Raw genomic sequence first — 72089 nt, 5'->3', positions numbered from 1 at the left:
TCACCCTCATTCAGCCAACGCCCTCGTAAAAGAGGGCGGAGGAGCAGGCATAGGTTCAGGGCATTCTCTTGTCCTCAAGGTGGGAAACTGTCCTTAAAGGCAGAAGAATCACCAATGATCAACGGCATGAGGATGCAGAAGGCAATGGAAACCACTGCATTAAAGACACAGAACGTGAATCGAGAGGACATATGGCCTGTAATTGAAACAGTGTCATGATGACATCTCCACTGGTAAAAGATTCCGGACTAATATACCACTCGGAACCCCGCTGCGGACTGCATTTAAGTATTTGACCATGAGAAAAAGCATGAATAAGCAACGAAAAGATAATGTAGAATATTATCCTTTCGTTGCTTATTCATGCTATTCAGAGCGTGGAATTTCAGAAGTTTGAACGTGGTAGGGAAGGTAGAAAATCTGAAAATGGAAATGCTAAGGCTCAATCTAGATATAGTGGGGGGAAGTGACAAGGATTTCTCGTCATATGAGTATAGGGTAATATCAACAGAAGCTAAGAATGGTATAACTAGAGTAGGATTCGTAATGAATAGGAAGGCAGCACAGAGAATGAGTTACTGTGAACAGTGCAGTGAGAGGGTTATTCTCATCGTAACCGACAGCAAACCACATCAGCAACAATAGTTCACGGTCGCAAGCAGTAGATGAAGAGACAGAGAAAGTATAGAAGTATATTGAACGGGTAATTCAGTATGTAAATGGAGATGAATATCTAGTACTCATGGGGGACCGGAATGTGGTTGCAGCAGAAAGAATAGAAGATAGGATTATGGGAGAAGAAGGGATTGGTACTAGAAATGAGAGAGGAGAGAGAGTAACTGAGTTCTGCAATAAACAGCAGCTAGTAATGGTGAATACTCTGCTGAAGAATACGAAAAGAAGGAGTTGTACTTGGAAGAGGGCTGGGAGAAGCGGAAATATTTCAGTTAATTACATCATGGTCTGGCAAGATTCCGAAATCAGATATTGGATTATAAAGAGTACCCAGGAGCATCTATAGACTCAGATCACAATGCAGTAGTAATGAAGAGTAGGCTGGAGTTTAAGAGATTAGTCAGGAAGAATCAATGCCCAAAGAAGTGGTATACGGAACTTCTAAGGAATGAGGGCATGTGCTTGAAGCTCTCTGCGACTATAGACTATAGATAGTTCAGTAGGCAGTTCAGTTGAATGGACATCTCTGAAAAGGGCAATCGCAGATGTTGGAGAGGAAGACATAGGTACAAAAAAGGTAAATGCGAAGAATCCATGGGTAACAGAAGTAATACTTCAGTTGATCAATGAAAGGTGGAAGTACAAAAGTGTTCCGTGAAATTCAAGAATGAATAAATACAAGTTATTTAGGAATCAAACAAACAGGAAGTGTAGGAAACCTAAGGCTATACGGCTACATGAAAAATGTGAAGAAATCGGAAAAGAAATGACTGTCGGAAGAACTGACTTAGCATACAGAAAAGTCAAAACAAGCTTTGGTGAAATAAAAAGCCATGGTGGTAACATTAAGAGTACAATAGGAATTGAGCTGTTAAATGCAGCGAAGAGAGCAGATAGGTTGAAAGAGTGCACTGAAGGCCTCTACGAGGGGGAAGATTGTCTGATGACGTGATAGAAGAACAAACAGGAGTCCGTATAAAACAGATAGGAGATCCGTATTAAAATCAGAATTTAAAAGAGCCTTGGAAGACTTATGATCGAATAAGGAAGAAGGAATAGGGAACATTACATCAGATTTCTAAAATCACTTGAGGAAATGGCCACAAAACGACTTTTCACGTTGATGGTAGAATGTATGAGTCTGGTGACATACCATCTGACTTTCGCAAGAACATCACCCACACAATTCCGAAGATAGAAACAGCCTGAAAGTGCGAAAATTGTCGCACAATCAGTTTAACAGCTTATGCATCAAAGTTGTTGACAAGAATAGTATACTGAAGAATGAAAAAGAAAATTCAGGATGTGTTGGATGAGGATCAGTTTGGTTTGAGGAAAGGTAAAGGCACCAGAGAGGCAGTTCTGACGTTGGGGTTGAGAGGGGAACACAACTAAAGAAAACCAAGACACATTATAAGATCTGTCGACCTGGAAGAAGCGTACGACAGTATCAAATAGTGCAAGATTATGAGAAAAACAGGGGCAAGCTATACTGAGAAACGGGTAATATACAACTTTTACGAGAACCAAGAGGGCATAATAACAGCGGAAGACCAACAAGCGAAGTGCTCGGATTGAAAAGGGTGTAATGCACATATGTAGTCTTCCGCCCCACTGTTCAATCTGTAAGTCGTAGCAGCTATGGTGGAAATAAAAGAAAGTTTCAAGAGTGGATTTAAAATTCAAGGTGAAAGGCTATCAATGTTATGATTCTCTTTCCTCAGTGAAAGTGAAAAATTACGGGATCTACTCTAATGAGTAAGAATATGAACTGCGGGTAAATCGAAGGAGGATGACAGTAATGAGAAGTAGCAGAAATGAGAATAGCGAGAAACTTAATAAGCGGATTGGTGACAGCAAGTAGATGAAATTAAGGAATTCTGCTATCTAGTCAGCAAAATAGTAGACTAATACTGGGAAAGGCCATTCCTAAGCAAGAGGAGTTTACTAGTACCAAACATAGGCCCCAATTTGAGGAAGATATTTCTGAGAATGCGCGTTTGGAGTGCAGCATTGTATGGTAGCGAAACATGGTCTGTGGAAAAGCCGGAAAAGGAAGCATTCGAGCTGTTATGCTACAGAAGAATGATGAAAATTAGGTGGACTGATACGGAAAGGGGTGAGGAGGTCCTCCGGAGTGTCAGCAAGGAAAGGGATGGAAAGCACTGACAAGAAGAACGGGAATGGGTACCATGGTACAAGATACTAGAGAGAGCTGAAGTTCGTGGAGGGGGGGGGGGGAGGGGAAGGTGGCGGAAGGTTATAGAAAAGAAATGATAAATTGCGGAAGACATTGTAGATGCATTCACAGATATAAAACATGCTAATGATAGTGTTATAAGGGAAGAGAGTTGGTAAGGTCTTAATACACTGGAACTGTCAAAATGAAAGGAACCGCTAATCAGAAACGAGTACAGGAAATGCCTGTGTTACAAAAGACGGCAAAAACTCATTATGGTTTAAAACAGACAGAGGGTTTGGGCAAGGAGGTGTGCTCTCACCAGTGATATTTAATATAGTCATGGACAACATTAAGAGGACAATTAGCCGACGTTCACGAGCAGATGATATGAAAATTGTCGCATGTGCAGATGATATTATGATTTGGGAGGAAAACGAGCAGAAATTGGACTGAAGAAGCAGGCATGGAAGTAAGCTTAACAGAAATGAAATAATGAAAATAAGCAGGGAAAAGGAAAAAAATTAAGGATGTAAGTCGCAATGCCGGCCGGGGTGGCCGAGCGGCTCTAGGAGCTACAGTCTGCAACCGCGCGACCGCTACGGTCGCAGGTTTGAATCCTGCCTTGGGCATGGATGTGTTTGACGTCCTTAGGTTACTTAGGTTTAAGTAGTTCTAAGTTCTAGGGGACTGATGACCTCAGCAGTTAAGTCCCACAGTGCTCAGAGCCATTTGAACCATTTTGAAAGAGAAGTTTGGAAGAGGCTCTGTGAACGATCTGCAGAAGCAAAAACAGTTTGGGGTAAAGAAAGAAGAGGGGAAACGATATTCCGCCGTGAAACAATTTCTGAAGACCTGATGCAGTATAAGTTAGCCTGTCTTATCAGAGATGTATTTTGTACAATTTCGCAGTTGCAGTGCCTTGCTCTGGTAGCATTGCGAGTCGTAGCTGGAACACGGCCACAGGTATTCTCAACGCGGTTGTCTTATCGGCTGGAGGGCCGCAGCTATCGGCGTTGCTGGAGCTGAACGCTGCGGTAACCAGAGCCTGTTGCGGCTGCGGCTGCGGCTGCTGGGTTATCGTCGCAGGATGTGGCCGGCTCATTCACGCTGCTCCATTCAGGGGAACACGCTGCCCGCCCCATTCAGCAGCTGGCGCCGAGACCAACGTGTGGCGCCACGGCGGGCCGTTGTTTCACTGGCCGCTTCTCCTGACAGGGCGTGAGGGCGAATGTGGACGTCACATCGTGGAATTTCACGTTGCATGACGTGAAGGGTAGAAGCCACATTTTTGCTTCGTGGAGAGGAAAGTGACGGATGAGACGCAAGATTGCTTAATAAAATGGCACTAGCCGACCTTAGAAAGTCCAAACTGTATTAGTTGTTTGCCGTTGAAGAGCCCATATTTGGTGGTATTTGTGTTACAACTTACGTGCTATGCACGTATGCTGTTTCAGAGCACTACCACATTGAGAATCCCTCGAAAACCGTGGTTTCTGGTAGGATTTGCTATAATAAAATGACGAGAGACGAAGTTTTTTCGTATTTGGCGATTTTTGTGTTCTAAATTACAAGCTATAAACATCTGACGTTTCGTACATTGTATTGATTTTTTCTTCCTCTTTGTACGATTAGATTCAATTAAATTTCAGATGTTGGCAGATGGCGGTTAAGGCCTTCAGGACATCACAAGGTGACAGACGTAGAATTAGATGTTTGTCAATTGAAGTCTAGTGCATGTACTCATGAAATGTTAGTTGGAGGACTGTTGGTTTGCGTCCTGCTTACTGAAACTGTGCTTTGGTTCGGCTTCTTACTTTCTAGAAGTTTATGGGAAGAATGTATTGAAGATTCGGGGTTATGTATACATAGCAACTGATCAAAGGAATACCGCCACCCGAATGTAATGTGGAATTGACCACTAGATGACAAGGGAGCTAACACGCAAGTATAAAAGTAGCTAGAGAAAATTATGGAGACAGACCCAAGACTTGAATACAGTACGCACATTCATATGGAATTTGGCTGCAGTACTTATGCACAGACGAAGAAACTTGCACATGACAGACTACTGTGGAGAGCTTCATCAGGCTCATCTCCAGACTGAAAACCGTAACAATGATGCATCGTGAACTAGAGTGCTGTGAGTTCCCCACCATATGTTTCTGCATCAAATTTAGCCCAAATTTACCTCCCACTCTATAAAAGGTCTACGTATTACCAAAACGATGTACCCACAAACTGTTATCCAACATAACCTCGTATGATAACCTTTGACTAAAGAGAACCTAACTTGAATGGAACTGCAACTGGTCTGACAACTTGTCTTCATATTAAATGCGCAATTGAAGTAAAACAATTATATGGCCGTAATCAAAATTTCCACTTACCTCACATCTTGACAACATTGTTGCAGATTTATCGAAAGTACGACGGTAAACAGGAAGCAGGCAGCGGCTAAGCTAAATCTCTATTTTTAAATACAATTTCCAAACAATATTCAAACTGTTGCATACCATATAGTACAATGTGGTAGTGCATCATGAAAAACCTGCTTTAAACAGAGAGATGGTTAAAGTAACCGTTCCTATGAATTTATATTCCAAGACAATGATTTCAGAACGAAATATTTGTTGAAAAAGAAAGAGAAAAACGTTGGTTGATCTTTACGTATAACATTAATCTGAACAATTCGATGTTTAACAAAGTGTACAATGATTTTAAAAGGGTACAATATTAACATAGCACATCTGTGAAAAAGCCAAACAGTTTAATCAGTTGATGTGTTAATGCATGACACAGGAAAGTGGGGTGGGCTTCCACTGAGCTCTGAGCAAGTGAACTACGTTAACTAGCTGGCAATAATATAATCATTCCGACACACTTGTGGAATAGAGCGCAGCCGTACCTCAAAATGGCACGTTAACCTTCGACTAAAGAGAACTCTAAGGAGAATTTAATTTGAATTTAATTGCACACACGCACACACACACACACACACAAACACATATATATATATATATATATATATATATATATATATATATACTCCTGGAAATGGAAAAAAGAACACATTGACACCGGTGTGTCAGACCCACCATACTTGCTCCGGACACTGCGAGAGGGCTGTACAAGCAATGATCACACGCACGGCACAGCGGACACACCAGGAACCGCGCTGTTGGCCGTCGAATGGCGCTAGCTGCGCAGCATTTGTGCACCGCCGGCGTCAGTGTCAGCCAGTTTGCCGTGGCATACGGAGCTCCATCGCAGTCTTTAACACTGGTAGCATGCCGCGACAGCGTGGACGTGAACCGTATGTGCAGTTGACGGACTTTGAGCGAGGGCGTATAGTGGGCATGCGGGAGGCCGGGTGGACGTACCGCCGAATTGCTCAACACGTGGGGCGTGAGGTCTCCACAGTACATCGATGTTGTCGCCAGTGGTCGGCGGAAGGTGCACGTGCCCGTCGACCTGGGACCGGACCGCAGCGACGCACGGATGCACGCCAAGACCGTAGGATCCTACACAGTGCCGTAGGGGACCGCACCGCCACTTCCCAGCAAATTAGGGACACTGTTGCTCCTGGGGTATCGGCGAGGACCATTCGCAACCGTCTCCATGAAGCTGGGCTACGGTCCCGCACACCGTTAGGCCGTCTTCCGCTCACGCCCCAACATCGTGCAGCCCGCCTCCAGTGGTGTCGCGACAGGCGTGAATGGAGGGACGAATGGAGACGTGTCGTCTTCAGCGATGAGAGTCGCTTCTGCCTTGGTGTCAATGATGGTCGTATGCGTGTTTGGCGCCGTGCAGGTGAGCGCCACAATCAGAACTGCATACGACCGAGGCACACAGGGCCAACACCCGGCATCATGGTGTGGGGAGCGATCTCCTACACTGGCCGTACACCACTGGTGATCGTCGAGGGGACACTGAATAGTGCACGGTACATCCAAACCGTCATCGAACCCATCGTTCTACCATTCCTAGACCGGCAAGGGAACTTGCTGTTCCAACAGGACAATGCACGTCCGCATGTATCCCGTGCCACCCAACGTGCTCTAGAAGGTGTAAGTCAACTACCCTGGCCAGCAAGACCCCATTGAGCATGTTTGGGACTAGATGAAGCGTCGTCTCACGCGGTCTGCACGTCCAGCACGAACGCTGGTCCAACGGAGGCGCCAGGTGGAAATGGCATGGCAAGCCGTTCCACAGGACTACATCCAGCATCTCTACGATCGTCTCCATGGGAGAATAGCAGCCTGCATTGCTGCGAAAGGTGGATATACACTGTACTAGTGCCGACATTGTGCATGCTCTGTTGCCTGTGTCTATGTGCCTGTGGTTCTGTCAGTGTGATCATGTGATGTATCTGACCCCAGGAATGTGTCAATAAAGTTTCCCCTTCCTGGGACAATGAATTCACGGTGTTCTTATTTCAATTTCCAGGAGTGTATATATACATATATCACTTACCACACTCCAACTAACGATGATTAGATTGCTCAGACGCAAAGACTGTGCCCCAACAAGACGAAATATTGTTTAACAATAGCATAACTTGCTCTCTCTCTCTGACGTACACATCGATAACTCACAAAAATCAAAATGACATCCCCACCTTACATGCCAAACAATAGATTGGAGCTCCTTGCTTTGTTACCTTCAGTGAAATCAAATACTGTCACCGTGACCGCATGAAGATCAGCTTTTTACTTTTCTTTTTACATTCAAACGTACATTTTTAATTAATATTTTGGTCAGTAGTTCGTCTTTCTGAGTTTGAGATTTTACATACAACGTGGCTGTTGATGACCACTAAGCCCTTGGTCTAATCACATTGTAGTCATTGAGACCTGGATCAACGTCACTTCTGCCTCCTATTCCATAGCGATTTCAAATTTTTTCAGTCAGTTTTCATGTAGTTTCAGTTGATTAACTGTGTTTAAATGAAACCTTTTTGTCATGGCAAACGATTTAGCGTTTCGAAGCTTTCCTAACTGAATCATCAACTGTAAATATGTTATGTCATCCATTTTATTTGTGTTATTCATATCGTTTCTGAATACATACAGAGTGTTAGGGGCATAGGTACATATGTTATGATAATTGATAATATGTACCCACTTCAGTGTGTTAGATGTTTTTTCTCTGCCTCTAACAGTCTAGTTGTAAACACATCGCGTAAGTTTTTCTGACTGGTCGAAGCTGTGCTGGAAGTGGGCTACGCTTGTCAGTACAGACTACTCATTTAGCCTCCATGTGTCCACACTTCTATACTTGGCCTACTGTCCAGGAGAAAATAAATATTGCTTCCCTACTTCTGCCACATGTACTTGGCAATACTAAGTAACCTAGAAACATATTACTCATAATATCTATAATTACTGTCCACCTCCGTAGCGCAGCGGTAGCGTTACCGCCTACCACGCAATAGCGCCCGGGTTCGATTCCCGGCAGTGGACTGGGTGTTGTGTATCGTCCATCATCATTGACACGCAAGTCGCCGAAGTGGCGTCAACTAAAAAGACTTGCAATATGGCGACCGAATCCCGAAGAGGATATCCCGGCCAGTAAATACCATTCGATCATTTCATTTCATATAATTATTAATCTGCGATTGAAGTAAATACTGATATAATGTTGTACAGTAGACTATCCTCAGTTATCAGCAGAAATATGTGCATGCATACCTCTAACACCCTGTGTATACTCAGGGTGGTTCGGCAGCCACTGCCTATGGGCGTTATGCGTCCTGAAATGCCTTCAAAAACCAAGCGTAGAATTTTCGTATTCTCTCGCTCACTACGCGCTAATTATTAATCCTACAAGAGAACTGAGGAGAATCTTTTTGTAGGATATTTAACGTACTTACATTTTGTACTGGGACACGTTTTCGTTGGAGGCCACAGTTTTCGAGTTATGCGTTCAAAGGTTACTTTTGTAGAATTTTTCTTCAATAATTCGAAAACTACTTCCTCAGGTGGAAACATATCTCAACAAAAAATTTAACGACATTTAATTTCGTACAAAAAATGTCCTATTCATTATATCTGTCGGACTACTATTTTGCATGTAGCGAGCGAACAATGTGAAAATACTGCGCGTGGTATTTGAAGGTGTTGCAGATTCCATAAGACCTGTAGGCAGGAGAAGCTGAATCTCCGTGTATATTATTCTTTAAATGAAAGTAGAGATGTGAATTTGGCTTCAAGCATAAGATTCCCCTTCCTCGAGAATGTTTTTGACCTGGCGTATACTATTTGTAATGTGTGATGAACATCTGCGCAATTTTCTACACGAAATTTGAATGTAAATCTGGGACGAGTGACCAATGCCTTCGTATCTTCCCTTTCTTTGACCTGGCTGATCCGTAGTGAAATCAGTATATCTCACGCTCTTTTGCCACATCCCGTCTTTGTCCGCAGTTAGTTCCTTAATGTTAAAAAGGATATTCTGTTTCAGACTTACGTAATTATTTTGGCAGGAATATCAAAACGTTTGTTGATATTCACATGTAAAAATTTCAAACAGAGAGACTTTTGATTTAAGGATACCAAATTTTAGACTCCTCGAGTGAGGGCCAAGCTACTCGATCAGCTACTACAGAATACAGTATAACCTCAATTTTTTCAGCCGGGTGTTCGGACGTAAAGCAGCCCACAAGCAAAATTTCGGGTAGATTACTTATTTTCCCCTAATTCCAACGGTGCTCTTAGGATGTTTAAGATGTGGTTAGGTATGGAATAGTAGAACAGTTAGTATGGGTTCTTTTCATGCAGTCAAAATCACTGTACGGTATACGCATTTGGTTAAAGAGTAGTAAAGTAATTCAGTCGCGAATCATGGTTTTGTTTTTTGTGCGTCTCCAGTGGGCCTTACCGATTGAACTTGTGCATGATGAAATTGGTTTCCCTTGCGCTTAAACATTACGACGAAAAATAAATCTATGGTCCTGAACTTGTTTTGATCAGTTTACGCCAGTTTTTCCAGTTGGGTTTCCCAACTGGGAATTAATCGTGAGGGTTTTATAGTTCTGTCATTTGCGCTAGAAGCAATGGAAACCTCCAAAAATCCTTGGCCAGAAACAGAGAATTGGAAAATTATCTTTCCAAATGCTGTTTGTTGTCCCAGGTAATATTCAAAAATCTGTGTGTGATTGTATGTGTGTGTGTGTGTGTGTGTGTGTTGGTGTGTGTGTGTGTGTGTGTGTGTGTGTGTGTGTGTGCGTGTGTTTGTGTGTGTATGATTGTGTACTGCAAGCAAGTATACATCTGGTCATTTTTAAATTAATTCTGCACTCTAAGAAGTAGAGTGAGCTGTTTGAGATGTGGCCTATGACAGAGTCGTGGTGCATTGCTTAAATATTACCTTTTTTTGGATGTGAGGTAGTGGTTTCTATACTTCGGCGATAATAATTACCTCCATTCATCTTGATACAAATCAAATATGCATTTGAAAAGACAAATAATTTAGCGAGGTATTGCCTAAATGTATGATCGGTAACAGGATGAATAAATTTGAATGGTCGGAAATGTAAACGTCCATTCATAAAGTTCCGACACCGATTTTATTCCTGGCGTGCAAGCGAGGCTAGCACGGGAACTGCGTTCGCAGCTTGAACTAACAACTGTAAACAACGGATTTGCATTCTACTAGTCATTTACAACCAGGTAACGTTAAGTAGTGGATGTGTGGCCGTAGTGTGTCAACGATGTTGTTTCACTAATCACGCTGGACCAATATCCCTAAAGGAAGTGTTCACGACCTTCTCCAGAATGTTCTGAAGAAGGGAACGTGTGTACAAAGTTTGTTTCATACCTTCACTCAGGAACAAAAACAATAACTCTGGATGCCTCCTGTAATTTGATTGAAAAGCAACTGCGAACAGTTCTTTTGTAGAAAAAAATCATTGCAAGTGAGGGATATTGCTGTTATCAACACAAAACCACCACAAAACTACAAAGTGCAGAAAATCACATAAAAGATGAACACTTTGGCAACATAACCGACATTCAGGTCAATCTGAGTTGAAGAACGTTCTAAGGAAGGTCTTTTCTGTCACATTATTATTAGAACGTTCTGAGTTTTGTGCTCAAAGTGGGGGAAACTGTGCAAACCCTGAAGCATTAAACCCATCATCTTAAATTTTCTCAATTCTTTATTAGTTTAGTCTCGAAACGTTGAGGACTGACATGCTATAAAACACAGTACACATCCTGTGATGCAAAATACATGGACGTGTTGTTGTTGTGGTCTTCAGTCCTGAGACTGGTTTGATGCAGCTCTCCATGCTACTCTATCCTGTGCAAGTTTCTTCATCTCCCTGTACCTACTGCAACCTACATCCTTCTGAATCTGCTTAGTGTATTCATCTCTTGGTCTCCCCCTACGATTTTTACCCTCCACGCTGCCCTCCAATACTAAATTGGTGATCCCTTGATGCCTCAGAACATTTCCTACCAACCGATCCCTTCTTCTGGTCAAGTTGTGCCACAAACTTCTCTTCTCCCCAATCCTATTCAATACTTCCTCATTAGTTATGTGATCTACCCATCTAATCTTCAGCATTCTTCTGTAGCACCACATTTCGAAAGCTTCTATTCTCTTCTTGTCCAAACTATTTACCGTCCATGTTTCACTTCCATACATGGCTACACTCCATACAAATACTTTCAGAAATGACTTCCTGACACTTAAATCTATACTCGATGTTAACAAATTTCTCTTCTTCAGAAACGCTTTCCTTGCCATTGCCTGTCTACATTTTATATCCTCTCTACTTCGACCATCATCAGTTATTTTGCTCCCCAAATAGCAAAACTCCTTTACTACTTTAAGTGTCTCATATCCTAATCTAATTCCCTCAGCTTCACCCGACTTAATTCGACTACATTCCATTATCCTCGTTTTGCTTTTGTTGATGATAATCTTATATCCTCCTTTCAAGACACTATCCATTCCGCTCAACTGCTCTTCCAAGTCCTTTGCTGTCTCTGACAGATTTACAATGTCATCGGCGAACCTCAAAGTTTTTATTACTTCTCTCTGGATTTTAATATCTAGTCCGAATTTTTCTTTTGTTTCCTTTACTGCTTGCTCGATATACAGATTGAATAACATCGGGGAGAGGCTACAACCCTGTCTTACTCCCTTCCCAACCACTGCTTCTCTTTCATGTCCCTCGACTCTTATAACTCCCATCTGGTTTTTGTACAAATTGTAAATAGCCTTTCGCTCCCTGTATTTTACCCCTGCCACCTTAAGAATTTGAAAGAGAGTATTCCAGTCAACATTGTCAAAAGCCTTCTCCAAGTCTACAAATGCTAGAAACGTAGGTTTGCCTTTCCTTAATCTTTCTTCTAAGATAAGTCGTAAGGTCATATTGCCTCACGTGTTCCCATTTTTCTACGGAATCCAAACAGATCTTCCCCGAGGTCGGCTTCTACTAGTTTTTCCATTCGTCTGTAAAGAATTCGTGTTAGTATTTTGCAGCTGTGGCTTATTAAACTGATTTAATAAGTTTAAATACATGGACAGGAAGGAAGAATTTCTCCGATCAGACAGAAAACAAAAACACGTTCAGTTAACAGCAGTACATCATGTATATTGTTATGGGGTAGTTTTTGCAAAACTATTCTGTAACCTGATTAATAAACATCTATTCAAATTAAACTACGAAATCAATTCAAACTGCATGGGAAGTTTTAACGTATGCAAGTAACTGAAACAAATACCAATGATTTTGAATATAATTACTACTTCTTCATTTTATTTCTATGTGGTGGTGTAGGACGTGTGAGAATTTCTCTGTGAGCTGAATTTATTGCTTGACTGTGGCAAAGACAGAGCCGCAGGTGTCGAATCGCAAACGGGCCATAAAACTACTCGCCAAAAGGCAGAGTCGCTAGCAGGTATGCAATGGGCGACGGGTGTTCTTTGCGATGGGCAAGGCGACCCGGTATGGGCAGCAGCAGGAGAAAATAGGCCGAAAGATGTTAGCTGGCACAGTTAGCCATCGTGGAAGGACGCTTTCTAAAAAGATGAGGATTAGAGGAGGATGGGAAAACGTGAGGCACATTGAACGAGAGAAATCTGCTGTACGGAAAGCAGGTCAGCAGTAGGCTATAATTCATGCGTAAGTTTTGTAAGCGAGCACAGGATTGGCTCATCAAAATTATTTTTTCAGTGGAGAGGAAAAACTGGCGGTTGTCTACATGCAACTACTATCTTTGACGAAAACGTGAAACCAGTATAGGGAGATAATATCGAGATCTGCCCCCACTTTAAGATTGAAATGTGTATTACTAGTTAATCACAGTACTTTCTCTAAGAGGCTTGAGAATGCAAGGATTTTCTCTAGTTTTTCATTGAATGCAGTTGAGAAGACCCAAAGCTACTGCCTCAAGGGAATACGCTGGTGACAGCACCAACAGAATGTTTGGTAAGTCAGGAGGGACACTTCGATTAAGAGATTCAGAGACGGAACACTTTGTCTTAGAAAACACTTCGAACAGACAACAGTTCGGCTAATGGTCGTTACGAGTCTCAGGCCGATCACAAATGCTGGCGTCGAGCTTATAACTTTTAGTTACCACTGCAACCATTCTGTGTATGTCAGTTTTAGAATGATGCTAAGCAAAGCGGAGCATTTGCGCACAATATGACGAGGCTTACACGAGCTTGTTTGTTTCGAGTTAAGGTCTTGTTTTTCTGAATTACTTCACCCTCTCAGACGGTACTGGTGTTCATGTGTACGCTTTTGGGCTTCAATCTGTTAACTATTTCAGTACCATTGGCACTTTGCCTCGACAAGGCATTTTGTAAGACATTATTAGTATTTCTTTTCCAATGCCACCCCACTGTGTCAGAGTATATTTATAATCCATTTAAACCATTGTACACTTAATATTTACTGGTACTATCTATTCAGTTTTTGGAATTAAGTCTTTGCGCTTTGGCAGTGTAGTTTCCATCGAGAGATTGACGAAAATTTTCCCCATTATTTCTATGCGAGTTATGGTACCCACATTTCATAGTTAATTGAGCCATTTCTGTTCAGTTTCAGATGTTAAAACATCCGTTTCGCAACTTGGTTTTAATAGTCCATACATTCTTATGAGGAGCTATTTATTCACTAAATAGATCACCGGCTTCAGATCTTGATAGCATCACAGCGATGTGCTTGAAACTCATATGAAGTCTCACATTATAAAAAAGGTCACACTTAAACGATATACAAGACGTCATGGAAATCTTCCAAACAGAAAAGGAAGAACGAAAAATCAGAAGAAAATAGCTATTCACGAAAGCTTCAGCAATATTCTCAATGCGCAAATGAATGACAATAAAAGGACGTTTATCAATAGATTTTTGGATTTATTTTAATGGAGATGACTATTTATAAGTATGTTCTATTCCACCGAGGTAATATTTAGAAGCCGACCAAATAACATATTCGTAAATGTAAAAACAAGCTGTGTATGCACAGTGGTACCTCGAGCATAGCAGCTCACAGCTGTCTTCGGACACAAGGAGAGTTGTCAAGTGGGTAATATTGATACCCAAAGCTGAAGAAGAGGAGTCGGCCTGCTGTATGGTTGCTGTGGATAAAATAGACGCTTTTATGTAAGACTGAGTCTCAACAGCCTGATGACGAGTGCGTTAGTCTCGAAATCCTTAGAACATGTAAAATACAAGGCCTAATACAAGAAAGTGCCAAATCTCTTACTGAAAGTTGTACAAACTCTCTTACAGATAAGCCAACGGAACAAACTCACTGCTGAGAGAGCGCACTTACGTTTACATAATACAGAATATTACAGATTATGTGACTTCTGAAGTTTTCCCGGCGTATTTCTTCTTCTAATAATTTCCGGGTATGCAGCCGGATCCCGTCGACATTCTGCCACGATATTTCGGCCCAGAGACGTCCGGCCATCATCAGGTGAGTACACAACTACTGAAGAGCCCAGGTGCAGTCGCGGTATTTATGCCGAATCTCGCGCATGTGAAATGTACTGGCATCCTACAGCGCATGCGTCAGATGTTGACATGCGCAGCATAGCCCAGTTGTACGTGCTGCCCTCGGTGGTGGAAATAAAGTTTCATCTAGTCATTGAGCATCGAATGACACTGTCGATTCCGCTGTGATTGTATAATTTTAATAACAGGATTCCAATTTTTATCCAGCTGAAAGCCGTTGTCACGATTTATAAGATTATTGGCAAGACGTATTTCCACTGATTCCTTGATTACGGAATCCCAAAAACCGGAAACCGGGGATAAAATTTTTGTTACATTGTATTCCATTGAGTGTCCCAAAGAAATACAGTGCTCTGCTACTGCCGATTTTGACGGTTGCCGCAGACGGGTGTATCTTTCATGTTCTATACATCGTTCATGGACAGTTCTTGTCGTCTGGCCAATATATGCAGCGCCACATTCACAGGGAATTTTGTAGACGCCTGCCTTCTTCAGTTGTAAATCGTCTTTAACGGATCCAACCAGGGCCCGGTTCTTTGCTGGTGGACGAAAGATAACCTTGATTTTATTTTTCTTCAGTAATCGGCCTATTTTCGACGACACATTCCCGGCGTATGGAAGGAACGCAGTTGATTTAAAGTCATCATCTGCGTCCTCAGTGCGTTGCTTCTTGTTATGATAGTTGCGCATGGCCTTCCTTATTTGGCGAGAAGTGTAGCCATTCTCTTTGAAAACCTTCTCCAAGTGTTCTAATTCTGCGTGGAGGCTTTCATCATCAGATATTATATGCGCTCGATGTATTAAGGTACTGAGAACACCGGCTGTTTGTGCTGGGTGATGGCAGCTTGACGCCTGGAGATACAGATCTGTGTGAGTCGCTTTCCTGTACACAGAATGTCCTAATGACCCATCATTTTTACGGCGTACTAGCACGTCTAGAAATGGTAAAGTGCCCTCTTTTTCAATCTCCATCGTAAATTTGATGTTCTCATGTAATGAGTTTAAGTGATGAAGGAATTTCTCCAGTTCCTGTCTGCCATGAGGCCATACAGCAAAAGTATCATCTACGTACCGCCAGAAGACCGTAGGCTTTAAAACAGCAGACTCAAGTGCTTTCTCCTCAAAGTCCTCCATAAAGAGATTAGCTACCACAGGCGACAAAGGGCTCCCCATGGCGACGCCGTCTGTTTGTTCAAAGAATTCGTCATTGAATAAAAAGTACGTTGAGGAGAGTATATGTTCAAACAAGGCCGTCATTTCTGCACTGAATAAGTTACCAATAAGATGTAATGATTCCATTAAAGGCACTTTGGTAAAAAGTGAGACCACATCAAAGCTGACTAATAAATCCGAGCTGCTAAGCTTAATTTCCTTCAAGCGACTGACAAAATCCTCGGAATTACGTATATGGTGGCAACACTTACCCACATACGGCTTTAGTAACGAGGCCAGATATTTTGCTGTAGAATAGGTCGCAGCACCAATATTACTCACTATTAATCGTAGTGGGGCACCATCCTTGTGTATCTTCGGAAGACCGTAGAGTCTTGGTGGTACTGCATTGTGTGGTCTCAAACAAAAACGTATTGGATAAATTACGTGAGAAAAGAGCCAGGTTGCTGTGTTCGCTAAATTTTTTACTGAAATGTAGAGACAATAACTTGATTCCAACTTTCGCCAGAGTTGTTCATTTTATTAATAGTGTGGCTGCCAACAATATAAAACGCAAGGCGAGTCTGGCTTTAGTAAGAGAACGAATCCGTTTTACGCGACGTGAGTTAGACGCTGTCGCCAGGAATTTATATTATTTACATCTGAAGATTTCAGCAAGATGTTCTTCCCTTAGTTGGGACTGGATTGACGGCGTATCCTGGGCCAAGGCAGACTGGGCTCACTGGGACAGTACGAACAGACAAAGTGCGAAGTTTAGCCAACTCGTAACACGAAAACCGCAAGAAGCTATCTCTGGACGATCCGTGGTGAACCTCACGGAGAAATCTTTTGACGATGCGACGATGTCAGTGCTTGCGAAAGGTTTAAACTTCGCTCCTACACCTGCCTCACTGCCTTTAACGGATTTCATCAGTTCCATTGAGGAAGCCATTAGACGTCTCCCTGTGGATTCTGCAGACGAAATTCGACGTGAATCTTGCCGAACGTTGTTGAAATGTGCGTCACAACGGAGTAACATCTCGCCAGCTGAAAGAGCTGCTCTCCGCAGCCTGAGAGAAGATACTAGCACAGTCGTACTGCCTGCGGATAAGGGTAACGCCACAGTTCTTCTGACAAGAGATGCCTACAACGAGAAGATATATTGTCAGCTAAATGATTCTACGTACCGTAGAATTGAAAAGGACCCAACAAGCCGAATATCAAGGAAAACTACTACCCTTTTAAACGACTGTTCTCTACCTGAAGAAGTTATCAAGAGTTTGAGACCACACAATGCAGTACCACCAAGACTCTACGGTCTTCCGAAGATACACAAGGATGGTGCCCCACTACGATTAATAGTGAGTAATATTGGTGCTGCGACCTATTCTACAGCAAAATATCTGGCCTCGTTACTAAAGCCGTATGTGGGTAAGTGTTGCCACCATATACGTAATTCCGAGGATTTTGTCAGTCGCTTGAAGGAAATTAAGCTTAGCAGCTCGGATTTATTAGTCAGCTTTGATGTGGTCTCACTTTTTACCAAAGTGCCTTTAATGGAATCATTACATCTTATTGGTAACTTATTCAGTGCAGAAATGACGGCCTTGTTTGAACATATACTCTCCTCAACGTACTTTTTATTCAATGACGAATTCTTTGAACAAACAGACGGCGTCGCCATGGGGAGCCCTTTGTCGCCTGTGGTAGCTAATCTCTTTATGGAGGACTTTGAGGAGAAAGCACTTGAGTCTGCTGTTTTAAAGCCTACGGTCTTCTGGCGGTACGTAGATGATACTTTTGCTGTATGGCCTCATGGCAGACAGGAACTGGAGAAATTCCTTCATCACTTAAACTCATTACATGAGAACATCAAATTTACGATGGAGATTGAAAAAGAGGGCACTTTACCATTTCTAGACGTGCTAGTACGCCGTAAAAATGATGGGTCATTAGGACATTCTGTGTACAGGAAAGCGACTCACACAGATCTGTATCTCCAGGCGTCAAGCTGCCATCACCCAGCACAAACAGCCGGTGTTCTCAGTACCTTAATACATCGAGCGCATATAATATCGGATGATGAAAGCCTCCACGCAGAATTAGAACACTTGGAGAAGGTTTTCAAAGAGAATGGCTACACTTCTCGCCAAATAAGGAAGGCCATGCGCAACTATCATAACAAGAAGCAACGCACTGAGGACGCAGATGATGACTTTAAATCAACTGCGTTCCTTCCATACGCCGGGAATGTGTCGTCGAAAATAGGCCGATTACTGAAGAAAAATAAAATCAAGGTTATCTTTCGTCCACCAGCAAAGAACCGGGCCCTGGTTGGATCCGTTAAAGACGATTTACAACTGAAGAAGGCAGGCGTCTACAAAATTCCCTGTGAATGTGGCGCTGCATATATTGGCCAGACGACAAGAACTGTCCATGAACGATGTATAGAACATGAAAGATACACCCGTCTGCGGCAACCGTCAAAATCGGCAGTAGCAGAGCACTGTATTTCTTTGGGACATTCAATGGAATACAATGTAACAAAAATTTTATCCCCGGTTTCCGGTTTTTGGGATTCCGTAATCAAGGAATCAGTGGAAATACGTCTTGCCAATAATCTTATAAATCGTGACAACGGCTTTCAGCTGGATAAAAATTGGAATCCTGTTATTAAAATTATACAATCACAGCGGAATCGACAGTGTCATTCGATGCTCAATGACTAGATGAAACTTTATTTCCACCACCGAGGGCAGCACGTACAACTGGGCTATGCTGCGCATGTCAACATGTGACGCATGCGCTGTAGGATGCCAGTACATTTCACATGCGCGAGATTCGGCATAAATACCGCGACTGCACCTGGGCTCTTCAGTAGTTGTGTACTCACCTGATGATGGCCGGACGTCTCTGGGCCGAAATATCGTGGCAGAATGTCGACGGGATCCGGCTGCATACCCGGAAATTATTAGAAGAAGAAATACGCCGGGAAAACTTCAGAAGTCACATCAAATACCTTTACGGGGAGGAGATGGTTCAGGATATCCACGTATTGGATAAATTACGTGAGAAAAGAGCCAGGTTGCTGTGTTCGCTAAATTTTTTACTGAAAAGTAGAGACAATAACTTGATTCCAACTTTCGCCAGAGTTGTTCATTTTATTAATAGTGTGGCTGCCAACAATATAAAACGCAAGGCGAGTCTGGCTTTAGTAAGAGAACGAATCCGTTTTACGCGACGTGAGTTAGACGCTGTCGCCAGGAATTTATATTATTTACATCTGAAGATTTCAGCAAGATGTTCTTCCCTTAGTTGGGACTGGATTGACGGCGTATCCTGGGCCAAGGCAGACTGGGCTCACTGGGACAGTACGAACAGACAAAGTGCGAAGTTTAGCCAACTCGTAACACGAAAACCGCAAGAAGCTATCTCTGGACGATCCGTGGTGAACCTCACGGAGAAATCTTTTGACGATGCGACGATGTCAGTGCTTGCGAAAGGTTTAAACTTCGCTCCTACACCTGCCTCACTGCCTTTAACGGATTTCATCAGTTCCATTGAGGAAGCCATTAGACGTCTCCCTGTGGATTCTGCAGACGAAATTCGACGTGAATCTTGCCGAACGTTGTTGAAATGTGCGCCACAACGGAGTAACATCTCGCCAGCTGAAAGAGCTGCTCTCCGCAGCCTGAGAGAAGATACTAGCACAGTCGTACTGCCTGCGGATAAGGGTAACGCCACAGTTCTTCTGACAAGAGAAGCCTACAACGAGAAGATATATTGTCAGCTAAATGATTCTACGTACCGTAGAATTCAAAAGGACCCAACAAGCCGAATATCAAGGAAAACTACTACCCTTTTGAACGACTGTTCTCTACCTGAAGAAGTTATCAAGAGTTTGAGACCACACAATGCAGTACCACCAAGACTCTACGGTCTTCCGAAGATACACAAGGATGGTGCCCCACTACGATTAATAGTGAGTAATATTGGTGCTGCGACCTATTCTACAGCAAAATATCTGGCCTCGTTACTAAAGCCGTATGTGGGTAAGTGTTGCCACCATATACGTAATTCCGAGGATTTTGTCAGTCGCTTGAAGGAAATTAAGCTTAGCAGCTCGGATTTATTAGTCAGCTTTGATGTGGTCTCACTTTTTACCAAAGTGCCTTTAATGGAATCATTACATCTTATTGGTAACTTATTCAGTGCAGAAATGACGGCCTTGTTTGAACATATACTCTCCTCAACGTACTTTTTATTCAATGACGAATTCTTTGAACAAACAGACGGCGTCGCCATGGGGAGCCCTTTGTCGCCTGTGGTAGCTAATCTCTTTATGGAGGACTTTGAGGAGAAAGCACTTGAGTCTGCTGTTTTAAAGCCTACGGTCTTCTGGCGGTACGTAGATGATACTTTTGCTGTATGGCCTCATGGCAGACAGGAACTGGAGAAATTCCTTCATCACTTAAACTCATTACATGAGAACATCAAATTTACGATGGAGATTGAAAAAGAGGGCACTTTACCATTTCTAGACGTGCTAGTACGCCGTAAAAATGATGGGTCATTAGGACATTCTGTGTACAGGAAAGCGACTCACACAGATCTGTATCTCCAGGCGTCAAGCTGCCATCACCCAGCACAAACAGCCGGTGTTCTCAGTACCTTAATACATCGAGCGCATATAATATCGGATGATGAAAGCCTCCACGCAGAATTAGAACACTTGGAGAAGGTTTTCAAAGAGAATGGCTACACTTCTCGCCAAATAAGGAAGGCCATGCGCAACTATCATAACAAGAAGCAACGCACTGAGGACGCAGATGATGACTTTAAATCAACTGCGTTCCTTCCATACGCCGGGAATGTGTCGTCGAAAATAGGCCGATTACTGAAGAAAAATAAAATCAAGGTTATCTTTCGTCCACCAGCAAAGAACCGGGCCCTGGTTGGATCCGTTAAAGACGATTTACAACTGAAGAAGGCAGGCGTCTACAAAATTCCCTGTGAATGTGGCGCTGCATATATTGGCCAGACGACAAGAACTGTCCATGAACGATGTATAGAACATGAAAGATATACCCGTCTGCGGCAACCGTCAAAATCGGCAGTAGCAGAGCACTGTATTTCTTTGGGACATTCAATGGAATACAATGTAACAAAAATTTTATCCCCGGTTTCCGGTTTTTGGGATTCCGTAATCAAGGAATCAGTGGAAATACGTCTTGCCAATAATCTTATAAATCGTGACAACGGCTTTCAGCTGGATAAAAATTGGAATCCTGTTATTAAAATTATACAATCACAGCGGAATCGACAGTGTCATTCGATGCTCAATGACTAGATGAAACTTTATTTCCACCACCGAGGGCAGCACGTACAACTGGGCTATGCTGCGCATGTCAACATCTGACGCATGCGCTGTAGGATGCCAGTACATTTCACATGCGCGAGATTCGGCATAAATACCGCGACTGCACCTGGGCTCTTCAGTAGTTGTGTACTCACCTGATGATGGCCGGACGTCTCTGGGCCGAAATATCGTGGCAGAATGTCGACGGGATCCGGCTGCATACCCGGAAATTATTAGAAGATTACAGATTATAGTTCCATTAAATTAATGATAATGTCCCAGAAACTTGTAGAAAATGTGAAGGCGAATAAAAAGGACACGAACCACAACGCTCAGATCACTTCTTAACTCTGCATCTCTACTCGTTATGCTACGCAGAACTCATATCTTGTATGTCTATGTCTAGTATGTTATGATCTCCATGATCTCCTAAAGACTTTTATCATTAATATGCTATTAAGTGGCATTTAATTGTAATGTATCATAACATGCAAATTATAACATGAAAACTCTTTAATCATCAATGTGGTGCTTCCCCTCATTTCATTACAACAAATCATAACAAAACGCCACTTTTTCAATAGAGCCTCAAAGTGTCAGTGTTTTTAAACGGCGTAAATTCGTAGGACGTAAGTTACAATATAAAACATAGCAAATATGGGCTTAAACTGAAATTCAATATGACGTCTCCCAGCTCTGAAGTCTATACTGAAAAGAGGTAAAGATGGCTTGCATGTGACGTTGGTGCCTTTCTTTCATCGCACTGTTCTACTTCCCAATGCGCGTTCAGAGTGTCTGACATGTTTGATCTTGCTCTGCACGTTGGTAAAGACTCCGCTTCGTGCCTTTTCCCACGCTTTGACATCAGAAACTAGGGACGCTCAGTGTTAACGCTCGTGTGCACAGTCCGTGTGACGACAGCTTCATTGTCTGTCAGTAAATCCGGATCATAAAGTTTGCAGCTCTTAAAGTCAGAGAACAGAGAATTAAGTCTGACGTTGCGGCTGATAATAAAAGCAAGACCTATGAAAAATTAAGGCATCAAGACACGTTAATAGGATTTGTCAACTTATAAAAAGAGTTCGACATAGTAAAGTTGTGCTAGATGTTAGAATTTCTCAAGAAATCAGGTGCAACACAGATTTTATACAATTTGTACAAGAACCTACAGGGAGAAAAATGGACAACCATGAACACAGTGCTCGGATAAAAATGATATAATGAAGAAATGTCGTTTTTCACCCATATTGGTCAATCTGTTCATCGTATAAAGAAAGTTTCAGAAGTGGGATTAAAATCCATTGTGAAAGGATATCGACAGCGAGATGCGCTGGTTAGGGTACTGTTCCAAGTGCACGAAAGAATTACAGGACATTTTCAATGAAATGATCATATTAATGAGTACATACTACGGACTGGAACTAAACTGTAGAAAGACGAAAACAATGAGTGCTCAAGAAATGAAATTATCGATAATTACGAAATCAAAGTTTTGGACCACGAAGTAGACGAAGTGAAGGAATTTTATCAGCCTGGAAGCAAAATAACACATGATGGATGACGCAAACATGACATAAAAACAGACTAACTCATGAAGAGCGGGCGTTCCTGCAAAATGAAATCTGCTACCATCAAATACAGGTCTTCATCCGTGGAAGGGACTTCTGAGAATGCACGTATCTAGTACAGAATTGTATGAAAGTATTCATGGAAAATGGGAAAATAAGAGAATCAAAGTGTTTGAGATGTGGCTCTGTAGCCGGCCAGTGCGGCCGTGCGGTTCTAGGCGCTTCAGTCCGGAACCGCGTGACCGCTACGATCGCAGGTTCGAATCCTGCCTCGGGCATGGATGTGTGTGATGTCCTTAGGTTAGTTAGGTTTAAGTAGTTCTAAGTTCTAGGGAACTGATGACCACACATGTTAAGTCCCATAGTGCTCAGAGCCATTTTGACTCTGTAGAAGCATGTTGAAAATTAAATGCAGTGACAAGAAATAATGACGTTCCAAGGTGACAGGACACATGTTAGGACACCAATATATGACTTGTCCGACGCGTGCAGCGTACTTTCTACCCTTTGTTGTGAGTGCATGGAATCTGGCTGCGGCTACGGGAGACACTCCTCGCAGTACATTAATTACCATCTGCCTTTAAATGTTGTATGTATTGTATTGTATGTTAACCGGGGGCCTAGAAACGACGGAGAGGCTCCGTCCCCGCCGCAACCGCAGTGGTTCACAACCCTACGACGCCTACCGCAATCCACTTCACCCCTCCGTCGCCCCACACCGAACCCAGGGTTATTGTGCGGTTCGGCCCCCAGTCGACCCCCCCCCCCCCCCCCTCCCCAGGGAACGTCACACACCAGACGAGTGTAACCCCTATGTGTGCGCGGTAGAGTAATTGTGGTGTACGTGTACGTGGAGAACTTGTTTGCGCAACAATCGCCGACATAGTGTAGCTGAGGCAGAATAAGGCGAACCAGCCCGCATTCGTCGAGGCAGATGGAAAACCGCCTAAAAACCATCCACAGACTGGCCGGCTCACCGGACCTCGACACAAGTCCGCCGGATGGATTCGTGCCGGGGACCAGTCGCCGCTTCCCACTCCAGAAAGCTGTGCGTCAGACCGCTCGGTTAAGTGGGCGGCCTTCATATGTTGGAGGTAGAGTTTATGGGTATAAAAGCCACATACTACGGAGTCGTACTGATTCGTAGCTAGCTTGACAGACGTAGGGAAGAACGTGCGTTGTGGAGCACTGTTGGTGCATTCCCTTCGTGGTGTTCACTCGGCAGAAGTTGACAAGATGACCGATGCTGCATCGTCTAATGACACAGTTGCCCGCGCAGCGTGCTTAGCCAAGTGGAACTCACACGGATCCACATAGGCTGTGAGGTGGTGGTGTGCATAGGCTCGATGTTCTTCCTCAACGCTTCGTGCTGTTTTGTGTCGTAGCTAACTGCCATGTCTCCTTAGGCCAGCTCACACTGACACTGGGAATTCTGCCGACGACCGACATCGTCAGATCAGTAAGCCGTTATGTGCACCGTCACAAAGTAGCCAATATCATCGCCCGGACGTACAGATGTCGGACTACAATCGGTGAATTTCATATCAGTTCGTTTTTTTCGGTCATATCAGCCGACACGTCACGAAACATGGACTGTGTTATGTCGACAAGATCAGTCAATGAAGAAATTTGGCATCCTAGGATGAAAGATATAATCGGAATATAGTTCGGAATCAATGAATTGGAATCATGAAACCACAAGTAAGCAAATCTTCACCTGAAATTTTCAGTGTAGATTATAACCTGAAAAAATTATTTTTCGAAGTGAGAAGGACGCCGCATCTTATGCTTAACTTAGCTGTAGTGGATCTTTTTTGAGTTTGTGGTAGCTGGAAATTGCCTGCTTACTGGCGTTTTTATGCCAGTAGGGTGATGATTTCTGTTACATGAAACGGTTTGCCAATGTGTTGAGTGTGTTTCCAATTTTCAGTGCCTTAGGTTTTCTGAGTATTTTGTTCTAAACTTTATGTCTGCCTTTCAAATGTCTGCTGAATCACAGTCATTGAAAGGTAACTGATGTACGTCAGCACAATTTGAAATAAATGCAGCAAATCAGAGTTTTTGTAATATTGGTGTTCAAGGTCATCACGAATCATTGGAGTATGTAAAGCCGGAGACCCATACGGAAACACTGTCCGAAAGTTAATTTCGAGCTCTATAAAAACATTAAAGATACACCTCTGGCTAAAATAAAACTGGAAATGATAAATCGATATTTGCCCATTTGGAGATTATATCTTTGCATCATTTACGCCTACACCACGTTCTTAAAAGTACAGTTCCTTTTTGCGATGCCCTAAAGCCTAATTTAAAAGCTATTATTTCACTCTTGCATCCCACATACTATGAAATATTAAATATATTCCATGCCGAATTTTGAAATTTCGCGTAAGACACTGTAATATGGTGGATTTCCCCTATTAAAAGTTACACACAGTCTGAAATAATACTGCCACCAGAAATCTTATTACTTCCATTTTCGAATCTACTGGGCAATTTTAAGGAGCACTGAAGTTTTCCTTACTAGAATCTGATTATCTGCATATACTGCCACCATTGCATTAATTTTCAGCAGTTTTAGAATAAAGTGAGCTACTGTGAAAGCACAAATCCATCTTTCACTAAACAAAACTTGCTAATTTACGTACAAATTTTATCCATGCATCATATAACAGAAATGTCATCCTCTATCACCATGTAAATAACTCATTGTGTGTTGATAACCTCGTTGGCAAAACCTTTATACACCGAAGTCCCACATCCCGCCACTATAGCACAGTAAATCCTACTCCGAACAAAATGCAATATGTTACTGAAACTACATTGTTTTGTAAAACACACGTATAAATATGAAAAACGTCAGAGACCACGTGGTATCTCTTCTGACGCTAATCAGCGATGGGAGAAGGAAAGTGACGTCAAAAAGTTACAGAGTTCTTAACTTTTGTAGAATGCCGTTTTTTTTCTTTTATGTTATATATTCGTTAAACTTATCTGATAATTACAATAACAGTTCGAGACAAATGTAACTGATCTACACGCACTCGGCATCTTTTCAATAGCGAAAGCCGTATTGGAGTACTCGTCTCCAAGCACAGAGGCGTCGTGGTCGCATCCTTGGAGGTTAACATCTGACCTGCTTCATAATTCCAACGTAATCCAACCTAACGTAACAGCGTTGATTCCGCCAAAAATTGACGAAGGAGACAGGACGCAACGTGACTAGGCTGTCGGCCGATCTTACGGGAGCCGCGTTGAGCGGCCTCGCGGTAAGAGGCGCCATGCCACTAATTGCACGGCCCCTACCGCCGGAGGTTCGAGTCCTCCCTCGGGCACGGGCGTGTCTGCTGTCTTTAGCGTAAGTTAGTTTAAGTTAGTTTAAGTAGTGTGTGAGTCTAGGGACCGATGACCTTAGCAGTTTGATCTTATCAGGCCACGTCTGGCGACCGTCGTCGGTGCTGCTGTGAACACAGCCTTAGCTGCGCTGAAGAAGCGCCTATTGAACGCAGTCGGCGAGCGTTCACTTGTCTGAAAACGAGTGAGACCGAACCGCGTGGACACCAAGTGGAATCGTAAAACTACCGTAGGCAGCTGCGCACCATCATTGCTAAGCGTAGACTACAGTACCTGTGGTCAATTAAGGTCATACCTGCATTACGTTTACGTTAGGTGTGTTGCATACCTATCAGGCACTACATCGTAACCATCACTTTCTTTATGTATGCGGTCAGTGTCTTACTGGAGTCCGTTAGTAACCAGAAGTGGATAATTGTCTAGAAACTGAGCGAAGACATATAAAGGGCCATGTGACCTACGGAACATTTTTGTTCTACATTTTTATCCTCCTGTCTTTAACTTAAAAATAAACAGTATTTATAGCAAAATTAAACCTATCAATGTTTAATTCAAGTTTCATTCGAAAATTGTCGATCTGTAGCATGAGGGATGTTGTAGTAAAAATAAAGCGAACAATAAAGATTTATCACATAGCGCTAAAAAAACGCTGTCTTCTCAAGGAACGCTAAAATACAAACCGCAAAATAAAAGTAAATCGAACATTACTTCAATATTTCGTCGAACTGACATAAAACGTGTGTCCGTTATTCATAATCAACTTTCACGATATCAATAATAATAGGAAACTCTTCCTTTGACCAAGATGATGTATTGAGTACAAAATAACAACCATAATTATATATATACCAACCATAAAAAGAACTGTCAAATTTTAGATAAATATCTGCGAGCCTCCGACAGAGCAACTAGATTTGGAAAAACCCACATCCAATCCGATTGAAATCCACCGTCACTTAAAGAGGTAAAGGAAATAATCAATTCTTTGAATAACAACAAGTCTCCAGGGGAAGACGGAATCATAGCAAAAGTATGTAAATTAAATGATAATAATCTCACACAAGCAACCCACAGAATTGTATCAGACATTTGGGAAACTGAACAAATACCTGCAGAGTGGAAATGTGCATTAATTCACCCTCTCCACAAAAAAGGTGCAAAAGCCGATCCAAATAATTACAGGGGCATTTTCACTGCTCCCTGCAAATACAAAATTCTTTCAAAGGTCCTGTTAAACAGACTAGAAGAACAAATCGACAAGTTAATAGGAGAGTACCAGGCAGGGTTTCGCTAAAGACGATCTTCCATTGAACAGATATGCAACTTAAAAATAATTTTGGAAATGACACGATGTAGAAATACTGTGGTAACTTTTGTTGATTTTACAAAGACTTCAATAGATGCACAAACATAATTCCACGCTTTAGAGGAGTTCAGGATTGACAGGAAAACAAGGTCAATTATTCAACAGGCATTAACAGATACAACCTCCAAAGTTAAATTCATGGAAGAAACATCAGAAGCATTTCATATCCATGCCGGTGTTCACCAAGGAGATGGAATGTCCCCCCTTCTATTCAACAAGGTTTTGGAAAAAATTGTGGGGACATGGGAAAAGGAAATAAAAGGAAGTCAGCTTGGGATTAGAAAAGAGCAGAGAATCAGGGTAAAGTGTCTGGCTGTCGCGGACGATCTTGTCATTCTAACGAACACCAGAGAGGAAGCCAAACTTACATTGGAAAAACTACACGAAATCTCGCAGAAAACTGGGCTACAAAGCTCCTACGAGAAAACACAGTACATGGAAAACAAACCTGTAGATAATCTCCCCATTACTACTCAGTACTGGAAAGTGGAACAAGTTGCCCACTTCAGATATCTGGGAGTGATAATCCAACCAACTGAACTCAATAGCCAATAAAGATAGAATCTCCAGATTACAAAAAATCATATAAGCTCACTTGGAATCACTATAACAAGAAATCTATTTCTGTCAATGCGAAACCAAGGCATTACAACACAGTAGTCTTACCAGAAGCACATTATGCTGAAGAAACTGCAGCGATTCATGATCATACGAAGATCAAAGACATTGAGAAGCATGAAAGGAAAATTCTGAGGAAAATATATGAACCAGTGTTTCGGGAAGGAATTTGGATGAAGAGGCCAACTAGAGAGTTTTACAAAGACATCAAAACAATAACAGACACCATTAGAAAGAGAAGTATGAAATTTTATGGACATATCAGCAGGATGAATAAAACCAGGCTCACAAGGCAAATCTTTGAGATAGTAAACAAGAGCAAACTTAAGATAAAGTGGATCACTGAAACAGAAGAAGACATTAAAGAACTGGGAGTCACACAGGACAACATAAACAACAGAGAACAGTATAGAAACATCATAAAGAAATATACACTTAAACAAGAGCACACGGAGAACAGAACGGGAAAAAGATGGTCGGAAGAAGGCAAGAGAGAACACAGTGAACGTATGAAGAGAATTTGGGAAGAACGAAGAAAGAAGAAGAAATCATGACTGCTCAAGTTCAATCGCTCTCTTAAAAGTAAATAATCGAAAATAATTACATATATATATATATATATATATACAGGGTGGTCCACTGATAGTGACCGGGCCAAATACCTCACGAAATAAGCATCAATCGATAAAACTACAAAGAACGAAACTCGTCTAGCTTGAAGGGGGAAACCAGATGGCGCCTATGGCTGGCGCTGCCGTAGGTCAAATGGATATCAACTGCGTTTGTTAAAAAATATGAACCCTCATTTTTTATTACATATTCGTGTAGTACGTAAAGAAATATAAATGTTTTAGTTGGACCACTTTTAGACGAATATGTAATAAAAAATGGGGGTTCCTATTTTAAAAAAACGCAGTTGTTATCCGTTTGACCTATGGCAGCGCCAACTAGTGGGCCAATCATAGAGCCATCTGGTTTCTCCCTTCAAGCTAGACAAGTTTCGTTCTTTGTAGTGTTTTCGTTTGACGCTTATTTCGTGACATACTTGGCCCGGTTACGAGTGCAAAACAAACAATAAAAGCAACGAGAAGTCGTCGCCTCTCAGTTTATGTCCTACATATTCATTTGTTTCTTTGTCTACCAGTGTAGCACTACCACCGGTAACCGTATCTCTTACTACGTCATTTACTTGTTGTACCCAAACTAATGAACCGTAGTACTGGTAGAGCGCAACTCTAATAGCGAGCGGTGGGAAGCGACTGCCGCTTTGCCGCTCGAATGCAGTACTCTAGTGGCCTGAACAAAGGCTGTCGGAAAGGTGGTTCTCTTCAGAACAGCAGCATTCAGGGTCCGCCACAGGTGTGCCGCCGGCGGAGCGCAGGGCAAACACGCCGGTCGGCGGCGCTCGGCGTCGTTAGCGGGCCGTCCTGGAGCCGGGCGTGCTAATGAGCGGGCGACACCACCTGCTGTCCGGTGTGCCGGCCGCCGAAAGCTCCGGCCCGAAATGGCGCTTTCCCATAGCCCGCAGCCGCCGCCGACGCCGAGAACAGACCCTGCACTGTTGAGCGCTGTATCTCTGCCAAGTACTCCCCTTGACTTTTAACCCAACGAAGATCAGTTCTCCGGACGAGGAGAGCCGTAAACAGCTGTTAGCAAGACGAGCTGTTTGTCCTGTCATGCGCGTTTCTATTTTTCTTCCGTAAATAAGGAACACGTTATGAGCTTAAGTACCTACCACTTGGGAATTTTTTGGATGCTTGAGAGTACTCTACGTGTACCCACAGGAATGTAGCGCCTGATAACTATGTTGCTCAAGGTAGGATATTCACAGCATAGAGAATATGCTGTGTGGCATGTTAATTTTAATCGTGTTGGTTTCTTTTATCACATAACGCAACTATTGCACCTTTAATGGGCCGGCCGCGGTGGCCGAGAGGTTCTAGGATCTTCAGCCGGGAACCGCGCTGCTACTATAGTCGCAGGTTCGAATCCTGCCTCGGGCATGGATGTGTGTGATGTCCTTAGGTTAGGTTTAAGTAGTTCTAAGTCTAGGGGACTGTTGACCTCAGATCCTAAGTCTCATACTGCTTAGACCCATTTGAACCATTTGAACCTTTAATGGCATTGTGCTTTTTGATGTATGAGTCGGTAGTTTACTATAACTGAAATAGTTCTTTGCACCAGTCATCTATTACTACACTACGCCATTCTGTCGCTCATACCATCATCTTCAGGCTTAAAATAATGAAGTAATTTTCTTCTCATGTATTTTGTGGAGCCCTGTCAAAATCTGCTGTTGCGTACATCTGAATCTCCATGAAATAGTAAGACCACCGTGATTATTGTTGCGGGCACCCCTTCACTGTCAGGTGGTACGCATTGCTTCGAAGAAAGTACAGCAGGAATCTTTCCTCCCAGTAACAGTCGAAGAAAAGGTCATCCTCGATGATTATACTAGAAGTTGTTGTGATGATGATTGTTTTAAACCTCCTATTGCTCCAATAATAATTCTTAGGTTAATAATAATTCAAATAAATGTTCGTAATTGGATACAATGTGAAAGGATTATTATTGGAGCAATTTTTTGAACTTCGATAGCCACTCATACCAGGCTAGTTCTCAACAGCCTGTTCACCCAAAATTTTCGAAAGAATGGAAACGTTGTGGTCATTAGAGACAAGGGCACCTTCAAGAGTGGCCCAGATAAGTGTGATAGGACCATTTTTATCCTCTGTATACATAACTGACCTGGCGGACAGGGTGAGCAGTAATTTACGGCTGTAGTGTACGAGAATGTATCGCTGTTTAGTGACTGTAGGGATGTTCAAAATGACACACAAAATTTCTAGCTGGTGTGATAACGGCAGCTTGCTCTAAATGTACACAAATGCAAGTTACTGCAGATGAGTAGGAAAAACAGTTCTCTTACGTTAGATCTCAGCATTAGTAAACTGCAGCTTGACAGTCACTTCGATTAAATACCTATGAGTAACGTAGCAAAGCGAAATGAAATAGAATGAACACGTCAGGTTGATGGTAGGGATGGTAAATGCTCAACTTCTTTTCACTGGGAGAATTTTGGGAATATGCAGCTCATACATAAAGTGACGGCGCATACAACGCTAGTCAAAACCATTCTTGAGTACTCTGCCAGTGTTTGGCATTCTCACCAGCTGGAATTAAAGGACGACATCAATGCAATTCAACGGAGGGATTCTAGATTTGTTACCGACAGGTTCAATCAGAACGAATTTATTACGGAGATACTTCGGGATCTGAAACGGGAATTCCTGAATGGAAGACGCTGATCTTCCTGCAAGGCACTATTGTACATATTTAGAGAACAAGCATTTGAACCCGACAGCAGAACGGTTTTGCTACCACCGAAGTACATTTTGCGTAAGGACTATGAAGATAAGAAGCGAGCATTTAGGGCTCGTACGAAAAATTAGTCGTTTACCCTCGCTCTTTTTGCGAGTGGAACGGGAAACAAAATGACTAGTAGTGCTAGAAGGTACCCTCCGGCATGCACTGTATGGTGGTTTCTGGAGAATTTATGTAGATGTAGATGAACGTTACCAGAATGAATTTTTGAGAAGCTTGAAAGGTAGAAGAGAGGTACTGGTGGAAGTGAAGCTCTGGGGGCAGACCCTCAGTCGTGCTTCGATAGCTTGGTTGATGAAGCACTTTCCTGCGAAAGGCAAAGATTCCAGGTTCGTATCCCAGTCCGGCACACAGTTTTCCTCTGCCAGGAAGTTTCAACGGAGAATTCTTAATCATGAGTTAAAGCGTGGAGCAGAATTGACCTTTACAGCAGTCTGAGAGGCGCCCATTTTCTGCCCACTTCGCCTAGGACAGTTTATGTGTGACCGCTACGGTCGCAGGTTCGAATCCTGCCTCGGGCATGGATGTGAGTGATGTCCCTAGGTTAGTTAGGTTTAAGTAGTTCTAAGTTCTAGGGGACTGATGACCACAGCAGTTGAGTCCCATAGTGCTTCGAGCCATTTGAACCATTTGAACAGTTTACGTAACCAAATCTTGAAATCGGATGATCGTAGATTAATATTCACTATCATGTCAACGTAACTTTAAACCAAATCTACGTGGATTGGGGAAAGGATACTCTCACGCCTCTACTGTTTTGCATTGGTTCTCGCATATTTCCAAAGATTTGATAACGGATTTTAAAGCTTTCTCCACGAATCGCAACTTTAACTCTGGAAACCACCAACAGGATCTGCACTATCATAAACGCCCATGTCTCTAGCAATGAAAAAAGTTTCTAGCGAAAACGATGGTAGAAGTATAAAATTTCTGCGATCTTTTGGATCAGACATTAAATCAAATCAATAAAAACAATGTAAAGATCTCAATAGGACGTTTTAATGCTCAACTGGGAAAGGAGAAAAGTACAGAGATATAATTGGAAAACGGTTTTCACGTAAACAATCTAACAGAAATGGAAAAAAATCGTTGAAATTTGCAGAACACATGGGCTCATCTCTAAATCCACATTTTTCAAAAGAAAACCAAGTAAAATTATGATATCAAATCATCCTGATTGGACAAGAGGAGGGTGGCAGCTGGACCGTGTCTGCATGGACAAATTCTTTCATAAAGAAATTCGAAATGTTAAGGAACAGACACAGGTTCAGATCATTATTTGGTCAGAATCAAAATCAAATTCACCCCATTAAGGAAAAATAGACAGAAAAGAATTGTAAATAAATATGACCCACATAAATTAATCAAAAATGACAAATATCAGGAAAACACACAAAATACAATAGTAACCGACAGTCTTTAGGAACTAATACCAATTTTAAGACAGCGAGCTGAAGAATTGACCCCAATAAATCAATGTAAAAAAATATGCATGGTGGACAAACAGAAGCCGGCCGCTGGTGGCCGAGCGGTTCTAGGCGCTTCAGTCCGGAACCGCGCGACTGCTATGGTCGCAGGTTCGAATCCTACCTCGGGCATGGATGTTCTTAGGTTAGTTAGGTTTAAGTAGTTCTAGGGGACTGATGACCATAGATGTTAAGTCCCATAGTGCTCAGAGCCATTTGAACAAATTTTTTGCTCAGAGATATTTGAACCATTTTTTGACAAACAGAATGTGACGAAATTCATGATGAAAGACATCAAGCTTGGGCAAATTTCAAACTCACAAAACAGAAAAAAAATGCAACTAACCTCGAAAACATCGGAAACAATTATCTCAAATTATCAGAAAAAGAAAGCGGGTGTATCAAAAGGATCAACAGAGTCACATTGGAGAAAACTGCTACAAAACCAATTACAGAGAGTATTTCAAAGCCTTTGATAAACAATTACGTAATTGCAACCCTTCCACACAATTGCTGAGAAATAAAGGTGGAAGAATAGCCCATAATAACAAGGAAAACGCGGATATCATGGCAGAAGCATTCAAAAAGCTCTTGAACTGTGATGAACCTGAAAAGCTTTTAACAATAGACACGAGCACCCTTGTAAAAACCAAACCAGAAAATATAAGCCCACCTACATTGCAAGAAATAGAAATTGCACTTAAAGAAATGAGAAACTGCAAAGCATGTGGGGAAAATCAAATTGTTCGGGGAAATGTGGAAACGTGCTGGTAAAACAACTCAGACAACTTTACATTTTATTTCACAAAAATTTGGACAACAGAAAAATTCCCAGATGAATGGACCACAGCTACAATTAACCCACTTTATAAGAAAGGAGACAAAGTTGATCTACACGCCGTTCTACGCTTATTTATGTTTGTACGCGTAATAAAGACGTCGACTTCACATGGTTATAAATAAAACGAAGACAACACCTATACGTTTCACAAACTTATGGAGACCGAAGAACATTGCACTTCCACCTTTTACCACATCACACACAATCAACCCACAAAAGCGACGCATACTAACGATTCTGTTGTCCACGATGTGGTCTTGCATTGTGAAGTTCCACACTTTGCCAACTGCTGTTAGGTTCAACAACTGTCAGTTCATTCTCCCATCTCCAACCTCAGGATACAAGTCCAGTAAAACTCCGTGAAACAATACAAAATGCCTTAAATTAGGTTCGTAATAATTTTAAACAAATTTTAAATAAACATGTTTTCTTACACTATTACAATATAAATGCATAATACATAATATTTTGTTTTTGGCTATTTACAAATAATGCCACTGTTTACATTTTATTACAACAGTGGTTCATAAATGTTTTTGTTTTGGTCATAGCTGTAGCTACATACAGCTATACTCTTTAAATCGTACCTTCAGAGGCTTACAGTTGCGATTCACAGATACATTGAGAGAACCTGTTAGAATCTTGCTTTGAACATAATGCACAAACACTCATTTATCAAATATTTGCTTCATTCCACAGTATGACGAATCATTCTTTCTGCATTTGAGTGTCATTGTTGCTACAAATAGTTCCAGTGGAACTCAGTTCATGTAATGAATGTGTATCTTTCATTGAGTCTCATATACGAACACGGTGTGACTTTGTAATATTTAGAGGCTAATCACCTTATTCTTAGCTAGACTTTTATTCATTTAAAAGCACATCTGCCTCCATATTCGTATCCAGTGACGCCTGTGGCTGAGGATGACAGTACCTTTGGGCCTTTGAAGGCCTGTTCGTGCGGAGAGAATGATTTTGCCTTTCGTCCCTCACTCTTCATTAAAGATTGGTCGACTTTCTTGTCGTCTATGGACTATACTTCTCCTGTCTGTCTCTATTGTGGTGCCAACATAACACTGAGGAAAAGTGTAAAGTGTAAAGTAGGTTTCATCGAGTTGAAAGGACGGCAATGTGCCGACAGTACTGGTATAGCAGTTGGTCAGTTTAAAGAACAGCAATACGCCAAAAGTGAATAACAACGTAAATTCTTCACGAGAAATATTTTGTTTAATTTAATGGACTGTAATGCTCTGATAGTAGCCTAACAGCAGTATAAAATTCTGTGGTTGAAAGTTAGCTAGGAGATAATGGATGCCTATAGAGTAATCTATCAAAAATGGTAAAGTGCAAGGTGCTTAAAGACTACCAACATCATAAACATGCAGAATAAAACTGCTTCGAAAATCCTTACTATTAAAAGAATAATGTAATTAGTTAGAAACTGTTAGACAGACATTAATAATTTTGGGATATAAGGCTATACACCAATTATTGAGGGTAATACTCAGTTTTTCTAATCACAAAATAAATAAGTTTACCATAAATAAGTAAATTAATAATCTGAGAATGAAAAAATGTAAAGTAGATTCCACTTTTGAAAAACAATAAAAAATTACAAGTATAATGGATGGTATGTGTCTTGAGAGATGATAGTTGAAAAATTTATAAAAACTTGAGTAAAAATTTGTTCACTTCCAAAATTGGTTGTTGTCTGTGAGAACATCCTAATTTTTTTAAATATCAGGGGGAGGGAGATGTGTAATAGCTCGCTCTTGGATTGTACCTACAAGATTTTTTCCAAGGTTTTACACAATAGGAACAACTGAACAAGAAACTGGGGAATACCAAGGAGGCTTCAGATCTTGGAGAAGCTGTACCAAACAAGTAATTACTCTGAAATTAATCATGATTTACCACCGCAAACGAAACAAGCCTCTTTCAACAAAGTTTATAGATTTAAAAAAACATATGATTCTCTCCATAGATCCTTACTGTTAAAAATTTTGGGCCATTTCGAACTCCACCCAGAATTAATTAAACTGATAGAACCTACCTTAACAAATACAAATTCGAAAATTAAGTTCAGAGGGAAACTTTCTGAATCATTCTTGGTAAAAACTGGTTTAAGGCAGGGAAATGGTCAGTCACCACTTCTTTGTGATTGTGACCTTGAATACATCATGAGGGAATGGTACAAGTATAATCCAAGGAACATCAAGATTGGAACACATAAAGACGACATAATACTGAACTGTTTATGATTTGCTGATGACCTCGCTCTTTTCGCCAACACATTCAAGAAACCAAACGACAAATACAATCATTACAAGAAATATCCCAGAGTATTTACCTTAAAATATCTTATGAAAAAACAGAAATAATGCTAATGCAACCGCCATACCAAACAAAATCATAATTGTAGAACACGACATAAAAATCGTTGAAAAGTTTAAATACTTGGGAGAAAGAATAACACACATCCTGAATGAGGAACCAACATGGCAGGGTAGAGTAAAAAAGTTGATTAAAACACATATAACAAAAAAAAGCCCGTCAGTAGCCACAAAACTGAATCACTAGAAAATAGTCACATAGCCGCAAATAACTTATGCTAGCGAGTCTATATTTAAAACAATCAACACTGTTCCAATAGACAGATTACTAAAAATAGAAAGAAGGATAGTCAGAACATGGATAAATAAAAAATATCAAAAAACGGACTTTGGAGAATAGTTTCAAGTGAAACAGGTTATAAAGAAATAGACCCAATGAAAAGTACAATGAAAAAGAAACAGATCTCTTTTCTAGGACATTTGATGAGGACAACGGAAAATAGAATTAACAGGAGAATGATTGAGAACTTGTGGAATAGTGAGAGCGGGAGTAGATGGATCGCAGAGATCAAAGAGGACATGTTCAAATTAAAGATTACGATGAACTATTTGAAAGGTAAGACAGACGGACTCAAGATACTTCAGGACAAACATATCACATTACCAATAAAAATAAACAAACAGAGAATGGGAAGGGTGATTTAAGATGAGGAGAGAAGGGCACCACCTGAAAGAATGAAAAAGTATTGAGTCAACAAAAAAACAGAAGCACCTAGTTCATAATATTGACTAAAGTGGTCCAATGGAGGCTGTAAAATAAATAAATATAATTAGAAATTGGAAGACGTGCGTTTTAATAAAAATAGCAATCATGTATCTGTTAATTATCAGATATTTCATAGATTTGATATATAAATGATGTAGCTAATCGAACTCAGTGAGAATAAAGCGAAAAGGTAGTAACCGATGTGGAATCCGAGCTGTGGTTACCTTCCATCCCCATTAATTTTAAACTTAACGGAATTGCTAGTAGAACATGAAATCTGTTTAAAAATTTCAGGTTTGCATCAGCCAGGAGTCAAACCTAAAACCTCTATGGCGGAGACCAACATTCTACTACACACACACACACAATGCCCCTAGAGAATAACCGACCTCACTTCGTCGCATTAAAGGTGGTTGGAAAAATTCAAAGTCGATTTTCTCAAGAATTTTTGATAGTGGCAACGATCAGTTTAAGGGCATTAATATTTGAGTCCTGAACACGTATCATAAATGTTAAAACATTACAAAAATACAAATGTTGTGTGGTCCCCTTGTGAGTCCTGTTACACTCTGTAAGGCGTACGGCCTCAGTATTCCTTTAGGTGGAACACTCCGGGAAGGGATTGGCATAACTCAGGCCTGACCGGTCTTGCGTCGTTTGAGCGAGCACCACCCACGTCTTCAAGATGATCAACTTTCTCCTTTCGTGCAATTACATGATGAATATTGCAGGACTCAAAACCCTCTGAATTCTAATAGTCTGCCTGTGCATTTACCACACTATTCCCGTTTCACCATCTTTCGTCCATTCCTTCTACTTCACTCTTTGCTAATTTAAATTAAAGTGCTAGATTTTTCCTCTCAGAGTCATACTCCGTCCAAATGGCACCACTGGTGAATGATGACTAGTCAGCCAGTTAGTATCGAGGGTTTCTTTGTGTCTCTTAGCTAAGTATTTTTTTTTTTTTGTTTAACTGCTTTTCGCCGTATGCGATTCGAGTAGTAAGCGGTGAGTTTACTTACATCTTTGAATACAACATCGCTGACGTCAACAACGAACAGTACGGCTCGCAGCAAACAGAGTTAGTTGGGTTTGGACTACAGTCAGCCACAGGCGGCCACACAGGGAGATCGTTGTCGTAACGAATATATATTCCGGAATATTGGTACTTTGAAAAAGGATTAGTTGATGTCGGACTGCGGTGAGCCACGGCAGGCCACGCAGTAAGACGGTTCTCGCGTTTAACCTAATGGCACACAATATCTCTAGATTAGATTAGATTAGTTTTTCGTTCCATAGATCCGTGCTGAGGAGATCCTCGTGGATGTGGAACATGTCAATTTTTTTTCAGCTGAAATAACAATACTAATAGTATGAATATATACAATACATCATTTGTTTCTATTAAAAAATTCGTCAATGGAGTAGAAGGAGTTGGGCACTAGTAATTCTTTCAAGCTCCTTTTAAACTGATCTTTATTTGTAACTAAATTTTTTATGTTTGCTGGCAAATTATTGAAGATGAGTGTTCCTTCTTGAACTACAGTAAGTGCTTTTAAGTCCTTGTGCAGATCATTTTTGTTCCTGGTATTGTATGTATGAACTGAGCTATTTGTTGGAAAAAGAGATATATTATTTAAGACAAATTTCATTAAGGAGTAAATCTACTGAGAAGCAGTAGTTAGTATACCCAGTTCTTTGAAGAGGTTTCTACAGGACGACCGTGAATTTAATCCAAAAATAATACGTATTACACGCTTTTGGACTCTGAAAACTTTTGTTTGACTTGAAGAGTTACCCCAATATTATACCATATGACATTATGGAATGAAAGGAGGCAAAGTATGCAAGCTTTTTCATTTTTATGTCGCCTGTGTCTGCTAACACTCGAATTGCAAATACATTTTTGTTAAGGCGTTTCTGCAGTTCTGTGGTGTGTTCCTCCCAACTGAATTTATTATCAAGTTGTAAATCCAGGAATTTAAGACTGTCAACCTCTTCTGTCTACTCTTCTTCATACTTTATGCACATGGTGGGTGGTAACCTCTTACAGATTCTAAATAATGTGCAGTCTGTATATGTGAAATGTGAAATCTGTATATGTTGGAAAGTGATTTAATGTTAATAAATAGCGTTCAAATTTTATGTACTGATATATTTTTGTAGTTAAAAGAACCTGGTTCATGATAGTTAATGCTTGTTAACCAACGAAATTCAGTATTATAATCGTCAGGATTAATATCACATCATCTCAAAAGCAACGAAAGCTTTTTAGTATACACGGGTTTAATGGTACCAAATGGCATATTTTCGTAGCATATGGCGACGAGAGGCTCTAGGACATGAAACCAACACAAAATTCGGAGGCGTCCGAAAAGAAAACATAACAACATGCTCAGTGCATCAGCTATTTGCAACAGCGGCGTTTCGTGCAGAACTGGATGCAACGTTGTTTAGGAGTGACTAGGAAAGAAACTGGGAACTGTGTTAATGATTTTTAATTTGGTGTGGGAACTTTTCAGTTAAGCGTAATCATCACTTATAACGAATGGTGACTGTTGACAAAATTAATACAATGGGTAACACAGTGCTAAATAGTAGTAATACTGTTAATGGAGAACAGAGTTTTGAACGAGTTAGTTCCACGAATAATGTAACCGATGTGATTTACATTAGACAATACATAGTTCAACACCGACAATCAGTCTCAAAACAGGAACAAGTATTGTTAACAAGGATTTTATAAATACTTTAATCAAGAAGAAAACAACTTTCGACAGGAAATGAATCAAAGACTGGAGAACCGTTGTCAAGAAATAGAAGAAATGACTCAAACAATCAAAATATATCGTCATAAAAGTGAAAAATATTCTCGGGGAAGCAAAGAAATTGAGGACGATTACAATAAATCGTGTAAAAAACATGATAACATTCATAATGAGTTTATTAACACATCTAGTCAAAAACATAATGGACTCAAAACTGAAATTCATGACCTGAAGACCGATTTCCGAACGAAGTACAGTGGCAAAATCAGGATAAGTTGAGACATCATAGGTGATAAGTGCAATGCAATCATTCCGTGCAATGACTAAGCATTAAAAATGGACGTATTAAGTGAAGCGTATGATGCTGAAATGGTATCCAAGGCGTAAGAAATGGACAAAATTTCGACGAAATGTACTGAAACATTTCATGTGGGAGGCTTGTTTGGCAGGCAGTTTTCGAATCATGTAAAGCAATGTCAATGTGGGACAGCCTGATAAAAATTTGTCATCGAGAGCAACTGAACTGATGGAAGATGTAATTAAATGGAGTTTGTAAACAATTTAAAACCAGTTACGATAAACTTTCTGGTTGACCTGTGTGGAAGAACAGACTGTGTGTGTGTCTTCACGTCTATGAGCGGGACAGCTCTTACAATAATTTGAGTGGGTATCAATGCATGTGGGTATTAACGCATGTTCTAGTGCGCCAGTCCCCTGTTGTTCGGTCGTCTGTCACAGTTCTTTGAAGAAGGTTCTTACTCACGATGATTTACCCTTGATTTCTCGCCTATTGCGGGAAATGCCGTCTGTTAGCAAATCGTTGATGTTTTTCTTGTTTGGACACTGACAGTTGTGGTCTGTAAGCGAGAAATCAAGCGGAATTTACGACAAATAAAAACCAACATGTTGTTAACGAACGGTTTTTCGGTCTTAAAGCAAATCAAAATGTAAATAATTTAATTACAGACAATGATGATGCTTCACCTCAATAAACCGAAACGCGTCTGTTGAAAAAAAAAAAGCATTTTTTTGTAGTTGCAACGACAGAACGAAAATACCGTCTAGAATTCAAACAAGAGAACGGTAATTTATTAAACTTTTTTTGGAACGAGTTTCATGGGAACTGTGGGTTACTCTTTACATTATATTACATTTTTCGCTGACGGCAAGTGGGTTGTGTACTTCTTTCAATACCATTAGTTTTTCGTTTATTACTCTCGCATTAATTTTTCATTGATTACTCTTATTGTTTAACAGCAGTTATTTACGTAATTTGTGTTGCAAATTTGATGTGTTTGGAGAAATTTTGTCAATAGCACCAATACTGATTGCCATAAGTGTTGTTATAAAATGTATGAGGGAGAGTTAGGTTATATGAAATGAGAGTATATGAGTATAGCTGTATAATGGGTTTACTCTGAACATCAAAATTCAAACGTACACTCAGTATTACGGTACATAATTCTGAAGCTAAAAGCATTAATAATGTATGCAATTGTTTCATAAATAACTCAGAATAGTAAGATAGAACCCAGTGTATCGTGACTGTCACTACACAGTCCAGTGACATTAATGTAAACACCGCCTTGTCGTAAGGCGGGAGCCGAGCGATTTATCTGGCTTTCGGCTCAACGGTAGAAACATTTCTGGAACGTCTAAGTTTGTAAATTTCTCGCCTGCAGCCGTGGTTAAAGTATATCGTGCACGGCCCAATGGTGCTACCCAAAAACGGCACCGAGATAACTGTAGTACACCACGAGCTGTAGATGAAAGGGGATGGCTTGCGGCTGCGGAGATATGTATGGGTGAAATGATTTGAGCAACTCACTGCCCAGAAGAACAAAGGGGCTCCCAGCAACGTCTCCTCAGCGACGCTGCTGCGTGTGGGCCTCCACAACACACGCCTAGCTCATGCACCAAAGCTGACTACGGTTCGTCGGCGACGAAGAGTGGAATTTGCACGCCAATACCGCAACTGTATGTCCACTAAGTGGCGACAGGTGACCTCAGACGAATCATATTTTATGCTCTCTTGGACGTATGGCAGTGAATGGTGTCCAACGTCTGAAAGCAAACATCCTGCGGTGTTAGTCAGAAGGGTCAAGACTGGATCTGAGAGTGTTATGATCTAGGGAATGTTTTCATGGCATTCCCTGGGTGATCTCGTCATTCTGGAAGGCACAACCGATCAACACGCATATGCGTCTATCTACATCTACATCCATACTCCGCAAGCCACCTGACGGTGTGTGGCGGAGGGTACCCCGAGTACCTCTATCGGTTCTCCCTTCTATTCCAGTCTCGTATTGTTCGTGGAAAGAAGGATTGTCGGTATGCTTCTGTGTGGGCTCTAATCTCTCTGATTTTATCTTCATGGTCTCTTCGCGAGACATACATAGGAGGGAGCAATATACTGCTTGACTCTTCGGTCAAGGTATGTTCTCGAAACTTTAACAAAAGCCCGTACCGAGCTACTGGGCGTCTCTCCTGCAGAGTCTTCCACTGGAGTTTATCTATCATCTCCGTAACGCTTTCGCGATTACTAAATGATTCTGTAACGAAGCGCGCTGCTCTCCGTTGGATCTTCTCTATCTCTTCTATCAACCCTATCTGGTACGGATCCCACACTCTTGAGCAGTGTTCAAGCAGTGGGCGAACAAGCGTACTGTAACCTACTACCTTTGTTTTCGGATTGCATTTCCTTAGGATTCTTCCAATGAATTTCAGTCTGGCATCTGCTTTACCGACGATCAACTTTATATGATCATTCCATTTTAAATCACTCCTAATGCGTACTCCCAGATAATTTATGGTTTTAACTGCTTCCAGTTGCTTACCTGCTATTTTGTAGCTAAATGATAAGGGAACTATCTTTCTATGTACTCGCAGCACATTACACTTGTCTACATTGAGATTCAATTACTATTCCCTGCAACATGCGCCAATTCGCTGCAGATCCTCCTACATTTCAGTACAATTTTCCATTGTTACAACCTCTCGATATACCACAGCATCATCCGCAAAATGCCTCAGTGAACTTCCGATGTCATCCACAAGGTCATTTATGTATATTGTGAACAGCAACGGTCCTACGACACTCCCCTGCGGCACACCTGAAATCACTCTTACTTCGGAAGACTTCTCTCCATTGAGAATGACATGCTGCGTTCTGTTATCTAGGAATTCTTCAATCCAATCACACAATTGGTCTGATAGTCCATATGCTCTTACTTTGTTCATTAAACGACTGTGGGGAACTGTATCAAACGCCTTGCGGAAGTCAAGAAACACGGCATCTACCTGGGAACCCGTGTCTATGGCCTTCTGAGTCTCGTGGACGAATAGCGCGAGCTGGGTTTCACACGACCGTCTTTTTCGAAACCCATGCTGATTCCTACAGAGTAGATTTCTAGTCTCCAGAAAAGTCATTACACTCGAACATAATACGTGTTCCAAAATTCTACAACTGATCGACGTTAGAGATATAGATCTATAGTTCTGCACATCTGTTTGACGTCCCTTCTTGAAAACGGGGATGACCTGTGCACTTTTCCAATCCTTTGGAACGCTACGCTCTTCTAGAGACCCATGTACACCGCTGCAAGAAGGGGGGCAAGTTCCTTCGCGTACTCTGTGTAAAATCGAACTGGTATCCCATCAGGTACAGCGGCCTGTCCTCTTTTGGGCGATTTTAATTGTTTCTCTATCCCTCTGTCGTCTATTTCGATATCTACCATTTTGTCATCTGTGCGACAATCTAGAGAACAAACTACAGTGCAGTCTTCCTCTGTGAAACAGCTTTGGAAAAAGACATTTAGTATTTCGGCCTTTAGCCTGTCATCCTCTGTTTCAGTACCATTTTTGTCACAGAGTGTCTGGACATTTTGTTTTGATCCACCTACCTCTTTGACATACGACCAAAAGGATTTTCTGCCAAGTCAGTACATAGAACTTTACTTTCGAATTCATTGAACGCCTCTCGCATAGCCCTCCTCACACTACATTTCGCTTCCCGTAATTTTTGTTTGTCTGCAAGGCTTTGGCTATGTTTATGTTTGCTGTGAAGTTCCCTTTGCTTCCGCAGCAGTTTTCTAACTCGGTTGTTGTACCACGGTGGCTCTTTTCCATCTCTTATGATCTTGCTTGGCACATACTCATGTAACGCATAATGTACGATGGTTTTGAACTTTGTCCACTGATCCTCAACACTATTTGTACTTGAGACAAAACTTTTGTGTTGAGCCGTCAGGTACTCTGTAATATGCTTTTTGTCACTTTTGCTAAACAGAAAAATCTTCCTACCTTTTTTAATATTTCTATTTACGGCTGAAATCATCGATGCAGTAACCGCTTTATGATCGCTGATCGGAGAATATGTAAACCCCTACATGTAGTTTGTTTTTCTCCGGAAAGATGGCACCTTCCAGCATGATAATGCATAGTGTCATACAGCTCGCAATGAATGTGGATGATTCGAAGAGTACTAGGGTGAGTTTATCTACATCCCCGCCCACCAGCTCCCCTGATTTAAACCAAATTTATTGGGCTGTTCGCACTATGGACCTTCAGTCGAGAAACGGCAGCGGAGCTGGCAGCGGCACTGGAGCTGAGTGGCTCCACATCCCCGTCGGTAACTTCCAGAACCTCACTGAACCACTTCGTGCTCTTCTCGCAGTGGCGCTACAAAAGGTGGTTATTCAGGTTTTTATCAGGTTGTCACACTAACGTGACTGTACCTTCTATGAACTTCCTACCAGTTCTATACCATAAGCTTCAAATTATTAAACACAGCAACATCGGAGGGTGTATCTTGTATTACTTCTTCATATAAATAGCAGTTTTTGCTTCAACATCACTTTTCAGACTGTTTCGTGGTCCCTGAATAGACATAAATTTTAACGTAAACTTGTTACTAAAAGTGGGCAAAGCGAAACGAAACAAAACTAGACAGCCACGAGTCGCAGCCAGGCAGCCTTACCGCTGCATATTTTTGTCAACCAGCCAGGCAGCCACATTGCGATCCATCAGATTGCCTGAGATCAGCAATCAGAATCGGATCACTGTGATTTAACCACATATGTGCGATTTCCGAAGTGATCGATCGCCCTAGTGGCGGATACCTGCGATTTGTCGCTCGTGTGGGTGTCCCAGTTGGCGCAGGGGCAGGTGAACGTAAGAGCAGAAAGTCGCCGGCACCCAGGAGGACAAATCGGCGCATGGGAGCGGCGGCAGCCGCTGTAGCTTGGAACAGCAATGGCCACCTGCCACCTGCCAGCGGCCTGGGAAGACGGGTGCGCCGCTGATGGTTACGCACGATCGTACCGGCTCATTGAGCGGCCAGAGCCAAGGACTGTTTGCGCAGCGCAAACACCAGCCACGGCCGGCGTGCCAGCGGCCCCATCTGGCCCGTCCTCCCCGTCTGCGTGTCTCCCTCTGCACTCGCCGCTGGACACTTGCGCAACGACGCATCACGGTCCCTCGACTGGAATTTGACCTCCAGCGTGGCCGAGGACCAACGGGGTAACTACGGTTTGTCATCCGGGGAGCGTGTCCTGCACACGGTTTCCACAAGTGTGCATTTTCATGAGGTGAAGAGAAAGAAAAAGGACAAAAATAAAAGGAGTAGAGAATGGGATGAGGTAGGAGGAGGAAGGAGAAGAAGCAAGTTAAGATGTGGCGGAAGTGTCCTTTTTTTGTTATCAGTAGTCTTGTTGTTTTTGACACAGCCCACAACAACTTACAACTTCGATCTCGGCTATCCGCTGCAGTTTTTACCCTTTACAGCTCCATTTTGTGCAATGGAAGTTATTTCCTGACGTTTTAATGCATATCCTATCTTATTTTCAATGTCTTCCACGTACTACTGTCTTCGCCGATTCTGTGGAGAACCTCCTTATTTGATACCTTATCAGTCCATCTAATTTCCTGCATCCTTTTGTAGCATTACATCTCAAACACTTCGATTCTCTTCCAGTCAGTTTCCACACAGTCCATGACTCACTTCCATACGATGCTCTGATTAGGACGTACATCTTCAGAACATTTTCCTCAAATTAAAGCTAGTGTTTCATTCTAGTAGAGATCAAAAGATCATTTGACCAGAAATGCCCTCTTTGTCATTGCTAGTTTTTTTGTGCTTTCCTCCCTTTGTCTGTCATACGTTATTTTGCTTCCAAGGTAAGAGAATTCCCTCACTTTGTCTACATTGTTATCCCCAATTTTAATGTTAATTCAATCAGTAATCTTATTTCTGTTACTCCTCATCACTTTCGTCTTCCTTTTGTTTAGTCTCAGTCCTTATTCTGCACTCAGTAGACTGTTCATTTCGTTCAGTATGTCCTGTATTTCTTTCCCGTTTCCACTGATGGAGCAATGTGATCAGCAAATTTTATCGTTCATGTCCATTCCCCATAATACTTAATCCTTTGTTTCCGTCATTGCTTCTTCGATGTGCAGATTCCAAAGAAGAGAAGGAAGGCTGCATCATTATTTTACCCTCTTCTCAATCCGAGTACTTCGTTCTCGGTCTTCCATTCTTATTCTCCCCTCAAAGTTCTCGTACATTTCCTGTATTATCCTGGCCTGATGAGGTCCGTTTTCAGTTCCTGGTAGGATTCGAGTGTGGTTCAGACTACACGAAACCATGAACCCAAGATTTTAACAAGCCACTGTGCAAGCTAGTGGTAGCTCCATAATGGAGTGGGTTGTGGTTACGTGAAACGGACTGGATCCCATGATCCAACTGTATCCACCGTTGACTGGAAACGGTTGTGTTCGGGTACTTCGAGACTACGTTCTGCCACTCATGTACTTCATGTCTCGAAACATACACTATGTGATCAAAAGTATCCGGACACCTGGCTGAAAATGATATACAAGTTCGTGGCACTCTCCATCGGTAATGTTGGAATTCAATATGATGTTGGCCAAGCCTTAGCCTTGATGAGAGCTTCCACTTTCGCAGGCATACGTTCAATCAGGTGCTAGAAGGTTTCTTGGAGAACTGCAGCAAGGAGAGGTATCGATGTCGGTCGGTGAGGCCTGGAGCGAAGTCGGTGTTCCAAAATATCCCAAAGGTGTTCTACAGGAATCAGGTCAGGACTCTGTGCAGACCAGTCCATTACAGGGATGTTATCGTCGTGTAACCACTCCGCCACAGGCCGTGCATCATGAACAGGTGCTCGAGTTTGTTGAAAGATGCAATCGCCGCCGCCCGGGAATAGCCGAGCGGTCTGAGGCGCTGCAGTCATGGACTATGCGACTGGTCCCGGCGGAGGTTCGAGTCTTCCCTCGGCATGGCTGTGTTTGTTTGTCCTTAGGATAATTTACGTTAAGTAGTGTGTAAGCTTAGGGACTGATGACCTTAGTAGTTAAATCCCATAAGATTTCACACACATTTTCATGCAATCGCCATTCCCAAATTGCTCTTCAACAGTGAGAAGCAAGAAAATGCTTAAAACATCAATGTAGGGCTGTTCTGTGATAGTGTCACGCAAAACAACAAGGGCTGCAAGCCCCCTACATGAAAAACACGACCACACCATAACACCACCACCTCCGAATTTTACTGTTGGCACTACACACGCTGGCAGATGACGTTCACCAGGCGTTCGCCTTACCCACACCCTGCCATTGGATTGCCACGTTGTGTACCGTGATTCGTCACTCCACACAACGTTTTTCCACTGTTCAGTCGTCCAATGTTTACGCTTCTTGCACCAAGCGAGGCGTCGTTTGGCATTTACCAGCGTGATGTGTGGTTTATGAGCAGCCGCTCGACTATGAAATCCGTTTCCTCACCTCCCTCCTAACTGTCATAGGACTTGCGGTGAATCCCGATGCAGTTTGGAATTCCTGTGTGATGATCTGGATAGATGTCTGCCTATTAAACATTACGACCCTCTTCAACTGTCGGTGGTCTCTGTCTGTCAACAGACGAGGTCGGCCTGTACGCTTTTGTGCTCTACGTGTGCCTTCACTATCACATCCGAAACAGTGGACCTTAGGCTGTTTAGGAGTGTGGAAATCTCGCATACAGACGTATAACAGAAGTGACACCCAATCAACTGACCACGTTCGAAGTCCATGAGTTCCGCGGAGAGCCCTATTCTGCTCTCTCGCGATGTCTAATGACTACTGAGGTCGCTGATGTGAAATACCTGGCAGTGGGTGGCAGCACACTGCACCTAATATGAAAATCGTATGTTTCTGGAGGTGTCCAGATGCTTTTGATCACATAGTGAATCACTGGGTTTGAAGGACATTCTGTACAGTTCGAGTGAATGATTTGGCCACCTAGGTAGCCCGATATAAATTTCATAGAACATTTATGGGTCATATCCCAGAGGTCAGTTAGTGCACAAAATCCTACCCGGCAACGTTTCCTCAGTTATTGATGGCTGTAGGGGCAGCACGGCTCATCATTGCTGCAGGGGACTTCCAATGACTTATTGAGTCCATGAGTGGTCGAGTTGTTGACTACGTCGGACAAAATTAAGTTCGACACGATATTAGAAAGTGTCCCATGAATTCTGTCAGCTCTTTGTTCACATTGCCCTAAGTGAACTCTGGGGTGAATTCACATCGTATAAACGCCCCTACTTTAGACTGAATAGCCTTTTACTCTCTTATAAGCCGGGAAACTGTGAGACTCGGAAGGCCATTGCTCTAACGGGAATGTATTATCTCACACGTGGTGCGGGGAGTGGAGGAGCGCCAGAAACCGCCGAGAGTAACCTGCCCAGAGCCAGCCGAGCTCAAGGGACAGCAGCAAACAGCTGCGGCCATAAATCTGCCCAGCAAACCAGCCCCCCCCACTAAAGCCCTCGCCTGGGCCTCAAAAGTCAAGCGGCCCGTACACAGGGAGCGCGTGAGCTCACACACACACACACACACACGCACCTATTAACTGTACTTTTATTGCTGCTGTTATCGACAGTGCAGGGGCTACATAACACGTCACGCAACTTAGTTGGCTGACCCGGTGAAGGAACGTTAGGACTCGCTTACAATCAGAACTACAGTATTACTTAGTGGGAACTAACTCGGCCATGTGACTAACTAAAGACATGTTTCAGACTAAAGTTGTATACTTTGCTATCTTGCATTGCAAGCACGGAAAGTGATTGCGGAAAATGCCTTCCCAGGCATCCATGAGGGCTTGCTGTCAAATTCATTCAATTTATGGACGATGACAAGGAGAACTAACAGTGCTGAATTAAATGGTGACGGAATGGACTAACTAACTGTTAAAGTTGAATAAGCTACTGGGTGCATTAGGGAATGTGAGACACAACGACAAGGAAAGTTGGATTCAACTGTCAGCCCAAAAGAATCCTTTATCTATTTGTTTATTGGTTTCTGGATTCACGACCGTATGACCAACCACAGCATATGCCCAAACCGGTAAATTAGCTTCTGAAACTTAGAAAATATTAAAAACAGCCGTTGGAGATAATTGTTTTTGTCTGGCTCAACAGATTTAAAAATGGCCACGAGTCATTTGAAGGTGAACCACGGCCCGTCTGTCCTTCCATCTCAGAAACGAAAGAAAATGTTGTGAAAGTTCCCGACTTAGTGCGCTCTGATCATAGACTTACAGTGAAGGAGATGGCTGATGAACTTAATTTAAGACTAAATGCAGTTTAGTCAATTATAACTGAAGATCTGAACATGTGTCGAGTGTCCGCAAAGTTCGTTCCAAAAGTGTTGTCAAGTGACCAGGGACAACACTGACGTGAAGTGCGCCAAGAACTGATTAATCGGACTGAAAATGACCCAGATTTGTTAAATAGGGTAATTACATGTGACGAACCGTGGGTATGTGGATATAATCCTAGAACCAAAGTGCAGTCTTCGCAGTGGAAGACTCCAGGTTCACCACGATCGAAAAAAGCACAGCAAAGTCGGTCGAAGGGTAAGACAATGTTGGTGATTTTTTTCGGTTCTGCCGGTATTGTGCATCATGAATTTACCCCTGATGGACAGAAAATTAACCAGGGATACTATAAAAGCGCCCTTGAACGTTTGCGCAAAAAGGTGCTGAAGAAAAGGCCTGCGTTGTGGAAAGACAGGAGTTGTGTGCTACACCAAGACAGTGATCTGGCTCATCGTGCCTTCTTCATCGTTGAATTATTGACCAAATTAAGTTTCTGTGTACCTCCACAACCACCATATTCCCCTGATTTGGACCCTGCGGACTTCTGTTTCACTGAAAGGGAAGCGATTTGACTCGATTGAAGACATGCAGGCAAATACAGAGAGTGTCGTTAACACAAGTCAGGAAAAACAATTCCGTCAGTGTTTACAAAAGTGGAAATACAGTTGGAGTCGGTGTGTTCAGTCAGAAGGGAACTATTTTGAAGGAGATACAGTAGCATGTAAGTACCAACAATGTACAATTACAAGCCCATTCTTATAACTTTCCAATCACACCTCGTATTGTGTTGGAATAGTATCAGCCTGCTTTATCGACCTGCTCTGCAAGGTGGCCTGTACATCAGGGGCAAATCAATGATATTTAATCCTGTGATGTGTAGTCTCCCATACATAGCACTTGTATTGTGGGAGTAATATCAGCCTTCTGTATTGAGCCGTATTGCAGAGACTACATGTGCCAATGAGGATGGCTGAAATCACATTGAGATGGATAGAAAAGGGGATGGAGAGAGCGAAGGGGAGGAGGAAATGGAAAGAGAGAAGGGAGGAGGGGGTCATGCGTGAAGCAGGTCGAAAGTCTGGAGGTGTAGTGGGCAGGTGCGAAAAGAAGAGGGGGAGGTGGACGTGGAACGATTGAGGGCAGGACGATATGGTCAGAGAGAAGGAAAGGATTATATGGACCGAGGGGATGAAGTAAATGGACAAAGTTAGGGACAGGAGGATATGAGGAGGCAGAGGGAGTGGGGAGGAGGATATAGACAGGTAGATGTAACAACGAGGGGTCAGCAGAGGGAGGAAGAGGTGGACACAGACAGGTGGAAGGGGAGGTGTGTTCAGCATGTGTGTTGCATGCATACGCCAGCGAAGCCACAAGAAAAACCTAGTTTAAATTAAAGTCAGTTACAACAAAAGGTGAATTATTTTTAACTAAGTAAATATGTATAAATACAATTCACTTTAAGTAACTGATTTGTCTTTCGACGTATTGGGTAATTGGGATCTATCCTTCAGGCAGTGAAATTCTTTGTTTCCGCCCTGCCCCCTCGGAGTGGCCACTCTGGCATATGATATTGTGCTGCAGGTCTCCTCCTCCTCTCTGCCGAACTCGCAGATATCGATGTTGCTGGTTATGTGGACATCCTCAATTCCTGGAGAACTGTGTACCCAAAAGAAAATAAATAACCCACTGACTATACGTATAATTGTGTTATTACGCAGAAATTTATATGTCTAGAGGTTTATTAATTATGTTACAGAGTAGGTTTGGAAAAACTGCCCATTAGAAAGCAAAAGAGACGTACTGTCAGAAGTACAGCTGTAAGAAGATGTCGCGACTGACGGCTGAATAGCACTGTATGTAAGAAAATTGTCCACGATTCGTAAGGTTCTGGTTTGGAGACTCAGTGTGGTACACAATATTAATCTCCCAGAAAGTCTTGAAACACAGATTATAGGCCAACTACCTTCTTCCGAAACCCTGCCTATGAATTTCACAAAGAACTAGCAACAGGAATGAGTGATATAAAAAACTCAACACTGATATTTTCCAAAAGCTATTAAAACGAATTTAAACATTATCAGATATGGACAAGTTTTCAGGAAATATCTAAAAATATAGCGAATAGAAATAGTTTGGAGATAGATCACGTGTCTTTTTGATTTTTTCACCTACAATTATTTGTTTCTTCATAATTATTAAGTAGTCTGTGTCTGCTTCATTTTATCCTCTTTGGCACTGTCATTGATGCTGATGTCAACGACGCGGTCTCCTATTACCATATTTATTCATAGTTCAGTTGTTTTCGTTGACAGCGAATTAGAAAAATAACAACATTTTCGACAATCGCTGTAACCGTATGCAGCCTCTCACGACTCGACAAGATTCATATTGTGATGATGCACACTTGACTCCAAAGTGAGGCAAGTCAGAATATGCTGCTAATAGAATTGGTTCATAAAGAAAGGGCTTCAGTCAATTGTAGTTATCTATTGGGAAATTAAGAATTTTTACTACCATCGTAGAGATGTAAAAATCGTTACCATCAAATAGAGAATGCACTTTAGAATTCCTCTGAACATTTTTCATGAATTTATCATCTGTAGCTGAATTATACAGATTGTTTCAATCTTAATGGGTGCCTTTCCTGCTGGATATGTAGTGTTTACTGACAAACATGATGGCATTCGACTGAGGCTATCTAGTCTGAAAATGTTTATACTCAAGCCGCCAATGAATGCCCTAGCAATGATAACACCCTCAAACTCTGAATTATAAGACAAATGCGAGAACGACTGAGTGTTAAAATGAATTTTGTCTTTGATCTAGATCATTCTACCTCTAGTCTCCACTGAAACTGCGGTCTTGGAATAAAACTGAGGCCAACAGCTTTGAAATCTAAACTGTCATGAGTCTGAATGCACTTCACAACGAATTTGTTGAGATTATTTCAGTTGTGAATAATCCTCTGCTTTATGTAACTCATTCTGTACCAATGATCTACTCATTTCAGTGACCTCATAATGATGCTGAAATCTCGATCGCATGGCATGAAACTGTGCCCTCTCACTGGGAAAAATTGTTCATTGTTTTAAAATCTTTCTGTATCTGTCAGTGCACAAAGATATTTGGGAAGGAAAAAATTCTCATTTTGGCCTCCACAATTATCAGAATAAATACGCAGTTCTTCAGCAGTTGCAGGGACTTCATTTTTCACATAGTCCATGAGAAATAAACATACCTCACTGAAACCCTTTTTGCATCACCTTCATGGCACAGATATATTTTTGCAGTATTCTGTTTGATGTTAAGAATGGAAAAAAATTGACACTAATTTGACGTATGTAGTATGATTCCAAAAAGGGAATTACTGTCACAATTAAATTTTGCATATAATCTAGTCAAATTGCATGAGTCTCGTTTTCATTTTCATTGTTTTGAGACTCGTTTAATGTGTTATAAAATTCCTTTGTTCTCCACTGGTGTACTATCATCTCACCGGAAGCAGTTCTTTCCGCTGCATCGCTCAAATCTGAGCTTTTTATTTTGATTTTCAGAGCCGCACAGGTACTGCGGCAATCAACACGAGGGTGACCTAATTTCTGGTTGAATTGTGTTTTGAAGTACTGATATTACGATGTGAATCCCATCTTAACATCTGGGTGTTTCAATTCAAACAAACTACATAATTTCTGAACGTTAAGCCTTTCATCAAAGTATTTAATTACAGACCCAGAATAATGGCTTTCATACACTGATAAACTTTCGATATGCTCTCTAACAAGCTGGTGATAAACTGTTTGGGTTACTTCCTCGTAAGTCCTTTGGAATCCGACCAAGTAGTAAAAGAATCTAAAGTCTTCTCACTCGTTTCAGACCTACACCATGCAATGAACAGAACGCTATCAAGCATACCTCCATTCGTTTTTCATCCATCATTACATGGTATCTTAATGTGGATGTAATTGTTCGTGCACTACCTTCCATTCGTTTACGACGCCAGGCAGCGGGATGTCTATAAGTGAGACCTTGTAAGAATGTGACTTGTTGATCCTTGCAGTCCGTCTATAAACTGATAATATTTCACCAGCAGGCAGTTTCTGCATATATTTCTTCTTGTACCTGGGATGTAACAGAAACAAGACAGGCACATATAGTTAGTAAATTAACGTCGTCCCTTAGTCTCACTAGCAAGTGCGGATGTATATGCAGTATAATAGATTGTAGCAATTAACGTTTTAGTATAGTCTACCTGCAGGCAGGCCCAACAGTTTTTGCAGGTATAATTGTTCCTTTTTTACTAATGTACTCCAAGCATTTGGTCCGACGTTGATTTTTCACATTCAGTTTCGAGAGTGATGGATCAGACTTCCATTTTCCTTTCGATACATCGCGTTCAACACAATCGTCATTCGTTATTGTCACAGTGTGGATGTCAGATGCGATAAAACACATATTTGTATAGATTCTGTATAACGAAAAACAATCAAATACTTCAGTATACAATAATGATGCAGTTACACAGCTAAATCATCTCAAAACAATGCACAAAAAAGAAGAAGTAGCGCGCTGCTGATCGACAAATACGTAGCGCTTCTATGGGTATTTCATAAAAGTAGGACTGCAGTCCGGACAGATGTCCTTCCTTTACAAAAGCTAACGTTCCAATCAATAAGTCACAGAGAAGGACAGGCTGGACCGATCTCCTTTCTTTATAAAACGATGTGATAAACATTCAAGATGTGAAATTCAACGTTAACTCAAATTCGAAAAAAATGTGACTGATGCCCTTTCTTTATGAACGAATCCAGTTAAGATGGTAGCAGACTTCCACACCAATCTTCACGAAAGATCCAAAACCAAACGCAGTCCCTGCTGTAAAGTTCGCTGCACGGACTATGATTTGCTGATGGAGGCACACCACCTACCTCCCTGTAGCTCTACGTCAAAGATATATCTGCTGTGTTTATCTGCTGTGCTTCTCAAAATCTTGCTGGTTCTGCCAGCACCAGATTCGCGTTAGCCAGTCAGTGTAGGCTTTCCGAGTTCCAGCCAATGAAACTATCACCGTTCTCCTAAACAATCTCCAGTGATTAACCAGTAATGCACATTTCTCTCTTAGAGTGTGGAGCGAAAAAAAATCTCTCCCACAACGAGGTGGTTTTACGTTTCAGGCAATAATAGCAGTTGGATATATGCATCTACGCGTGTGCACTTCTGCTACAAAAATAATTTTGGTTAACCTGTATAGGGATCCCTTACGAAATTTAAACATCAATAACTACTGGCGTTCTTTGTGCCCAACATATTCTTCTTGGTTCGAGTGCTTCTTGTTTTCCTGCCCTCTTGCATCCTCAATGCAGCTGCTCACATTCGAAGTTTGCAGCCTGCCGAATGCCACCTCATAACTTTCGCGAAACTCTTATCGGCACATGGGAAACCGTCTCTGAAAGCACCTTCCTTTCAATATCTACCTGACTGTGATTCTGCCTTTCAACGAGGAACTATTTTACGACTCACTTGCAATCGTACCTCTCCCACAGTGAGCCAGTCGACCCAGCTTACACAATTACATTACACATATACTTTACTATATAGAACTGAAATGAAGAATTACTCATTAAATTCGTAGTTATGGGTTTTTGCTTCAGCTACATGTATACTTTAGTGTCTCGCTAATAATCTGAATTGATTTCGGAGTCTCATTTCAGTGGTGGGTTATTAACTAGGTTAAAGAGCAGTTTTGGAAAAAACTATCCCATAATAGAAGGCGGAAGAGAGGTACTGTCAGAAGTATAGCTGTAAGGGGATGTCGTTACTAACGTCTGGATAGCTCTTTATGTAACAGCATTGTCCACTATTCGTAAGGTTCTGGTTTCGAGTCCCAGTGTGGTAGCCAATATTAATATGCCAGAAATTCATGAAACTTAGATTATAAGGCAACTACCTCCTCCCGAAATCCTGCTTTTGAATTTCACATCGAACTAGCTACAGGAATGATTGATAAATAAACAATGATATTTTCTGAAAGTTATTAAGACGATTTTAAACACTATCAGAAATTGATTTTTTCAGGAATTCTCAAAAAATATAGCGAATAGAAATGCTTAGGACGTAGATCACGTGTCTGATTTACTTTTTCCTCTGTCATTATTCGTTTCTTCATAATTATTGAGTAATCTGAGTTTGATCACTTTGTCCTCTTTGTCACTGTCATTGATGGTGACATCGACGTCATGACTTTTAAGGGCGGTCTCCTGTTATCATATGGACGCATAGTTCAATTTGTTTTTTTTTTTGGCAGTGCATTACAAAAATAACAATATTATGCATATTAATTATATTTCTCTTTCTGATATTGCACTCTTTTCACGAAAAGTACTTGTAACGAAGTTTAGCTCCTGATGCTGCAACTGGAAACAAAACCAAGCGATTAAATTACAAAATGTGGAAAAGTATGTAAGCACGGTAAGTGCAATTGTAACTGGAATTAACTGGACTGAATTTGCATAGTTTGACACAACGGCAGCATCGAACATTCAGCGTAATGGCTGTAAAAGAACAACAATAACGATTTAACTTGAAACTGGACAGATGTGGTTTTATAACTAAAATTCCTCACTGAAGCTTACGTGTTTAAGCACTGTTGCTCATAAAAATAACTGACACTCTGATTTGAAATCCAAATCTTTAAGAGGCTATTAAAAAGTGTCGGTTCGAAGGCCTTACAGTCCAGAATCGATATAAGGATCAGTCAATCATCCAAACGGCGCACTAGGTTGAAGATACACGTTTTATAAAACACTGTCTCCTGCTGTGTGAAGGAGTCTGTAACTTGCTGCAGCACAATCTCGTCCGACAGGAACCGTCGACACTTCAATGCCTATTTTGAGGGATTAAGGCATGATAACCACATTGGGTGAGATCAAAACTAGAGGGCAGTGTCGGATCGCCACCAGCATGGAATTTGGGGCACTATTCCACAACGGTGATTTTCGACAGATATGCTGCCCCTTTTACATTCTTCACTCTCTGACGAATGTCTACCGATGTTTGTACTTTGGCAGACAAAAAAAGAATAACAGCAGGTGGACTTTCTGGACGCATTTGGTAATTACGTCACCATAGTTCACGTATTCGCAGTTACCTCATGCACATTGGAAACACGAATGGCACACAATTCCTTGTCTACATGTTGGTGCTTATATAATCACATCGGAGTCGCGCTACGTTGTATATACGCTAGAGCAACGCCCTGACGGAAACTTTCTGACCTTGTACTGTATGATAATGCTGTTGTGTACTCATTTACATGAGAATAAGACGCAGCCGTTTCTGGTCAACAACATATTTCTGGCAGTTCAAGAGAAAGCCAACTATACACTCTGAATCTGAGAGAGAGTTTGCTCATTTCAAAGTCACAAATTTGAAGATTTGGATGAAAAAAAAACCTTTTTCAGGTTCCAGGGATCTTACACTGTAAAAGCACTCATCCTTATCGTCCACCCGACACAGATACTCAATTGATACTTCACAACAGGTGGAAGAAGACAAAGGCAAACCACTTCCTCTAGGACTTTGTCTGGAAAGGTGGTGTTGAATTCAAGCATTTGTTCCCCTGAGTATTGGGCTACGAAGGTGCTTATACAAATCGTAGTTGTCTTGCATTACGTGCCCCGTTCACTAACTCCAAGTTGAAGACGGTTATGTACACAAAAAACAATAATAAAACACACCACGTTTCCTAGACGTGGCGTCAATTACGAAGAGGATTATTATTTCCATTTAGCTGACAAACCAGATATTTGCACATAGATAAATGAGCAGCTGAAAACATCTCTGGTCATAGGTCACCAAGACGCTCTCGGCAGCCACTATGACTGGTGGAGTCTGGCTTAGACCTGAAGCGTCGTGGACTGACGTACCCGTTGTCTCATCCAGATCGACTCGGCGCGCAGTCGCGTAAGAGCACTGTTGTTGCCAAAGCTGGCAACTGTAAGGTTAGCGTTCTCACAGCTCGTCCTATTACCGATGTGTGGATGAAAATCTTGCATACAATAACAATGGCAAGTTGTTGGACTAAGTGAAACTACGTCTCCAGCAACAAAAATGGCTCTGCTCTGCCCTCAGTTTGGCGCCGCTGGCAGTGAGAGTTGGTCACCAAAGTTATTGAAGAGCTGTCTTAGTTACTGATGGCAGGAGTCGGTCGTGAGAATTTGATATGATTAGCCTGTCGATGATAAGAAAGTTGCTCGCACGAAATGGTTCCAGAATTAATTAAATTTCTGATTACATAGCTCAGTTGAGAGTGGTGGCATATTGTGTTCAGTGAAGTGTGGTTACATTGAAGAAAGGTTAGCCGTAACAATTAATGGTTATTTTCAATCTGGAATCCAATGTAAGACAATTAAATGAACTCCCCGACTCGTACCATAACCCACTTCATGACAACAAAGAAAGTAGAGACCTACGTCACGGCAGGTAACGAAGGTGTAGTGAAAGGGACGGTATACAGTTCTGTATATGTGCATACGGCAAATCACTTACAAATGTAGTCGTGTGTTCTTTCTACTATACTGTATGGGCACTAAAGTACGACTTGGTTATTTGCAATTCTTTCTGTTGTTACCGTTTTAATGGACAGAAGTTTAAGTACGTTCTGCTGGCCCCATATCTACTTTGAAGACATCGGGGAACTGTCGACATCTTATCATCAACGCAAATGTGTAAATGACTGCAAATGGACGTATACAGCTACCTAAGGATTTGTTTTTTGAAACTGGTTATGGTTCTACTTGAAATAAATAGTTTGTTTCTTAAGTATTTAAGAACTTTCTTTGTCCCACCCTCATTTATCCGGATTTCCAGTTTATCCAATTAATCTTTTGTTTCCTTTCCCTTTTTAACACGGAAATGTACGGTACACATTTAGTACGTTACGGTATATGCGCAGCAGTTATGTTGCACCACAGGTAGCGAGATCTCGGTCCCTCGCTTCCAGATACCGTCACTGTGGATCTGTTCTTTAATGAGTTATGGTTCTTGCCTTGTGTTACCGTGCTTTGAGTGTGCATGTGCCAAATGCCTTCGGAGCGAAAGAAAGTGTTCATTTCGAAGGACAAAGAGCTGGAAACACTAAACAGAAAGGGCAAACTAAAAAACTTAGCTCTAGAACGTAGTGTAGAGCACTGACATTCAGCCTGTGCGCCACGGCGCAGGTGCTCCATGAATGACTGGTTGGGGCGCCGTGGATTTCTTTTGCAGTAGTGGAAAAGAAGGCAGTTGCGGGATATTTCATTTCTGGTGTCAATCGGTGTGGCCTCTTAGAAATTCCACTTTAGATGTTGCCAGCCTTCGTCAACAGTCGTAACCTCGAAGCTGAACTACCGCGCGTTAAACTTAGTAACAGCAGTGATTGCTTTACTTTCGACCAGTTTTTATTATATTGTGACTTTGTTATAAAGTTGACAAAGGTTATAAATTATGGAAAAGATTTTAAATTTATCAGGTGGAAGCAAAAAGCTAGAACTTGCTGAAGACAACAAGGAAAGCAGTAATGAAAATAGGAAATGCAAGCACAATAAATACGACGATACCTACTTCGATTCGGGATTCAGGTGCACTGTTGTGAACAATGAAGAGCGTCCATATTGTGTTTTATGTCTGAAAGTAATTTCTGTTGAACGTATGTTACCTAGCAAATTAAAGCGTCATTTAGCAAGTGTTCTTAATAACGTAGACAGATCAAGAGAATCTTTTTCTAGGAAAGTGAATCAAATGAAAGAACAAAAATCATTATTTTCTAAGCAGGCGAAAATCTCGACTAAACAGTTTCTAGCGTGCTACAGTATATCCTACCGAGCATCAAAATGTAAGGAAGCCGGTACGATGCCGAAGAACTAATTCTACCGTATGCTGTTGTGATGGTGTCTATTATGCTTGGGAAGTCCATGGCAAAACAGTTTCACAGAGTCCTATGTATGAGAGTACAATTCGTCGTCGAATTTAAGATTTAGGAGATAATATTTATGAAAAAATCATAGAAAAAAATTAGTGGGAGAGATTTCGGTTTGCACCTTCATGAGGCAATTGATAGCAATAGACATATTCATTTAATTTGCCACGTGTGATTTCTTGATGACAGAAGTAAAGAAATCCCCTTTTCGAAAGAACGGCAAAGAGGTACGTTGGGCAAATATTTGTTCGAAATAGTGGAAAACTTCATGACAGAAAGTCAGATTAACTGGACTCACTGTGTTGGTGTGTGTACTGATGGTGCGTGATCATGTCGGGGCGTTACAGTGGTCTACAAGCGCATATCCTCGCCAGAGTTCCTGATATCATGTGGACCCACTGCATCAACAAAGGGAAGCACTTGCTTCGCAACAGTTTGGTGTTGATCTGAATCAGGTACTGTAAACTGTTATGAGTATGGTCAACTTTATTACAATGCATCCTCAGAAAGCTAGATTTTTTAGACAAATGGATCAGGATAAGGATGCTGGACATGCATCTTTCTTATTTTATAGTAGCACTTATTGGTTTTCCAGAGGAAATGTATTACCACGCAGGTTTGAACTTGGGCGAGAAGTCTGTTCTTATCTGCAAGAAGAAAATCGTATCAGTGCTAAGTGCTTTCTAGACACTGAGATTCTATTAAAGGTCGTATTTTTACGTGATATATTTGAGAAGCTAAATTCACTGGATAAGTCTCTGCACGGAAGCGAATCTTACTTCATTCAGCTTATTGACAGAGTTTTGGCCTTCAACAAGACGCTTGTTTTTAGAAGAGAAAAATAAATGACGGAGAAGAAATTGACTGCTTTCCATGTTTCCAGCATTTTATAAACGACGATGAGACACGCCTTATTGCACATATTATAATTGAAGGACATTTATTTGAACTTCATGTTCATTTTGAAAAATTCTTTCGTAAAAACTGTTAAAGGTTTCAATAATTTAAAATGCCTTCAGTAATTATTCTCCTTTCAAATTCAGTGCTGCAGAATAGGAAGAGCTTATAGAACTTCCATCAGATTCTTCACTAAAATTTAAGTTGTCATAAATGACATGCCAACATTTTGGTATTAAGTAAGAAAAGAGTTTCCAAGCTTGAGCAAGAATGCACTGAATTCATTAATTACTTTAACAATCTCCTATCTTGGGACCGAGCGAGGTGGCGCAGTGGTTAGACACTGGACTCGCATTCGGGAGGACGACGGTTCAATCCCGCGTCCGGCGATCCTGATTTAGGTTTCCCGTGATTTCCCTAAATCGCTTCAGGCAAATGAAAGGGCACGGCCGACTTCCTTCCCCATCTTTCCCTAATCCGATGAGACCGATAACCTCGCTGTCTGGTCTCCTTCCCCAAAACAACCCCAATCCTATCTTGGGGGGAAGGGGGGGGGGGAGTTCTTCGGCAGTGTCTGTCAAAACCAAGTACAAGTCAAGACTTTGTGTGGAGAGGGAAACGATGCACGCTGTATCTCATGGTTCTCAGATTTGAAACGTTTTGTAACAAGAAGCAAGCTCAAGTGCCGCATTGAAGGGAGTCGTATTTTATTCAATTTTTTACTAGTTATTTCAGTTTTACAAGGTATGCTACAGCGGAGCCACGGGAACAACGTAGTTGGTCAGGGGAGCCACGAACTGCAAAGAGTTAGAAACTATAGGTTTAGGGGCATCAACTGTGTTAGACCGAAGGAGAACCGAGATGAAAATGATGACTAAAGGAGGTAGCAGAACCGTAGTACAATAGAGAAAGCAAGAAATGAAACACTGTACGAGATATTACTCGCTTGGTACAGTGGGAAAAATAGAGCGTGCGAAGTTAACGGCACAGCTGGAAAAACGAGTGGTTTACCTAGAGCGTCAGCTGCAAACAGCTCTACACGATCGTGCTGCTCTCAGACGCGTTCCAAGTTTTAAACAAAAGAGACACACTATTTTAGAAAATAAACGTGAGTGGACTACGACAAATATAGAGATAAGGTGTCGAGAAGTGTTTTTCCTTAGTGCCAAAATAAAAGGTTTATATGTTGTAATATATGTAATCTTTGAATCTAGCAGAATTTTTCCGGATTGTCTGGATTTTCGGTAATCCGGATTACACCCAATTCCACAAGTCGGGATAAACGAGGTTCTTGCGTGTAGGTAAGAAATCCCATGTCGATTTGCTTCTACAGGACTTCGCTCCCTCAATGGCGGAACGAGCACAGCGGGTTGCCGTGACGTTAGGAGCTTGCAGAGCCGCCAAGTCAAACACGGCTTCCTAGTACGTCTCACACATGGTGGCACACAAAGGAAAATAGACTAACAACCACTCTCTACGCAGCATTTGTTTATCAGTACCAGTACAAAATTTTTGCTTATCTCCTCTAGATGTATTTCTGAACAACTTCCAAAGAATAAAACCTACCTACATCACTTTCTTGAAGAATATATACTGCAAGACAATAGTTTCCACCGGATTACATCAATAGAGCTCAGAATTAAGAAAAAAGTTAGGTAATGGAGGTCGTTTCACCAAAATTAGTTTCTGCTCCTTGGAAGATGTCTACAAATGTATGTCAGGTGACATTTTGTTGTTTTCTTCTGATCCAAAATAGCTTCAGCAAAGTATCGAGTAATCGAACAGAACGAGTAGACCAGTAGGCATGAAGATTATAGTAAGACGAAACAAGCTGATTCTTGCAAAGAAGAAAACTGCAACCAGCGAACGTTAATAATAATACTTATTTACACAAATAGCGCTGTTACCGGTTTCGAACCGGTGTTTAGGCAGTTACATAAATTTCCTTGCGTTCTGGTTTTAAATTACTCGCAATGGTGCATTCCTGCTATTGCTAATTTATGTGTTATATTCGGAAATCGTGTAAAAAGAAACAAATAAAAACAAGAATACCAGAGAAAATATGCCAAAATGAGGCATTTTCATTGGTTTTCTATACATATGGTTTCCAAATCTGACGTATTAATTTTGAAGTATCATTATGAGACATCATCTCACTCATGATCAAGGTAACTCATGTAACTAATTAGATACACATGAAGATGACGCCATAGTATACTGTAGTAAAAGACGAATGTTAGTTATTGATGGCATTGCTCCATATACCTTCAGTATAATAAATATTGTATTGCAGTAAGTAAAACGCGTTTGAATTTCTAACGCGAATGTAAATGAGGACCACTTACGGCGGTGGTGACTGGTTTGTGGGAGGCGGGAGGGAACGCAGGCTATCCTTCCAGAGCAACATGCGGGCGCTGGGTTAAATGAAGTTGAGAACCACTGTTGCGCTCCATCGCTTCAAAATGTTTCAAGACTGGACAGATAAAAAAAATTGAGAAAATTAGAGATGGTTGTCTGAATGTTTCAGGTTCCCTATGTAGTCTCCCGCCAATTGAACACAACGCAAATAACCTCCGTTCAACCTTGTGAAACTGTCAGACAGTTTCTTCTTTGGGACGTTGTTCAACTGGGGCATCATATTAGCTTGAATGTCAGTTATGTCAGTTTCGTATCAACAATACCTAGTCGCCTCACCACTCATCATTATTTTTGGGAAAGAACTGTCTGTGATTTTAATTTCAATCAAGTCGCCGAAGGCGTCAAAGTGTAGTTGACTGTCTTGTGGAGTCAAGGTATGCGGATCAAACTTTTCTCACACTTTTCTCTTCTTCGAAACATTATGGAGAATGTTTTTCGAGATGTTGCTCCATAGCGATTTGTGACGTAACAATGTTGACGCATTACAGCTGCATGTGTACTGGCTGACTTACACTATCTGCTCACAATTGATTGGTCGAATGCACACCTGTTGTTGAGAGTTTTTAGTTCAAGCTGTTACTGTAATGAGTGCACTGACCTCGCTCACATGGCTGCATTAAAATAAATATCGGGACCCTTTTGGGCTCGCTGTGTACAGGGGTTGTATAAAAACACGGAAGCCCGCGAGATATATGCGCTTGAACATAAATGCAGACGCTAACTATGTCTGCAGGTTGCGCTGTTCTAGTTGCCCACGAACAGCTCCTGTCGAATATCTTCAATACGTTGCAAGTTTCCGTTGTGACAAGAAAAGTGTTCTGTGTAGTTGTGAGTAAATTATGGCAGAGTTAAGCGTATGCGAACATGGCCAAATTGTTGGGGCTAGTTTCACGGGTGTATCCGTAATAAAGGCAGCTGAAGTGTTTGGTGTTTCAAGAGACACTGTATCGAAAATTTATACCGCATACAGGGAAAGCTGGAAAACCTCACGCGCTAAGCCACAACGCGGACGAAAGTGTGTATTGAGTTATCGTAACGAGCTGTCATAGAAGAGGGCTGTGGCGAAAAATAAGAGGACGACAGCTGCAAAAGTCATAACAGATCTAATGTTGCACTTGTGAACTCTGTCACCGCCAATAAAACAGGACGGGAACTCGATAAGCTGGGAACGCAGGGCGAGCTGGAATTCCAAAACCACTCATCAGTGATGCAAATGCCCGGAACAGGAAAACTTGGTGTCGCAGCCGTAAAACCTGGACTATGGGGCAATGAATGGAAGTTATTTGATCTGATGAGTCTGTTTCACACTGTTTCCAACTTCTGGCCGGGTTTATTTCCCTAGACTGAAACATGACTGCGATTTGGTGACGATCTGGGCAGTGATTTTTATTTATTTATTTATTTACACGTCAAGTTCCGTAGGATCAAATTGAGGAGAAAATCTCCAAGGTCATGGAACGTGTCAGTACATGAACTTACAACATAAAAGTAATAAACAGATAAAGATAAATGTTCATGAGCCAAAAAAAAGTCAGTCCATAAGTTTAAGTAAACGCTATCAGCAATACAATAAGAATCAGCTTAATTTTTCAAGGAACTCCTCGACAGAATAGAAGGAGTGACCCATGAGGAAACTCTTCAGTTTCAATTTGAAAGCGAGTGGATTACTGCTAAGATTTTTGAATTCGAGTGGCAGGTTATTGAAAATGGTTGCAGCAGTATACTGCACACCTTTTTGCACAAGAGTTAAGGAAGTCCGATCCAAATGGAGGTTTGATTTCTGCCGAGTATTAACCGAGTGAAAGCTGCTTATTCTTGGGAATAAACTAATATTGGTAACAAGAAACGACAATAAGGAATATACATATTGAGAGGCCAATGCTTAAATACCCAGACTCGTGAACAGAGGTCGACAAGAGGTTCGTGAACTCACACCACTTATCCTTCTAGAATGGGAAGAGGTACCCCAAAACATAATACCATACGACATAAGTGAATGAAAATAAGCAAATTAGACTAAGTTTTGTGTCAAATGATCACTCACTTCAGATACCATTCAAATAGTAAAAATGGCAGTATTAAGTCTTTGAACAAGATCCTGAACGTGAGCTTTCCACGATATCGTGGTATATCATGGGCTCTGTGGTTACTCTGCAAGACCGCTTTACTACCAAGGATTATGTCATCATTTTGACTGATCAGGTCCACCCCATGGTGCAGTGTTTGTTTCCCAGTGATGATGCTGCACTCCTAGGCGACAGTACCTCTGTTCACACAGCTCGCATCGTCCAGGACTGATGTTATGAACACGAGGATGAGCTGTCGCATTTCATCTGGGCAACGCAGCCACTACTGCTGAGTCTGTAGTCTCTTTTGGAAAGAAGGGTGCGTGTTCAGTAGCCACCTCTGTCACGTTTACCTGAAGCTTGGTTTAGTTTACAGGAGAAATGAAGTAAGGTTCTCTTGAAAGTCGTACCTGTATTTACCCAATTCGAGGCGACTGGAAGCTGTTTTGAATGGCAGCGGTTCTTGTACACCACATTAAGTATGGTGATATATTACGTTCGTGGTGTCTGCATTTTTTGACCACCCCTGTATGCCACGTTTCACAATGTCTGGTGTCAGACGTGAAAAAGTGTTGTATCCAAGATTACACCTCCAATCTCGTTCTAGTTTCATAAGTCGTTTCAGAAGAAAGATCATCTTAGTGAAGCCTGACATTGTAAGGAATAAGACGGCTGTCTTAATCTAATTTATTGATTAAAAACCTTTTATTGTAAAAACGTTTTATAATAGACTGCCATTTTCAGTATACAATTACAGGGGGATGGCAAAGTGCGTTTATTTTCTATAACCATCTGTTCACAAAAGGAGGAAAGGTAGCTTAAGAAAATATTCTACAGTTAATAGTATCTTAATTTTATTCGACTTCATTGTTTTATTTTGTACAAACATTACGCATACGATACAATTTACTATTTGTTGTGGCAATCTTTCTAAATGTAATTACTTTTGTCGTGTCTTGCCAAGCGGGATGGATTTACTTTTTCAAACTGTACACATTTTATGAAGATCACTATTTTATAACCCTGCTAGATAACTCCTTTGTAAATCAGTGTATGGTACTCCTCTCTCACTTTATGGCTGTTGATCACATAGATTTTTTATAAAATCACTGCCTTTTGTTTGGTGTGCATGTTTACAGCTATGGAACAGCTGACAATTTTTGTACCATTGCATATACAGTTCTCACTATGATACCTGCAGTACAGTAGCAAATCACTGGCATGTGTTGCAAGTTTCACTAATGCATCTGGCAGTTTTTCTGCTTCATTATCGTCATCTTGCGAGAATATAGTGTGTTACTGATATTTTTAGCGCTACGTTGTACTTTCATGTTTTTTTTCATTATTTGACAGATACATAGAAATTTATTTTATGTATCATTCTTCCAGGTAACTATATAAAGCAGCTTCCCTGTCTTGTAAATTTAGCTACATTCCATTGATGCTTTCATGGTTTTAAAATGATCTGAACCTAGGTACAACCATTCTAGATTTTTGTCTTGATTGAATGATAGTTACGTAGGATTTGTGTCCTACATATGGCATGTTGGCAGTTTATAGCACAGCTGCCCTGCCTTGTAACTTTATTTTGACTGCGTTGTTATTCTTACAATTTTAAAATTTACTTGAATTTAGGTATATGCTTTTTAAGAATTTTTAGTTTTAAATTCTTTCGGCAGGTTTACAACCTGGCTCGCTTATGATAAAGTTTTTAGCTACGTACTGTCAGTCTTGTTGTCACACAATACGAATCCATTTCACTGCATGGCTACAGCGAATGATGATGTTTTTCAGTGATGTTCACCGCTTTTTTTACGACTTGAACGATATGTCATCTTAAAAGCAAGTGCATATTACATACACACCACTGTTAAGTGGATTTGATGCATTTTCAATTTTACTAATGTAGGTGGCTCTCCTTAGGAGGTGTGTGAGAAAACTTATGAAAGTAATTTTTTATCTACCGAACTTTAATTTCTTTTTTTTAAACAACAATATTGTCTCCTTCAAAGTAGTTTCTTTTGGCAGCTATACCTCGGCGGAGTGTTTGTACCCAGTCTTGGCAGCAGCGCTGGAAGGATTCAACTGATAGGGCCTTTAACATGTCGGCCATTCTCTATTCTGCAGAGTCCCAAAATGACATACTTTTATGACACTTTCAATTTCGGAAAAAGAAAAAAGTCGCAAACAGCCAGATCAGGTGATCAGAGGGCCTGTGGTACAACAGAAACGCCCTTTGAGTTCAAAAATTCCGTGTTGGAAGCGGCCGTGTCCTGAAGGGGCGTTGTCCTGAAGACGCATCGACTTGTCTCACTCCATTTATCATTTTCCTGAGCCTTTCATGAACATCTTTCAAAAAATTTGGCTGACGGTTTGTCCTGGAGGAACAAATTCTTTATGCATGAGACACCTGTTGTCAAAAAAAACATATTTGGTTTACTCATTCGAGCTTTTATTGATCGAGGAGATGTATCAGTCTGCCACTCCTCACTTTGCCGCTTTGTGTCAGGAACGTACTGAAAAATACAGTGTCGTCACCTGTGATCACACGACTGAAACATTCATGAGCATTGGCAGACCTGTCAAGAAGATCAACGCACGGTGTTCTTCAATTTCCCTTCTGCCCAGTTGTGAGGACTTGTGGCACCAGTGTGGCACAAACCTTTCGCATGTGTACAGCTTCGGTCAAAGTTTGATGTACGGTGAAAGTGCTTAACTTTAATGAGTCATCAAACATTGTTAACTTATTGTTAAACGTCGGTCTGATCTCGCAAGAGTACGCACATGTTCGACGTTTCCGACGCTTTTTGAAGTTGAAGATCCCCCTGTGGGAAGTTTATCTTCAACGTGTTCTCGGCCTTCCAAAAAGGTTTTGCCAGTGATAAACCTGTGCACCTCATAACAAATTTTCCCCGTAGGCCTGTTACAACTTTTCAAAGGACACACTCTTGCATTTCGGTAGTTTAACACAAAACTTGATGGCATAATTTTGCTCTCAATTCCGCTGTTCCATTTTCGTGACACACAACAAAAACACAACATCTCTTATAGCGATGTCAAAAATCACCTAATGGCTGTTGTTGTGGTTGTGGTCTTCAGTCCTGAGACTGGTTTTATGCAGCTCTCCATGCTACTCTATCCTCTGCAAGCTTCTTCATCTCCCAGTAACTACTGCAGCCTACATCCTTCTGAATCTGCTTAGTGTATTCATCTCTTGGTCTCCCTCTACGATATTTACCCTCCATGCTGCCCTCCTGTACTAAATTGGTGATCGCTTGATGCCTCAGAACATGACCTACCAACCGGTCCGTTCTTTCGACAAGTTGTGCCACAAACTCCTCTTCTCCCCAATTCTATTCAATACCTCCTCATTAGTTATGTGATCTACCCATCTAATCTTCAGCATTCTTCTGTAGCACCACATTTCGAAAGCTTCTATTCTCTTCTTGTCCAAACTATTTATTGTCCATGTTTCACTTCCATACATGGCTACGCTCCATACAAATACTTTCAGAAACGACTTCCTGACACTTAAATCTATACTCGATGTTAACAAATTTCTCTTCTTCAGAAACGCTTTCCTCCCCATTGCCAGTCTACATTTTATATCCTCTCTACTTCGACCATCATCAGTTATTTTGCTCCCCAAATAGCAAAACTCCTTTACTACTTTATGTGTCTCATTTCCTAATCTAATTCCCTCAGCATCACCCGACTTAATTCGACTACATTGCATTATCCTCGTTTTGCTTTTGTTGATGTTCATCTTATGCCCTCCTTTCAAGACAATGTCCATTCCGTTCAACTGCTCTTCCAAGTCCTTTGTTGTCTCTGACAGAATTACAATGTCATCGGCAAACCTCAAAGTTTTTATTTCTTCTCCACGGATTTTAATACCTACTCCAAACTTTTCTTTTGTTTCCTTTACTGCTTGCTCAATATACAGATTGAATAGCATCGGGGAGAGGCTGCAACCCCGTCTCACTCCCTTCCCAACCACTGTTTCCCTTTCGTGCCCCTCGACTCTTATAACTGCCATCTGGTTTCTGTACAAATTGTAAATAGCCTTTCGCTCCCCACGGAACTGAAACTCGGACTGGGCGTCTGGGAGGATGGAGACTCCGGTCTACACAAACAGAACAAAGCGTTGCAGATTACTCGAAGGGTTGTCAGTTATTTTTCTGTTATACATTGTTTTATACCCTACTTGATTGTACAATATTTCTTGGCCATTTTCCCCTCATTTGTTTATAGATCTGAAGGTGGTTGCAGAAAACAACCGAAACTAGTCATCGGGCTGTAATTGTATACTTAAAATAGTGGATTAGGTGTTACAATCATTTTAAAATCATTTTCCCTTATTTGGGATAGCTGACATGGAAGCATCGAAGCAGGTTCATTGGTAGCGGAGAGCTACAGCTTTTGAAAATGCGAGAAACCGGAGTCCAGCAGGTAGGTCCCGCTGGGAGAGGGAGCAAGACGGGGCGAGCAGGGGACGAAGAGACGGCTTCCCAGAAGTGGCGCCGGCACTCCGCGGCCGCGACCGCTCGGCACGGAGCAGCGCCGCGGCCGGAAGCGGTTTACGACTGCGGCAGTAAAGACTGCCGCGTGCCTCGAGCCGGCGGCTCTGTTCGAGCCCCGGAGTCTCGCCGAGCGGTCTGGGGGCCCGCGACGGGGGCGCCGCGGCCACAGCCGCCGCTATATTTAGACGGCGCGCGCACACACTCGGCCCGCAGCCGCGGAGAGCGCAATTTTTTCTCCGGCGCCCGGCAGCGTCTCGCCAAAAGCAATTGGAACCAGCTGTGCGGCCGGCGACCGCCGACTCAGCTGGCAGGTGGCCCGCCAGCCGGCCGTCGAGTCCTCCTCGCCTGGACCCCTCACGGGCTGGACGTGACCTTGAGATTTGTCGAGATTTCTTTCGTTATACATTGTAACTCTAAAACTCCGCCACTGCCTATCCAAAGCCCAGATGAGATGAAGATGTAAATATAGCACACTACAAGGCGCGTCGCAACACAGATCGTCTCGCAAGGAAGAAGAAAAGGGAGCATCATCAAAGTCTCTTAACAGCAGTCGAAGAACCAAAGTCGTCGAGCTCCTTTCCCAGGTCACAATATTTGCCAGAGGTGTCTACCGATGAAGGTGACGTGGTTGCACTAGAGCTGTTAAACTACCGAAGGCCACTGTAGACTATCACAAGTAAGGGCAGACTACGATAGTTTTCGTAGTACATTTTGTCCTGTACGTTAGATGTTTTAAGTAGGTATGGGACGTTATCTCATAAGGATTCTTTCTCTACATGTGAGATCAGTGTCATACTAGATTCCCCTACAACCAGGAAGCTATGAACCGTCAATGAACATTTCTGTTCTACATACTTATACTCCTGTCTAGTAATTACAACTAAATAATATTTATAGCAAAATTGAAATTGTCAGTGTTTACTTCAGATTTTGTTCGATAATCATTGATTTGAACGTGAAACATACAACTATTATAGCAAAAAACGCAATTTCCTCAACAAAAAGGTAATAAATGAAAAAGAAACGCGAAACAAAAATACATCAAACATCGCTTCGATATTTCGTCAAACTCAGACAAAATATGTTTCTGCTGTTCCTAAGTAGCTTTCGCATTTATCAATAATAACAGGAAACTCTTGGCTTTGATCATGATGAAGAATGTTCTATAACAACGGTAATTATACATATGTATTTCTTATGTTTTGGATGTAAACTGTACGTGCATCAAAAGTAATTGCTTTGATTACATAAAGTGCAGAAATTATGCAATCAAATAATTTTTATTACTTATAAAAGAAATTTACGTTACGTATAAATGTAAAATAAACGATGAATTAAGACTGAATGATGTTCGGTTCTAATTATTTCCAAAACAAACAACAAAACAAACAAAATAACAAAGGGACGTCGCTGACTCCCAGTTTTTCTCATGTATATTCATTTATGTTTCTTTCCCTACCAATGCTACAAATACTACCAGAATTATTACCATACACTACATCATTTACGTAGTGTACCAAAACAGCCGAACCGTGGTTTTGATAGAGCACAACTGTAGGTATCACGGTTACAGCAAGCAAACCTATTAAAAAAAAAAAAAAAAAAACATTTTGAGAACTTACTGAATCACTGCATTTGAACAGCGTCGACAACACAGATAAGGGAACAATCCGATAGAGTTGAAGTACCTGAACCATTAGGGGAAGACATCAGTGTTGCGCTAAGGACGCTCAAGAACAACAGGGTCCAAAAGCGTAGGGGCATCACAGAAAAAACGCTTCGCTTTGGATGTGAAATACTGATGGACGCACTGAAGCTGTTAATATCTACTATTTAGAGAGCAGAAATAATTTCTGAAGAAGGGAGTGCGCTGCTACACAAGTGTCCAACTACCGAGAAATTTCATTACTTGTAACTGGTTATAAAGTCCTTATAAAGCAGCTGCCAAATCGCATGATACTGTTGGCTGAGGGGATTATAGGCCGCTATCAATGTGGCTGAGTAATAAATTTCTGAGAATGTGAGAGGTGGCATGAGCCCCCTCTCATATTTCTATCTTACGATTTTCCTCTCTAATTGCATGCAGTAAAAAGTCGCTATTCCTTCACACGCGGACTTCCCACGCAGCGTCTCTCGTCACCCGGGTGGTCTGGTGACAGGCGGGCTCTGGTGATCTGGAAAGGGTTAAGCCGACAGTTGTGAGGAAGTCGAGTGAATGCTTTGCAGACGCCGACATTGTCAAAAGATACGCCCGGAGGGGTCTGAAGTAGCGGCTGGGCTAGAGGTTCCGATACTTCGCAGAAAAATAGCGCAAACACTTTCTGGCGGGCTACCAGCGAGGCGTGGAAATGACTTGTGTACCCAGGCAGTTGTGGCGGGAAAATTCCCGCGCTTTCTGCAAAATAGTAACTGTGATTGGCTTGCTCAGGGCATAGCTCCGTGACGTAGCAAAATCAGCGCAGAAATTGGCGCCAAGAATCTCCATTGGTGGAATGGTAGTGCCCCGGCAATAGAGTGGAATTTTCCGCCGGTTTTCGAGTTGCTGATTGGAACGTTTAACCATGGCCACTGTCGTGGGGGCGGGAATGTTGTGTGTTCGGCCTGTATGGGTGCTCCAGGTAGTCGGCTCTCGCCTTTCGGTTGAGGACGTCGAAGCAACCAGCCATCGCCTCCGGTACGCCAGATCGTGTTCTGGCAGTTAAGAAGACAGTTTGGTAATGTATGTCCGCAGCACCGGCAGATAAGGATTTTCCTAGGTGAT

Source organism: Schistocerca cancellata, chromosome 3 (genome assembly GCF_023864275.1).
Source record: "Schistocerca cancellata isolate TAMUIC-IGC-003103 chromosome 3, iqSchCanc2.1, whole genome shotgun sequence".
NCBI lineage: Eukaryota > Metazoa > Arthropoda > Insecta > Orthoptera > Acrididae > Schistocerca > Schistocerca cancellata.
This window is presented reverse-complemented; position numbering follows the sequence as displayed.